Below are 72,089 nucleotides of genomic sequence, written 5' to 3'. Positions count from 1 at the left end.
GCATTGCTTTTCAATATGAAATGAGTTGAAAAGATGACTACACTGGGTTTGGTTTTCTTTGCCATTTGGTATACAGCATGTACTTTCTTCAGTGACAGCATGCATACCAGGGGTGGAATATGGAGCTAACTGTTCGGGTAACTGCAGTGCCCGGATGTGTGAGGGAGGGAATGACACTTGTCCTGAGGATTCAGGCCGCTGTCAGAATGGATGCCAACCTGGCTTTAAGGGAGAAGACTGCACTACTGGTAAGACCAATCATAAGTCTTTAGAATATTTACTGTGTGTGTATCATTCTTCAGGAAATTGGACCAAAGTTGTAGGTCAAGTTGCAGGTGCATGTTTCCTACTGTGCATTTAGATGCTGCTTTTCACAGAAGCATTCTTTGTGCAATGGGAGGTGAATTGAAGTTGTACCTTGTCTGCAATTGCTTGGCTTCACTTGATACAAACAACTTGTACTTCTTTCAATGGCAGCTTGCACACAAGGGTTGGAATATGGAGCCAACTGTATGGGCAATTGCAGTGCCCGGATGTGTGCGGGAGGAAGTGTCTCCTGCACCCGGGATTCAGGCCGCTGTGAGAATGGATGTGAGGCTGGTTTTCAAGGAGAAGACTGCACTACTGGTAAATATTTAATTTTCCTGAAATTTTATTTGTTGTACCGTTCTTTATTTGAGAAATGTGAAAAAGAATTCAAATATAAAAATTTACTTTGACTTTATGATCCTTCGAATTGTCCACTTGTCTCTCTTGGTGGATACTGAAAATTGTTCTGTAAAGTCTTTTGCATGTTTTTTCTCCCGGTTTTGAAAATGAAAATGTGAACTGAAAGTCTTTTCGTTTACTTCTCTGAAAGCAATTGATGTGCCATCTACGATTAACCCTGGTGCCGTAGCAGGATCAAGCGTTGCAGTGGTAGCTGTCGTCGCCATCACTACTGCACTTTCAGTTCTTCTCAGGTAACTCGTAAACACCTACTCGGAAATAACGAAAGTGGCCTGATATTTGTCAAGGTGTTTATGATCATTGCATCAGTATTGTCCACTTCATTCAATGATTTTTCATGAAAAAGATCACTGAAGGAGATCCAGTACTACGATGTAGCTCAAGTACAAAGTATAAATCCTGTTCGGCTTTCCAAATTCAATGTCAGTTAAAGTTTATTGTGACATCGGCAATATTTTACCCATACCTGGTCGAGAACAGTATATTGGTATACATTACAATTAATGGCAAATTGTTAAAACATTTCGACGAAGGACAGTACATTGACTAAAATATCATTGAAACAAGTTTCCAACTATTTTAACACGTTTATGCATATCGTCGCATGTTTGGAGACGGGTACTTCATAAAAGTATTTCTCTGCTATTGCTGAAGATAGAAACCTGCAGTGTAGACGTGAACGAAGCTGTGTGTATTGTTTAGTGGTTGAACCATTCACATTACTTGTAGAGTTATTTAAGCATGGCGATTTCCAGCGGCATGACAGCTGCCCTGCCAATTCGGCGAAGTGTGACACACGATGATGTTTTTATTGGTCTTTATCTTAACTATGTAAGTTCATTAGAATGTGTTTACAACTTTCATTATTCAAATAGAAAAATAAAATGAAAATTGTTTGCATTTTATTCACACTCAATTTTCCACTGAAGTACCGTCTCAAAAATGAGACAAAATGTAGATAAGTGATCTTATGAGGTACCGTATGAAATGTTTTCTATTCACGAGCTTCATAAAGCTTTTGAACATGATCAAGACACTGGTACAGGAACTGATAACATATAGTATTAACTCCCGAAACACTTACAGAATCGAGTTTAGAAACCCTTTTTAAATATTTTTGATAGTAATCGAACGTCAGTGGAATTTGCTTCTTCATGGTGTGATGCTGTGTTTTTTTTCAACAATTCCAAAACGAGACCATGCCGAGTCTTCATATTATCGACCACTTTCACTAACTGAAACCGTGGAACGCATGATCATTAATTGAGAAACCAGTAATCTACTTACTAGCATACAATGTGGTTTATGAAAGAAATGAAGTAAACGTTTATATTTGATTATTTACAAACCGCTGGCATATAGCTGAATATTGTTAGAATATGTTACCTTAGGTGGGGCGGAAAACTAAAGTCACTCACCCGCCCCGTGCAAACCACAAACGCTCCCTTCACAACAGGCACTTCCTCTGATAGTCTGGTCTATACTTGATTGTTTACTTACCGTTGTCATATGCCTGTGATACTGCTGAGTGCGGCATTAAACAACAAACCAAATCAAAAGCAAAAAATGCGTCAACCCATATGACCAGGGCATTAGATTCATAACGGGTGTCATAATCATGAAAACATCACAACTTCATGAGGTTCAAGACAAGAGATCGTCAGTGCTCTCAAAGTGGTGACAACCTGAGTAAATCCTTCACAGTGCCCTGATGTCCTTCGTTCCCAAATGGTCACAGATGTCTTGGGCGGAGTATCAGGATCAGGATGGATATCGCCACCCAATAAACTGACTTTGAAAATGTTTGTCACATTTACAGCGGTAACCATAAATCCATTGTTTCCATAAGTATGATATGTATATAAATACCTACATCAAACAAGACATGTACGGGAACATAGAAAAGATCAGGGCCTGTATGTCAGCTATTAGTGGTATTAGTGTACAACTGTTTGATAGCTATCGGAACTGACACTGAACCGAATAAAATATTTCTGTTTCAGAAAAGAGAGGAATCCTCGTCCAAACCTGTCGGATGGTGACATTTTTCTGTTTAAAATACGTGAAGGTTAGACCAACATTTATCGTCATGGCAGAAGAATGCTTTATTGTCTTAACAATTGCTGAATTCACCAGGTTCTGTTTATTGGTAGGTTTGTTTTTTGAAGCAGCACTAAGTAATATACAAGCAGGTATATGACAGCGATCTGATTTCTACTCTGTAATTATTTTCATTGTCATGTCAGCAATCAATCATTCATTAAAATGTTTAGCATACCTCTATCACAAAACCATATCCTCATTCTTCGTCAGGTATAATTACTTGTTTTGTTTCATTGTACAATTATGATGTTGCAACGTCAGAAACTTCATTGTACATTCTTTGTACACAGGTTTCAACACACATGACAGTGGAGTTGACAAGCCAGAACATAACAATTTCGTGGAAGAGACGGACAAGGACAAGGACAAGGACAAGGATAAAGACAAGGACAAGAAAAGGGAAGACCACAATATTCTTTACTACACTATAGCAAGTGTTGACACACCTGCTAATGACGTTGACAAGGACAACAAAAATGATGAGCGGGGCCACAATGACTTGTTCTATACCATAGCGACTGTTGACAAGCCCGCACGTGAGGGTGTGGTGGAGGACGACAAGGGTGAAAACAGCGTACGAACAGATCACAATGCTCTGTTCTATACCATAGCGACGGTTGACACGTCAGCCCACGAGGATGTGGTGGAGGACGACAATGGTGAAAACAGCGTAGGGGCAGATCACAATGCTCTGTTCTATACCATAGCCACGGTTGACACGTCAGCCCACGAGGATGTGGTGGAGGACGACAATGGTGAAAACAGCGTAGGGGCAGATCACAATGTTCTGTTCTATACCATAGCGACGGTTGACAAGCCCGCACACGAGGGTGTGGTGGAGGACGACAATGGTGAAAACAGCGTAGGGGCAGATCACAATGCTCTGTTCTATACCATAGCGACGGTTGACAAGTCAGCCCACGAGGGTGTGGTGGAGGACGACAAGGGTGAAAACAGCGTAGGGGCAGATCACAATGCTCTGTTCTATACCATAGCGACGGTTGACAAGTCAGCCCACGAGGGTGTGGTGGAGGACGACAAGGGTGAAAACAGCGTAGGGGCAGATCACAATGCTCTGTTCTATACCATAGCGACGGTTCACAAGTCCGCACACGAGGGCGACAAGACCCGCAATGTCCTGTGCTATAACGATTCCATTTCGAGGGTTTCTGAAGTAACGTGTGTGTCTGTAGCTCAGTTGGGGGAACGGATCAAAGAGCTGCAGGTGTCCGTCGGGGGATTTGAGGCAGAATTTCAGGTCAGTTGAATTAAATGCGTGTGCGTGCATGTGTGACGATTGAACTCGAAATTCAGTTTTGCTTCTGTTGATTGATTATGTGTTGTTATTTTCGTCATCCTTTATGTAATATAAGTATCTACTTTTAGTTAATTATCAGTTGATTAAATTTCCAATATCGGTATCAGGTCCATTTGGTGCAATATCCACATCCTCGTATTTGACAGAAATTGTCCACTCCCTACATCCTGTCGTTGGAGAACCATGATGGACTGACTGAGCCCAGTTCTTACTCACGTGAGTAGAGCAATTATATTTCCAATAAAACATCCATGTACATGAATTTCACGGACTATCATAATACATGACTTCTTAATTTGATCACAAGCACCTCATATCAGAGGCATAGATGACTATAATTTCTGCTTCTTAATGATAAAATCTGTACCTTTATATATCAATGTTGCTTTCGAAAGTTAATGTCATTCTGAAGTTCCTTAGATTTTAATGCTTGAGTTTATCTAATCAATTCATTAACGTTTCCTGCTCACAAATGGAAATAACTAATAACTGTGTCAATAAGCTCATCCTTAGACAGTTTGAAGGGAATTTGACTGTGGCCATTTTGTTACTGATGGGATGGAAAACCTGCGCTTACTTTGGAATGATTTTCGATATAACCGTGGATGTATTGCATCTAAATTATAGTATGAATCGATGCTTCGAGGGCTCAGATGGCCACTGGAATCCATTGTATTTCTTAACATTAAGGCTACTTTCATATCTGAAAAAGTCTTAATCAAAAGATTGATCAAAGATTTAGATTTCTCAAATTTGCATTTTACATTCACTTGTGTGTGTAATATAGGCAACATGGAAGCTTGGTCTTGGGTGTTTAGCACTGCAAACATCATAACATACTAGAAATCTCTCATAAGCACCATTTGAGTGCTCTGTGAAACAAAAACACCTGAACTTCTATTATTCTTTCATGTCTGAACCTTTATTTCAGATGATGCCAATATAGTCTTTCTGAAGGAGCTGCCAGAACAGCCTGGTTCCGACTACATCAACGCCAGCTACATAGATGTGAGAAGAATATCATATTTCCTGAAAAAGATAAATGGTCGTAGATATATCTCTTCCTAAAACAATTTTGTGACGTCATTACGACTCTGTTGTAAGCATATTTTTGTTTTATTGTGCCAACAGGGATACTCTCAACCAAAAGCCTACATCGCAGCCAAAGGTACGCTCAGTTACGTTCAGTCATGTCGTGTGTTTTTTTTTTCTGATATGTTTAGTTTCGGCATATCTTAGCATTTCCCCACCTGTAATGGTCTTATTCTGATGTCTATATGACATTGATGACGAGTGACAGTAAGATAAATGCTTTTCGTTTGTAGGCAGTAATTATACGTGAATTGTTCCAATTTTAAACTCTGTCATTATGAATTTGATTCAGATCTACCATCGATTATGATAATAAAATTTTCCAAATATACATCATGTGTATACCGATATGCTTATGGGTATTTATATATCAACCAGTATTCCAAATAAATGTACAGATCCTGTGGCGAAAACATTGACTAGCTACTGGAGGTTGATCTGGGAACAAAACTGTACAAGAATCGTCATGCTCACTGACGTGAAGGCATTTGGAAAGGTACGTTTTCAGGAAACAAAGGTGGTTTGATCACTTCATTCATTGCGTTGGCATGTCATTTGTAACTTCTGCAGCACAATATCGTTCATGTTGGTTTGCCCTCACGAGAATACTTTCAATACTTTTTGCCAAACTAACCACTCAACGATGTTATTATGGGTGATGTCCATGAGTTTGTACGTAACATTGCGATAATGTGAAACCATGTTTTTGTCAAGAGTGTATGAATGTAGTGTTAGCAATGTTTTAGCAAAATTCCAGGAGCAAATGGGTTTCACTCATTGTACCCGTGTGGGGAATCGAAAACGGCTCTTCGGCGTCTCGAGGTAACGCTTTAATCAGTATCCTACCACATGGCCCCTTTTGATTCCATGGTAAGATTGCGTGACAACGTTGGTTTATCACAGCTGACGAGCAAAGCGACCTGGCCCGACGCATCAGCCTTGCATACAGGGGACTTCAACGTGTCAGTGACCGACTGCAATATCCGAGCTCACTGGATCGTCAGAAAACTACAGGTTACACACAGAAAGGTATGTACACAGTTACAGAAGCATAATTCATCTATCGAATAGTTAGACTCTGCAAAGTCGGTATATGTTTCTAATATGTTTTCGAGATGCTGCTCAGCCAAAAAAGATGTTCGAGACATTTCTTTGTCCTATCGATGTTAGAGACAATGCTTACATGTATGGATTGTCGAGATGTTGTTCGCTGTAAAGACGATCATCACATAGCTTTGTCCTCAAAGTGTTTGATCGTTATCCATTAGACTATTATCTTCATAACACACATGGTTTTGATGGCACTGATTTTGTCTCCAGACAAACATAAAGAGATGTTTTCATCAATTCCACTTCGCAACATGGACGAGCGATACATCTCCAGAGGAGACGAACCTCACTGAGTTTCTGTGGCTGGTGAGGACGCTTGGTAACGCACAACATGGCCCTCTGCTGGTGCATTGCAGGTACACTATCTTGATCTATTTGGTGAATATCCGGGTAAGAATGTATCGTTAAAAACCACGTTGCATAAATGGCTGGCGATGTGCACGTCATCATCTGTCAGTGAGTAAGACCACTGAATTGTCTGACCCAAACTCTAGGACTTACAGAGCGTTGGCAAAAAAAAAATCCCGTAAAGGTTTGATAAAACAGTCTTCCTTGTAATATTGAGTGTTCAAAATATCAACATCATTATAAATGAAATCCGTCCTGTGAGCTGTTATAGCATACAGTTTTGTGGTCAAATTCAACTGCCCCCATCATGTGTAACCACAGAAACAGGTAACTGGCTTCCCATTGGTCTTCTATGTTTGTAAATACAGTTAACGTTCATATATATAGTGTTGAAAACTTTACCGACACTTTATGTTGTGCGAACAAATATATCTCATAATGACGTTATCCCTAGCGATGGGATTGGCCGGACAGGGACCTTCATCGCCCTGGACTATCTGCTGGACCAAGCTCTGGAGGAAGATTCAGTGGATGTGTTCGGTTATGTTTTGGGGATGAGAGGTCAGAGGAAAGGCATGATAAAGACGAAGGTGAAACACTATAACCATTTGTTCCATGGTGCACAAGCCATAAACGATAAGCCATTAAACATGAGAAAAGGAAAAGCAATTTCTAACAATTCAGTGCACTAACATAGCGTTTATGTACATAGCATCATTAAAAAATTACACTACATGACATCGATACCATTGACTATATTAGTCTTTTATTTGACATAAAATGTCAACACCAGACAATAACATGTGGGAACATTGAGAGTAAAGGACACGATGTTTCTCTTCAAATTAATGAGCCAATGCCTGCTTCAGAAAACCCTAAACTGCTCCTGTTTAGAATAGTGTAACATTCTCATGTGATGGAGCTATAGACGTTTATATAAATTGAATTTCACTGTTTGTGTTGGCATTGTGTTTTTTTCCATTCGTCTGTTTTGTTGGTCCAAGGACAATATTTATCTGTTTATCCCCATAACCACTTTCAGTGATTGTTTGTTCAATTACACCAGGAGCAGTACACATGTGTTTACATGGCCCTGCATGAGACACTCCAATTTGGCAACACTGTCATCAGCGCTGAGGAATTCAGAAGACGGCGAGATATAAAACGGACATTCACCACAGGGCCAATGACTATCACTAAATTCATAGAGGTATCTGCATTGTCTTAATACAGCACTAGTTTTTTTATCCAAACAGAAAACAAACTCGGAGCCCTAAATTGATATGAGTTTGTCATGTAGTGGAATCTGATGGTACGGAAGCGTCTTAGTGCCACAGCCTGAATTTTTTATCTCCTAATTAGGACTTAATATCTCTTAATTAGGACTTTAGTATCTCCTAATTAGGACTTGATTGGAGCAGCATTTTTAATTGGCATTGGTTTTCATTTGTCTGCGCCATCACTGTATTTGGATTCTTGATAGGCATTTAGAATTAAGAATTTTGTTGAATATAATAAGACGAGTATACTGATGACAACTTCTGTCTATTGTCTCACACACGACGTTTCGGTTCTATTTCTTGCCCCTCCTTCAGGTGACAGAGACATGAGCATACGACATATTATATATACCAGTATTTACAGGAAGAAGACAAGTACATGTATATCCAAACAAATCACAGAGGACAGATCAAATGCAGTTATATAAACAATAACAGGGATAAAGTGAGGCCAGTTAACAGATGTGTACACAGCAGAGTGATATACAGATAATCAGATTTACAGGAAGACGGAGATGTGCATGTGTATAAAATCAATGATGTAGATGAAATGACTGACCCTGTTGGTATTCCTTGTATTAATTATTGCAACTTATATACATATAGTCTTCATGCATGATTTGAGTTACTTTTGAGTGTAGGCATATTGTATTATATGTGTGTGTGTGTGTATGAGTGTGTGAGTATGTGTGTGATTTGATTGTTTGTTTGTTTGAAAATCAGTTCAATGCTCGTAATTGTTTGCAGACCCTGAATTCTAAAAGGAAACAGATGTCTCTAGGTGAGTAAGGACAGGGATGACGTCATCAGTTTCGATTATGTCACATTTCTGTACTCGGTTATGGAAGAGTTGCATTAAAACAAACTGGCTTATCCGAATTTGGAACAGAATGATAGGTTGACAACGGAAATACATCATTGTAAGTCCCCTCAAAAAGACCCAATCCTATCAGTGCTATTAAAACACATAAGACTTTTTGCACTTTGGCAAAATCGGGTTTACAGTACGTTACTAGTTCTAGTCACAAGCTACAATTTATACCACATCCTTATCACCTGTCAGTTGTTTCCCTTCACCCCAGATGACCGCAACTATCCCCTAATATCTGATCATGAATTCATTAATGAACTTGTGAAGCTCTTTACCTCGTTATTACAATTCCTCGCAAAAACAATAATCAGATGTTTTTAAATGATAACAGAATCTGTCGGGGAGAGACACATCCAAACTACTGTTTCAGGAACCAGTGCCAAAGGTCGGGTGCTGATAGATGGACACTCAGACATGCTGGCTGTGACGTTACAGGTACGGTGTTTTATACATTAAATGATGGCTCAAGCCCTGACAGAGACCCAGGGTTAGAATTAATCTTCATCAACACATGCTTGTCGCAAGAAGCGAGTAACGGGATCAGGTGGTCACGTTGGCTGACTTCAGTGTCACATGTCATCGTGCTCCAGTTGTGTAGATTAATGCTCATGCCGTTGATCACTAGATTATGAAATCAAGACTATTTACAGCTGAGTGTGACGTAAAACAATCTAAACAACAAAACCTGACAGAGTCTTGTTTTACCGGGTTGTGTTTGAGGGAGTTATCAGTAAATGTCAGTATATGTTTTGTACACACTACTCCAACACTTGTGTCCCTCCTTCATTATGTCAAAGGGCGGCGAGGTAGCCTAGTGGTTAAAGCGCTTGTTCGTCACGCCGAAGACCTTGGTTCCATTCCCTACAATGGGTGAAGTCCATTTCTGGAGTCGTCATATTGATAATAACTCACTCCTTATGTAAAAGGCAACCGTAACTACCCAGTTAAACTAAACAGTACGTTTGAAATCATTATTTCTCACTTCAGTCCTACCTGTCCATAAATGGCTACCTGTTAATTGAGGCCCCTTCCGTCACCACGGCGTCACTGTTCTGGAAACTCACAGAGGAACAGAAGTCTTCCACCATCATTGTCTTGCCAGACTCGCACCAGGTAGGGAATGTCAACTCATTTGCCACATCTATTTTTTGCACCTATTTCTTGCCAGAATTTCAAACTTGTCTCTTTATGTTTCAGTGCCTGTCCAGTTTTGTGCCATCCCCAGGAGACAGCCTGGATCTGGGCCCTGTGACTGTCAAATGTTCCACAGATACCCCAGTCAACACTGACATCACCCTCCGGAACCTTCACAGACAGATCGAGGTAGACTTACCTTTCATTATTGAACCTGTATTAATTTCGATTTGAAGATAATGACATCGTCGCTGTAATTTGCAAATACACTAATATGCATCACGTATTCACTTCGTTGACAATATCGTATTGATAAATGCTCTATATTGCTCTATTGTCATAAAAAAATTCTAAGATCTGTCACAATTTTGTCATCTGTGACGATTTCTGTGTGTACAAATGTGAAAATAATGTTTCTGAGCCGTTGTAATTGTTCTTAATTTTTCCCTTGACTATCTCCTTTAATGGAACGCACCAACCTTATGTGAAGTAGAGATGACTGAAATAGCTTCTTGATCATGGTATTCACTTTCTTAACAGAATTCTCCAACATCGCACGTGCGTGTGTACATCTTGAACAACTTACCAACCTCATCCCCGTCGAGTTTCGTAGATTTTCTAGAACAAATCGACAAGCACGATGTCAGTCTCCATACAATTACCGTTATGCACAGGTAAGGGTTTAACTGACTGTCAAAAAGCCTTTTAAAGCTTGCCAAGTCTGACAAGAAATTATATGTCTTTTAGCAGAAATTTTTCAAACACATGACGAGAGATATATAGAACAATGTGTTCAAAGAAGATCATTAAGTGTTAAGTTTACTTCACAATGTACGTATATTGAAGATTTTTCTTAATGACTTTGATCATTGCACTGACATACTAAGTAAACTGATGACATGAACTATATCGCTTGCTTGCATTACGAGTTCCAACGTTGCTTAACCTTCGTTACAGCGATAGCGGCAGACAGAATGCAGCAATGTTGTGCATTCTGAGGAATATTGTCCAAGGTCTGAAGTATGACAAACGAGCTGAGATCTACAACAACATGAGAGCGATGGTCCATTTAATGGATAAGGACATCACACAGGTATGTCCACATGTAGTTAATTACATCACTGCAGAAGCAAGCTGATATCAAGAGCTGAAGATATTGTATTTGATCACTGTGAAAATCATACTGATGAATACATGTGATATGAATGCCAAGCGGAAATGACTTCAAACAAATTTGGATCCGAATCCGAAAAGATTAGTAAGGACAGGAGCATCATATGTTTTCGCTATCACATTCGCTGTGCTACTTACATTTTCTAACAAATACCACAGATGTGACGTTTCAAAGGTGAATTCGTTGTCGTGTCGCTGCAACGTCCATCACTTGATTGTCTGGTTTAGTTGCTGCCATGCAGGAGACAAAGACAAACACCATCAGACCAATATATTCTCTTTCACGAAGGTATTTCGAATCACTACATGGCAGAGATTCGTGTATCTGGTGGTATTCCATATTTTTAACGATCTATTTCTTCATTCTACATTTCTTCATTTCTACATTCCACGACCATTATTTTGCCCTGTTACGTCACAGGAATCTGTGGATTCCTCTCTGGGTATCTCTGCGCCACTGGCATTCTAAATGTGCAGGCGTAAATGGCAGGAGATTTTCTTCATCGTGTCAGTCAATACTCCAAAGTATGGAGATCAATATATTTCATGATGTACAATTTTGAACGCTGTGAGTAGAGCAAGTCGATGATGTAACAGAAGCACTGAATCTTCTGTATATCTCAGACACTACAGCCATACATGTTTGCATCTCCTTCCAGGACGACGTTGCCCTGTGTTACGACGTGGTCGCTACCTGGCTGGAGTCCCACAACGTCTCAACCCACATGTGAAGACAAACCCGATACGGCCAAACATTTTGTTCTTAAATGCATTTGTGCCCTATGTTTGCATTTCTGAACCCGATGTGATTTGGATGGCTCTGACAGACTGAATATTTCATATGTAACTAGATTTGTGTCAATGAAATCATTTCATTGGCTTGTCTCGATTGTGAAGTTGTTCTCGCTTGCATCGAACATCCCAGCACAACACTAATGGTGTTAAGATGTTGTTATAATGAGTGTGCGTCATCCGGGGTGTAATGATGACGTCAGAAAAGATGACGTATAGTTTCTCTGCTCACCTGGTGAGACGTTAAAGTAGCCCTTATGTCGAATAATGCTATAGCAGTTGTCTTTACACATTCGGTTTAAGGTCTCATTCACAAACATTGACAATAGTTCCACACAGCATTGACATAAACTGTTTTCTGATACACATTCAATAATGTGTAAGAGCTAGGTTGTGGTGATGGAGGTCTGTGAACTATGACGTCGCTGGAATTGACTCAGCCGAACTGTGATGGATAGGGTGACGTGGCCATGTGGGTTATAGTGACAGATTCCTTGCATTTGCCGATACCACACCTGACTTGGGTAGCTCAGGTTGTAGGTAACCCTTGGGTACAAAGTGTACCCCAGTCACTCTGTAGGTCCAATTACTCCCATCAAGATTTACACCAAGCAGTACAAGAAGAATAAATTAAGTTTTCGGTTTTATCCTTCTCTTTAACCAAAATAACATCAACTTTGACCATACACATTTGCCAGATTTCAGAAATTCTTTCACCTCCATGGGATTTGCGAAACCACCTCGCACATTTTGGGGTAGTAATTCAGAGGAATGTTCTAACTTCAGTTTAAGCGATTGTTCCATAGCGCATATCGCTTTAATAGAAGCGACAGAACCCTGTCCGAATCAATGAGAAATCTGTGGTAAAAGCAGAGTCAATATTATTTGTATATATCCGAATCTGCTGCAGACCCTCGATCAAATATTTCACCGGTAACGTAAATAACCTGTGTTATGCTATAGTGAGATAAGCAGAGACTGGACTGCAGAAAACATACTGAACATGCATTATACTATATTCTGTTCGATATTGGTGACAAGTATTGCAGGTTGTCTTGTTTGTGATGTGATCATTTGAAAATGTGATACAACACTGAATAAAATGTATTCTATCATATGATTGGTGAAGAAGTACAGCCCCTGCGTTGAAACAATGTTATGGCATATTCTGCTGTAAGGTGCAATAGACTGCGTTCTTCGTCATTATGGGGCGGTGAGGTAGCCTTGTGCTAAAGAATCCGCCGAAGCCCCGGGTTCGATTCCCCACATAGATACAATGTGTGCAGCCCATTTCTGATGCCCTTCAAATATTGCTCTAACATCTAACATGCACATTCACTAATCCACAACAGATTTGGTAGACAATGTACAACCGCAAACATTTGCCTGTGACGCGTGTGTTGGTCAAATGCTGTCACACTGTCAACTAATACACAAAAACTCATTTTGAAATATATGATGAATTGTTTTGATTGTTCTCCTATCTCACATTTTAAAATTAAAATACTGTACATACATAAGTTAGCTCCAGAATATTGTTACACCTGTATTCCATACGACATTCGTGAATTGCAATGGTTGTCGTGCACTAAAGGTGCGATATAACGCTGACGGTATCCTGACGTATGCTTTGGATGACGCACGTGCGTCATATCGTGAAGTAAGTCAACACAGGGATACATGTCACATATATAAACAGATCTATATCGTAGTGTGCAGTCAATACTCACTGACATACATGTAGCCGCTAACCAATACCCACTGCTTTCTCAGGTTTTCTATCACGGCATGAAGGAGATCAATGAAATCATGCTTCAATTCGCAAAATGAATGACACAAGGACAGGAAACATGTAGTACACATTTAGTCATCGTGAATACCATGTGCAGCATTTCTCTCAAAATCAAACCATATGTTTCTCTGTTCGAAATACGCCACCCTGTCTTCCGATGAAACAGCGAATTCACTTCAGATACCTCTGTGTTACATTTAAATGCCATCTAAACCAAGTGTTGTGATATTTGACTGAACAAGATACACCTACAAGATAACTCCGTTTGGTACACAAGCTCATAAAACAGATTCCGGTGTTTGTTCTGCCGTCAAAGAGACTTTACCCTCAATCGTGGTCTTGGAAAAGGCAGGTATAACAATCCCTAAACACAGGCTAAATGTATCCCTTTCCAACACTAAAGACCATCACCGAGCATGCAGGTATTTCCATGGACGCATGTTCATGATGTGATCAAAACTTTACAATCGATTCTGGCATTGACAAAGAATACATACACATAAAACGATCATGCAAATAAAATATGCAATATGCAATTTCAAGAGGGTAGCCTAGCTGGTACATAAAGCACTTTTGAAACATACAATATCTGCGTCACAAAGACACCTGCCTACTGGGAATGCGTGCGTGTCGACATTCAAACATATTATGAATGGGAAATCAGTCGGCTAAAACGGTATCCCACATAGCACTGTAAACATTTTGAGTGACCTTATTCGTAAATACCTTTTCAATACATGGTGAGAAATTGCAAGAAAGTTCAGGTGACCCAGTTTCTCGAACAATGTCTCTGCCGATTGGGACATTCGCCTAATGTCACTCTCTGCACATTTACTGACCATGGAACACCCGAATCCGGTGTTTAGCGCTACTTTTAAGACAATATGAAATTACATCAGGGTGCAGTGCAAACTATTTACTGACTCCAACGAGCAAATCTGTGGCACTGACAGATATATTTTCATAACAGGGTGATATAAAATCTGCATTCTCAAATGGCTACCCAACAGTTGTATAGGCTGTAGATTGACCTTTATTAACTAAGATAACTTTGCAAGCAGAAGGACTTGAAGAAGAAAGTAACACATCACCTTTTATTGGTTTCTTTTCATACCCTCGCTCAGTGAAACGCTGTCTAAAGTTAGCTCTCTAACCAAAACTGTGTTTTAAATACTCTAACGCCAACAATTTCTCACACTAACACTCTCTGTGCCGCAGGAGAAGGCATCGTTTACGTTTCACAACAAATCTCTGTTTTAAATCTTTATGGCGTTATAAAAACACGTATTGATTAATATCCTACTACACGTAGTATACCTGCACCCTTTAGTTTTCTTACTAAACATCATATACTTGTCAGTTCTGAATATCCAGTACCCTTTCACCGTACATCGTTACGAGCTGCAGATGGAAGGCGGGCATGCTGGTGGTGATGCCGGCAACAGTCGTGGCGTACTGATATGTAGGTCATCCGGAGATATTTCTCTTTGGAGACAACCATTACAAATCAAAAGTAATGTATCTGGTATACAAGGAATGCATTGTGAGACAGCTCCTTGGCCCACTTGCACAAAGCGATTTGTGGTTACGATTGACGGTATCTCCCATACATACACTGAATCGAGGTACCCGTAGTAGTGCAAGTGAGACCTGAAATGGAAGTCAGTCGCGTTTCAGAATCATAATAGAAGAATGAGAATATGCTACAATCAAAGGGAAAGTTTAGGTAACTGTTTGTGTCGTATTGGCCACCGAGTAGTCAAGTTTAGAACGTCTCTGTTGTGTCCACGAATTTACTTCCTGGTTTGTTCACTGGCCAACATGGAAGAGTCCTTTCTCGAGGTGGTGTTCTTTATCTGCATACTGGACACAGTGTCAGGTAATGTTGATGAACTGATTTTCTAACTGTTCGTAAAAGGAGACGAGGAGAGGTGAGGTCTTAGGTCGGACGTAACAATAATTCGCACATATGGCGACGTGCTTGGGTGTGCGTGTGTGGCTGCCTGTACTATTGTTTCATAGTACTAGAGATAATCGCTGAGATACCATGCTACGGTTAAACATAAATGCCCCACTCAGACACTATACCGACACCGAGCCGATCCTTGCTTTACACAAAATGATTTTGGCTACAAAGCATTATGAATAAGGTAGTAATCTATACAATATGCATGCATGTACAGAGCAAATGAGCAAAACATTCAAGTGTTGGGATACATACCCAGTGAGTGTCAATGATTAAACTGTCCTCCACCCGTCTCGCACAACATAGATCGTCTTACATCGTGGTTCAGGCTGATGGCCTAGCCTCACTTCGAATTTAGTCTTCAACTGTTCTCTAGGAATCATACACTTAGATGTCAGGATGTCAGGATGTCAGGCAGTTTGAAATGTCATCCTTCAAGGTGGTTGTTTTTCCAGTGTCGGCGATGTGGTATTACACCCAAGAGGCTCTCAACTACCCAGATGGTTGTTACTCATACCATCAAAGACAGCCGGTCAGTTTTCAAAGTCAAATGATCTGTCTCCCCAAACATGCCACATTGTGAAACAGTGAGTGGTACTGTTGCTGTGTGTTCACAATGAAGGTTTTATAGTCAGGAATTAAATATTGTCAATATTTTCTTTATACATAAGTGGGTTGTTACACAGCAAGACGGAACTCCCAGAAGATGAAGAGTTTTAGTTCTCATCAGGATCACAACAATGTGATTTTCTGTCTCTCATATGATATTTCTGGTTCAGGTATCTGCACTGAAGGAACATACGGCTACAGATGTGCTTACCAGTGCCACTGTTCTCCTGACAAATGTAGTTTTACCCGTGGCTGTAGTCCTGATGCTTGTGATAAAGGATGGTCAGGATCGACATGTCAGAAAGGTAAGCCATGACGATCATTGACAATCAGAGCATGCTGCCTTTCACTGTATTTGCCAGTCGCCAACAGCAATGTAATTCCTATTCATATTTGTTCTTACTTTCCCTGAGATGCTTACTCTATGTATTTGTTGGTTTTAAATACCTTTATTGATAAGTAACTTCCACCATCTTCAGATCTGTTTTCATACTGATCATTTTTAAACTTTTAACATGATCAATCAGCTTTTACTTACGTCAGTGAAATTAACTGACATATATTTAGTTGAAGGCCATGGTGAAGTGATTCCACAGTCTCCCATTCCCTCCGTGTCAGTCATAAGACAGCCATGAATGTCATTGTGAATGAGAGTAATCAATGGTTGTCCTTATTCCCCAGAGACATGAATGCTTAGGAGTGGAAATGTGTCTTGCGATTGCACCAGGTGTTGGTAACTGTCGTTATAGTTCTTGGGGTAAACAGCAGAATGCATATTTTGTGAGGATGTTAATTTCTATGATGGTGAAGAATTTGCAGCATTCTACATTTCGTGGTCATATTTATATTTTGATGCTAAAACAGGCCACAGGCCTAGGGTTTTGGCGATAGTGGTCCAATTTGGAAAACATGAAGAGAACACAGTGGCATTTTGTCGTGGACACACTGGCACACATGACATGACACGTGCGTGCATACCCTCTCTGGGACATTTTGTAAAAAATTTATATGTGACAGAGATACTTGTTTTCAATATAAAATGTCCTTGCAAAACTCAGTAATGAAACCAGGGGCTCGCGAAAATGGGTAATCCACATAACTTAAGAAATATTTTTACAGCTCACACAGTTTTTCTCTTGCTGCGACGGGACAACTATACAATCACGCCATGGATTAAATAAAATACGGCCATTCATTTCCCACTGTGAACTGTTATATATTTGCTTTTTCACTGGATCAGATGAGACAAAAACTGATGCATTATTACATGTATTTTATCACAGGCAATATAGCACTCAACAAACACTCCACAGCCAGCTCAGCACATGTCTATGGTGAACCAGGAAATGCCGTAAATGGTGACAACTATAGGAGCTGTTTTCATTCCGACTGGAACGACACTACAACAGAAGCATGGTGGCGAGTGGATCTTGGCCAGGAAATAAGGATACGAACCGTCACAGTATACTTCAGGATAGACTGTGAGTATAGACAAAACTCACTAACAAAACAGTGGGCCAGAATATATATTACGCTAACAAAGGCCTCTCAGAATATTAGGCAAATCTCTCCAAAACGAGTATTTTTACAAGTGCTCATTGATACATTGGTTAGAGTGATAGACGCTTGCTGAATGTTAATTATCATGGATTGTTTCATATCTGTAATAAAGTGCATGTTTAGGAAAACGTTCCTACATACTTCATAACTATAGTCCGACTATTGTATGATTCGTTTTGGGTTAGGATGGGCACCCGCTACACGAATGTACTCCAGCCACATAAATTAACAAAATAATGTGTTATGCTTAATAATACAAAACATGTCAAAACAGTGAATTAATTATGAATTAAATAACCTCGCCCTTGACACTGTCCACCAAAAGGCAGGAAGGATCGGATACCTTTTCTACAGAAAAAGATTTGAAGTATATGTATATATATGAATAGGTATCGAAGTGAATAAGAGGGCGCTTTGTGATAGAAATTATTCTGTTTGCATATATTTTGTCTCTTTATTCATTTCTAATGGACTCATGAAGGTCCGGGGTAGGCCTTCAGCAATCCATGCTTGCCATAAAAGGTGACTATGCATGTCGTAAGGGGCCACCAACGGGATCGGTTGGTCAGGCTCGCTGACTTGTTTGGCACATGTCATCGGTTCCCAATTGCGCAGATCTATGCTCATGCTGTTGATAACTGGATTGTCTGGTCCATATTCGATTATTTACAGAGCGCCGCCATATAGCTGGAATATTGCTGAGCTCGGCGTAAACCTAAACTCACTGACTCACTCAAAACATAAACCTTGAGGTGTATGAATTCTGTCTGTAGCCTTAATGATTTCGACATACTTGATTCATTAGTTGGAAGTGTAGTGTGTTGTAAAACAATACTGTTCTTATGTTCCGTAATTTCAGTTATAATGTCTGTAATTCCAGACTCGATTATTTACAGAGAGCCGCCATAAAGTTGAAATATTGCTGAGTGCGGCGTAAAACTGAACTCCCTCACTCAGTAATATTTCTACATGTATTTTGGTGAATTGATCCTTGATGTCGTGAATAATCGAGTAAAACACAGAACGTCACGTGTATGACTTGTTGAAACCCACTGAACTTTACTGAATACAACGGAGTCAGTGTGATTTATTCCAATGAGCGTGTTTTACAATATCTTTAGATCTGTCAGATAATCATGATAATGTATCACACATTTCAAAACACGAAACGTACAGGCGTGTTCCACATCGCATTACAATATTTTGACAGCAGTCGTTGTTAAGACAATTCCTGCGTTTGAATGCCGTCAATCATGTCGTGGTCTTTGTGTACTGCCCGCAAATGCATCCCAAAATTGATTGTAAATGTTTGCCATAAGAAATGAAACGATACAACAAAAATGCACGTAGGACAAGATTTCCACGTGCAGTGTGTCGGAACCATTAGTAGAGCGACATTTTAAAGACCAAACCAAAATCGAAACCATTAGGGAATTTCCGACGTAGACGAAGATAAAGAATAGCCGAAATATCGCCATGAGGCGTTTAAAAGCGGTAGAGTTTCAATCTGCCATTGCAAGACACTTCAACGTCCACATCAGCACCATATCTCCATAATGACGTTGATATACCCGCGTCAGTTCGACCCAAAATCCTCTCAGAAATGGAAGGCTGAGAGTGACCACTTCTGTTCAGGACCGTTTCACCTACATCATCGATTTTGCTACTGCAACGGACAGGTGCTATAACTTCTAAGAATTTGCGACTAAACCATCAGAAATCGTCTGAGGGAAGTGGGAATTTGTGCTTTTTTACCAAAAGTTGGACTTGTCCTGACGCGATGTCCTTCCCGGGATTCCAAATCGCCTTATCTGGCCCCGATCGAGCATCTGTGGGACGAACTTGATCGACGCGTCCCTAAACGTCACCTTCGTTCTCAGACTCGCAACTTGCCAATGCTGCAGGAGGAATTCTCCAAGCAAAAATTCTACAACTTGTGCAATCTCTTCCAATTCGATGTAGAACAGTGGTCTAAGCGTTTCCTCTTTTGAAGAGTGTAAATGAGAACGAGCTGTGCAAATAATGCGCAAACCTATCGTGAAATAGCCAAACTAAAATAGTAGGTGATGATGATGACTGGGCAAGAGTTTAAAAGAAACCACGTTCTTCAAAACGAGTGGCATGGTCTTGCTTAATACATTTCCACAGACATAATCTCCGACTCAGATCGAAAGGTGTTCTCTGTAATATTCACACATGTATGCGTAGATAATGTTGTAAAGAACACATTGTTTCACAGACAAATATCGTCGGAATGGTATCCAGATCTACATAGCTGACACTGCCGCCTCCCCAACTGATGGAGTCAACTGCTACAATGTGACAGGGAAGAGAGACGGGACAGACATACCTGATGTTTTGAACGTCACGTGTTCTGGTGAAGGGCGCTACCTGGTCTTGTACACAACAACTGTAAACAACGAACCAACAGGCATATCTGTACCTATCATGGATTTCTGTGAAGTGGAGGTTGACAGTACGTATGTTTCATACTATATATAAACAGTCACTGATACATCGGAATGACGTCTTTGTGGTCATTTGTATTGCTGTAAACAGTGAACTGTCAGTTTGCCTGTGTCACAGTCTGACTGAAGAGCAAAACTTGTTCCCTTGCTTCGATTCTCTCAAACCGACACCAGCGTCTTCACACCGTATAAGTAAATAAGTAAGTAAATAAACGTTACTTTTTATATCAACGTGTTTAAGGATAAGATATTTGTGGCTTTCTCAACTGATCTGGATTAAAAGCTTGCTGGAAGAATCCCAGAATCCCAGAATGATGGTGGCAAGTCCTGAATGAATGTAGACGTCTACGGAAGTCTATGTTTATATTAGGAGAATACACGTTCATTTCGTGACGAAAACTGTGATGACAAAAACAGGGGAAAATATACTCAGGACGACTAAGTCATATCTTCATCAACTTTTCCAAGGGTCAGAAATAACCGATCCGTCTCTAACTTGATCATGAGAGCGAAGTAGGGACATATATCTTGATATTGAAGTTCGGGGCCGAACTCCATCATTCAGCCCCTCGAAAGTGTGATGCTGTTCCAGGAGATTCCATATCAAATCTGACGCCACCATATCCAGTGTGATATCACTGCTTACATCAGATATTAACACAACTGCCATCAAAACACTGTTGCGGATATCTACTGCATTATAACTGAAATTACGGAACATAAGCACAGTATCGTTTTACAACAAACCACACTTCCAACTAGTGAATCAAGTATGTCGAAATCATTATGGCTTCAGACAGAATTCATACACCTCAAGGTTTATGTTTTGAGTGAGTCAGTGAGTTTAGGTTTACGCCGAACTCCACAATATTCCACCTGAAGGCCTATTCTACCCCGGTACCTTCACGGGTTTATGTTTTGAAAATGTTGTATAGTAGCATTGTACCCTGCACCGAAGCATTTACTTTACCAAATTAAAACATCGATATTTCGACTTGTTCTGTCACTTGTCAGGCAATTAGAGGGTATATCATTATGACAAGAATATGACATTTTACCGTGCTTCTGTTCATTTACTTCATTCATTGACAGTTTGCAGCAATGGTACTTTTGGGGATGACTGTGACAACTACTGCCACTGTGACGGCGAGATGTGTGACTACATCAGCGGCATCTGCCCCAGTGGAGTGTGTCTACCTGGATGGACAACAGAAAAGTGTGACAAAGGTCCGCGCTGGTTGACGACACGTTTAGTTAATATGCACTCTTCGCTGTCACTGTGTTTATCTATGAACTGCATATTCATTCAAAATATAGTCGAATCGGTATATGGTATTCGCTCGAATGAGCTTACATGTTGCATTGTCTGCTCTCTCAGAATGTGAATCTGGCAACTATGGAGCCAACTGCAGCAAGATTTGCGCAACTAGGAACTGCAAGGGCGACAACTCTAGCTGTGACCACATGACAGGGCAGTGTGTTGAAGGCTGTAAAGCGGGTTGGACTGGAACAGACTGTAGACAGAGTAAGATATTTGTTGACTAACACTTAGCACAGAAATAACCTCCCTTATATATCTCAGACTATCAAAAATCATTTATTTGCTTTAACGACGACTTCATACAATGTGTTTCACACATATGACTAGTAGCTTAAAGACAAATTGTCGTCTTTTCACAGAATGCCAACATTCGTATGGCTACGGCTGTTCCAAGATGTGTTCTGACAGGAAGTGCAATGAAACCACACCTAGCAACTGTGATCATGTGACCGGAAGGTGTGAAAGCGGTTGCAGACCCGGATGGATAGAGGCTGACTGTACAGAAGGTTGGTGAGGGGAGGTGAAACGTCGTACTTGAGACTTTTTCATCATATGACGACGTGCATGCGTTTGTGTGTGTGGCTGCGTATACTAGTCCAGACTTGAGCTGGTTTTACAGTGCCAGCTCTCTTAGATACCATGCGGCAGTTAGGTATAAATACCCCACTCAGACACATTATACTGACTCTGTGTCAACCAGTCCTTCTGGTACCCCCAAATCCCGAGCGCCATGCCGGGACCAAAAAGTACCGTATTTTAACGTCTTTTGGTATGAAGCGGCCGGGGATACAAACCGTGACCTTCCAGACCCGAGAAAAGTTTTCAACAATCTGCGGAAGGAGTTAAAAGTTGGATTTGAAATGTGATGATGTGCCAGGTCACAGCAGACACATTATGAAACTAGATGCAAACTGTGATGAGATAACGGTAGTAATAGACAAATAGCAAGTACATCAAATATCCAGGACGGTATAAAAAATCTGGATGAATAGAAGATAATTATGTCTTGTCTATTCCCACAACCTAAACAAATACATATCAGTATGCTTTGCAATGTCGTCCACGCAACGACAGCGTGACACCCAAAAGAACTCTGGTATCAACTTTGTAAATACCCCTTTATTGAATTTGCTTAATATTTTTCACCTATTTGTGTGTTACAGACGGCGCACTGTGTGTGTACGTATTTGGTCAATAGTAGCTGTAGCAAAGCATGTTATGGAAAACATGTTCAAAAGATAGATGACTGGAGTAGCGTTCATATCAAAACAGAGTGCATACACTCACGTGTTTTTACATCCGTCTCCTATTGTTTTATCTTTCGTAAATTATTCATTGTGTACAGGCAGAAGTGAAGCAAGATCTCTTAACAAGGGAAAGATACCTGTTTGTATGTCACTATTGTTCAACTTGACACTTTTCCTGGCAGAGCTCGTGGATGCACCATCGATGGATGCAGGTGTGATAGCAGGCTGTGTAGTTGCTGTCCTCTTTGCTGCTGCTGTTATCGTATTTGCGATTGTGGTCTTCGCCAGGTGATAAATAAACATATATAAGCACACACACGATTAATATTACCGAGCAGCATCACCATGGGTATCGTTCCCGCACAATGTTTCACGATTAATAAACTTACTTTATACAAATTAAACATAGATCAACGTGCTGGTATACATTCTAATACAGACGTATTTTTGTCATTTTTTTTTCATGTTTTTTAATTTAGTAGGGTGGGGAATGTCGTACATAACATGAACTGTCTCTACAGATGGCGAAGGAATAGCCATGGGAAATCTGAAATCCCCAGAAGTTTGGTCCAGCAACGGAAAGGTTTGTTTTAGCAGTCTTGTTTGAACTGAGTTGAATTGAACACTGGTGACGAACATCCGTAACTGGGTGAAGGTCTTAAACAGGGGCGATCACTTCGGTGAGTTATTGGGATCCGGTCGACCTCGCCATGGCTCAAGTAACTAACACAGTTTAGCATATGCTTAATTCACCCAAAAGCAACTGGAAAGGGGATAATGAAACCAAGTGCACGAAGTGCAAGTGACAGTTATCTATTGCATGTCAAGAAAGTTATTAAGTTTTGGTATAACAAGACACGCATTCACAATTTGCTTTGTACCCAGTACCACACGTAAATGTGAGAACAAGAGGAAATTCACACATTCTCTGCTCTGTGTGCGGATGTAAATAGAAGCGACAGAACCCTACTGGCGGACTATTTATGAATCACATCTTAAAACGTGATCATTCACGACGATATTAAAGGGTGAGCCTGAACCGTCACTCGTCACAGACCTATGCAAAGGCAAGCCAATCGTTCATGTCGAAAAAGAAGGGATCATGTGGTAAATAGCACTGGCATTTTTACTTTGTCACTTATTCCTCAGTAGACGTTCATAAGGCCTTCAACATTATCATCTCCATCAACTTTTGTTCAAGAGTCGTATATCACGCTGTTAAATAGCTTCATGTAAAGAGCATTCCCGACTGTAGCTCAACAGTTGCTAGTGCAAAGAATGCTCACTTAATTACTTAAATGTATGGAATAGAAGAGGCGGGAGTGGAGAACCCTGTGCCAGACCAAGGGGAGGACCACAATGCCACGTACTACAACGTAGCAAGAGCTCCTGCTGTGACGGTGGTGTCTGTAGATCAGTTAGGGGAACGGATCAAGGAGCTGGAGGTGCCCGCCGGGGGATTCCAGACAGAGTATCAGGTCAGTTGAATCAGTACTAATGTTGGTAATATACATTTTCGGACAAGATGTCAAAGCCGTAGGAGCCCTACACTAGTCATACATCTGCTTGATTACATTATTAACCAGTCATCATAGATTTCTCTGCAGTCTGATGTGTGTCCTCCATTTATTTCAGAAGTTGTCCAAAACCTTCACCGGACCTTACAGTGTCTCTCAACTACAGGAAAACAAACACAAAAACAAATACATAAGTTATTATCCATGTGAGTGTTTATTGTTACATTAATTACTTTCCTTCGAATATGATTGCATTTGCAGTTGCTATCTATGTTGCTATATATATGCTATCTGTTTTATGTACGTGACAACTGTTTTAGTTTGATGGTATACATTGGATCAACAAGGATGTAGTATATATTTACGCATAAAATACATGATATTAGTTTCCGCTCTATTTATTTATTTATTTATTTATTTATTTATTTATTTATTTATTTATTTATTTATTTATTTACTTATTTATTTATTTATTTATTTATTTATTTATTTATTTACTTATTTATGTATTTATTTATTTATTTATTTATTTATTTATGCAAAATCCCAATGTAAAGCGTTAATCTGTGTAGCTATCTTCTTCATCCTTTCAAGGTTTTGATTTCGTTTCGATCATTTCAAGTAGAAACTCGAAAAAAGGATCACTTCTGTTGCCCTTGAGTAGTTCATCTCATCAAGCTAGGTGTTAGTAGATATATGCTGGCAGTATGATCACATGCAGCCCTTATATTACGCACATCGTACAGTTTCCAGCATCACAGCGTTCTGTGTTACAGATGATGCCAATCGGGTCGTATTGCAGGAGCTGCCAGACCAGCCTGGTTCCGACTATATCAATGCCAGCTACATAGATGTGAGTGAGTTTACTTGAAAACATGTAGTTGACCCACTAGATTATTGAATTACTCATAATATTTGCTATTTATGGTACTGTAGTACAACAGCAATACGGTCTTTCCATAGGGACACGCTCAACCCAAAGCCTACATTGCAGCACAAGGTAAGCTTAGGGAGAGAGAGAGAGAGAGAGAGAGAGAGAGAGAGAGAGAGGAGAGAGAGAGAGAGAGAGAGAGAGAGAGAGAGAGAGAGAGAGAGAGAGAGAGAGAGAGAGAGAGAGAGAGAGAGAGAGAGAGAGAGAGAGAGAGTGGGGTGAATTAGTTAACATTTAAACTCGTTTTGGTAAATGGTAAATACATTCATTTTTATTTACAATTCTATTCAATAATACCTGTTCGCCGAAGGACATGGAAACAACGAAACAACTACTATTTCACAGTTAGAGATCTGAGAGAGAGAGGGGGAGGGGGGGGGGGGGGGGGGGGGGGAGAGAGAGAGAGGTGGGGGATGGAAAGTGGGTGCAATGTGGACACCCCACTGAAGGACCTGTTTATGTACTTTGGTGACAAGGGTTCATTTGTAACTTACTTGTTGATGAAACATTCCTTTAAACCCTTCTTAACGAAGTGTTTATTTTATATAGCTCCAAAGGCAAACACTTTGACTGACTTCTGGAGGATGATCTGGGAACAGAAGTGTACACGAGTCGTCATGGTGACAAATCTTATGGAAATGGGAAGGGTACGTTTCAGACGGCTATGCGATCACGTGGAAACTATAAGATTGTCATGATACTACAGATCTCTGTAACCTGTGCATACATAATCCTGTATTTTGTACGACGAACGGTTGACCTAAAGAATCTCAAAATCATCTGATACAGTTTAACGGTGTAGTACGTTAACAGTTCCAGATAGATCAAGATGATGTTGATGAAGAAAGCACTCCCTGGTATTTTCATTTTGTTTGCAAGCTGCTTTTGATAAAGTGAAAACGTACAAGATTGTACGTTGAAAGGTTTTCAGAAGTGAATGTCAGTTAGTGGTTCTAATTAATAGAACGGCCATGTTTCTTATTTAATATAGAGACAGTGAAAAGCAACTCACATGTGAAATCACCGATAACACGATTATTAAGGGTATTAATTATAGGAGAAGTGCGAAGCGTACTGGTCAGATACGTCCGACTTGCATGTAGGCAACTTCATCATCTCTGTGACCGACTCGAGTATCCGAGCTAACTGGGTCGTCAGGGAACTACAGGTTACTGACAGACAGGTACGTCATCCATTCATTTGACAAAGGTTAATGAAATAGCATAAAAGATTAAGGGCAAACATGAATTTATCAAATAATAGTATGATTCATAAGCTAACCTTAATGCGTGTATGTAACCTCAGAACCTTATGGAAAGCACAATTTGCTCTAAAGATGTTTTATATGACTCCAGACAAACTCAACAATGCGTATTTGTCACTTCCACTTTACAACATGGTTCGATCACGGGACCCCCGACGTCATGGCTTTGACAGAATTTCTGTGGCTGGTAAGGGCGTCAGCTAGTGCCCATGATGACATACTACTGGTGCACTGCAGGTAACTGACAGCTTCAACATTACATCATACGTTTCATGGTATACATATTCCAAAGATGAATACTGTGTAAGGTCTCTGATGGCAGATACCGACCACGACCACAGACCAGCCAAACAGACCAGTCAAAACAGACCAGTCAAACAGGGTCATAACGGCCGTGACAGTTTTATGTGTTAATTGGACTACGATCATACTGAATCATATTTTTGTATCATTGTCATATACGTTTTGGATACACAGGTTGTTATATACAGTATGGTTCAAAATTATTGAGAATAGCTAAAGCATTTCATATTATTAAACGAGAACAAATCAGATAAAATTGAATGTATTGTGAAAGTGAACTGACCTTTTCATGTTGTGTAGGTAACAATTTAATATTTTATCATGTCTCCTTGAGCTTCACGGCACAGTCTAAGACGGGTAGGCATACTTCCTATCAGAGAGGTTAGTGTCTCGTGAGTTATGCTGTCCCAGTATCGGACCACTTCTCTCTTCATGTCTTCAATTTTTGTCAACCCCTTTTGATTCACACATTCCTTCATCATCCCCCAAATGTTCTCAGTGGGATTTAAGTCAGGACTATATGCAGGAAATGGTAATGCAGTCACATTTTTCTCCTGAAACCACTGCTTGGCATGTTTTGCGGTGTGTTTAGGATCATTATCTTGCTGCAAAATCCAGTGTTTCCCATAAAACACATGTGCACTTGGAAGGAGAAAACTATCTAATATGTTAGTGTAGCGTTGACTTGTCAGATTTCCCTCAAACACACACAGCGGGGTCGTTCCTAATAAGGATACCCCTCCCCATACATGAAACTTTGGGCTGTATTTAGGTCGTCGATACAACGGTGCTGACGCAGACTTTGCCCATATTTTCACATTATTGGGATATACCCATATTGAGCTTTCATCAGTAAAAATCACATTTTCCAAGTCAAAGTTTTCATGTGCCAAACACCACTCAACATGCCTGTCTTTATGTTCTTGTTTCATGAGAGGAGAAGGAATTCCAGTCTTTTTCTCCCATCCAAGATCAATCAAATTTCTTCTAACTGTAGATTTTGATACAACTGTTGATCCTCTTTCTATCATTTCATACCTGATGTTGGAGATGCTTGCCCTTTGCTTTTTAGACGCTAAAATTCCCAGCCGGACGCGATCTGAGAAGTCCAATTTTCTGGGTCTCCCTGCTCCTTTCTGGTGCCCAAAATCCTTTCCCTCTTTAAAATTCCTCCTAATCCTATACACAGTAGAAAGAGGAGTTCCTGTTCTCTCTGCCAATGTATTTACATAATCTATTCCTTGATTACACAACTCAAAAGTCAACCTTCTTTTATCTTCAGCAGATATTGTTGACAGTGCTGAGGAAAAAGACGTCTGCTACAAATTCAGGGGAGGTAACTCTAATTTACTATACTCAGTAGGCCTAGATGAGTTACCTCCCTTATACCACTACTTAGTGTTAAGTATCAGTGAATCAGTTGAGGTGTTAGGATAGCTCAAAGTAAGAAGAAAAATTCTCAATAATTATGAACCAGACTATAAATGTTCTGACCGAATAGAGCGAGGTTCATTCGGGTGTTCATACAGCCACAGGGCACGATGAAGTTGTGTGTATGAATGTTTCTTTCAGTTAGTACGTTTGCAGTTTTGAATGAGCTGATGTGATAGAAAATGTTACTGCGATCTGTGCCTTTATTCCCAGTGCTGGGATCGGCCGGACAGGAACCTACATCGCTCTAGACTACCTGCTGGACCAGGCTCTGACTGAAGATGCTGTGGATGTTTTTGGTTGTGTCTCGAGGATGAGAGAACAGAGGAAGGGCATGCTACAGAGCAAAGTAATACACTGTAATCACAATAACTTACGATGCATTAACAGTAGAATGGATTGAAATGGCACATTTTCTTCTCATTAAAATCATGTATTATTTGAGGGATCTTTCAATATTTGCTGACCCTTGATGGATAAATCAACGAAACCAATATACATTACCGATATACAACGTACTATTATCGGAGAAAGCATGCACATGATAAATATTACTAATAATATCATTATCATACAACTGGACTTCAGAGCAGTAACGCATGGACATCAGCATGGAATATCATTCATAACAGATAATACATGATGTTCAGTTAGAGTGAGTGAGTCAGTTTAGTTTTACGCCGCCCTCAGCAATATCCCAGCTATATGGCGGGTCTGTTCAGTTAGATGTTGAACAGTTGATTTGTTTTTACATCAGGAGCAATATAGGTGTGTTTACATGGCGCTGTATGAGGCACTCAAGTTTGGCAACACTGCCATCAGTGTTGAAGAATTTAGAAGAAGACGAGGTATACAAGGGACGTTTTCCACGGGACGGATGACAATTGCTGAGTTCATAGAGGTAGCTGCTTTGACATAATTCAAATTTAAGTGCAGGTGGAAAAAGTTATGTGCTTCCCCATGGTCTTAATGTGGTTATCGACCTTCAGTCGCTTGTGATCTATGGCTCGTTTCTATATCATATTGTTCTCTATAATAACATCTTTAATGGTAACATGCTTGTTGTACCTTATCTGTGATACTGTAGTACCTTTTACTGTTCAACGGATTTTTTATAAATATCTATATTCAGTAACGATGAAAATTGCTTGTTCTCGTCACTATATGGCTGAAATATTGCCGATGTGACGATAAATATTAACTCCTTATTTAAGATTTTTTTTTTCAAAATGGAAGTAATGAAAACTGGGCCTAAATAACACCTAGAGTCCATGAGCAAATTCTGAGTAGTTTCTTTTTGTTGCTGTAGACTGTGAACAATCAAAGGAAGGAGGAGTCCCAGAGTAAGTACAGACTGACTGGTGGAAACGATCATATCTTGAGCTTCGGCTTTGATCTGACAGAACAGTTTTCACTACACCGGTCGATGATTCACTCGATTCACGCAGATCGATACAAATAATGCACTTCCAAATATTTACAACAAACCGTTTTCCCAGACTGTTTTATCCGGAGTCAATTTTCACCTGACACAAAAACACGGGAACATATGACATGGAGGTATACCTAAGTAGGGAATACCTTTCAAAGCTTGCTATCTTTGAAGTAAGAGCATGTTTGAATGTTGTAAACAGTTGTGACAACTAGTGACATGGATAGAAACAGTTAAACGTTAGAAAGTGGAAGCTATTACTGGTGGCGTGTGTTTCAGTACTTTTCATCTTGAATGTGAATGAAGGCATCTTATGAAAACGGGTTGGGTGTGTTTCTGCTATGTTTTGGATGTACACTTTGTGGTAGAAAAGGCATTGTTTCTGCTATGAATAGAGATTTTATACACCTACATCACTAAGTAGATAATATGTAAATCAACTTTCAAAGAAGTATTGGTAACAGTATCAAATAATGTTGTTGCATGTACATTTAACGCTCTGAACTTTTAGACAAGCGAAATACTAAGTATGGATCTGATGTTTCAGGTTCCAGTGTCAAAGGTCAACTGTGTATTGATGGATGCTCCGATATCGTGGCTGTCAGATCTCGGGTATAATATTGTGTTTTGTTTGATGAAAGCTCCGGGTACAAACCTGTGAACAACACAAATGTTGTCGTTGCCACTGGTTCATTTTCGATAAACGTCAGACCTAGTAAATACCTGTACATGTAAGTGCTGTTCATATTAATTGACATATTTCTTTAGCATTGTGCAAGTGTTTATCATTCTTACATCCTTCAGTAACGACAACCCAGTAGGGAAATGATACATTTAGTCTGGTTATTCTGAATTCAGTCCCACCTGTCCACGAAAGGTTACCTGTTAATTGAGGCCCCCTCCGTCACCAGTGCGTCTGTGTTCTGGAAACTCACAGAGGAACAGGAGTCTTCCACTGTCATTGTCCTGCCAGACTCGCACCAGGTGGGGAATTTCATTCCAGCCGTGACATCAATTTGTGCAACCTAATTTCATCGCTGTTATGTTTCCAAACTTGACTATTAATGTTTTAGAGTCTGTCCAGTTTTGTGCCATCGCCAGGAGATACCCTGGATGTGGAGCCTGTGACTGTCAGATGTTCCACGGAGATCCCCGTCAACACAGACATCACCCTTCGGAACCTTCACATACAGATGGAGGTAGGCGTACAATGTACTTTGGAACACCAACCATATGAAGATATTGATGATGTATGTGTCTAGTTGCGACATTGTGATGAAATGTGATGAAATAATTATATCCGCTTTAATTGCACCTATGGTATTAGACGCCGGGAGGAAACTCAAAGGATTGCAACGATTCTTTCTCATTTCATACTGTTAATTCACCTTTGAATTACTATTATTGAAGGAAAATACATAACCAGCATTTCACATAAATATTAACAACGTGTTCATTTTGACAAAGTGGTTCAACAACATATATTGGTAGCACGACTAAAGACGAAAGTATATGTGTGTGGATATATTTAACTTAGCGTTCTGTCAGGTCACCAGATTATCACTGTTGGCTGAGACTCCTGTAGGTGTTTGACATGATGAGTAACTGTTGTGTATCCTTTTCGCAACTCTGAAGTAATTTACCGAAATATTACTATTGATAATTTTCCTGTTCTTAACAGAATACTGAACCAACATCTGTGCGTGTGTACATCATAAACATCTTACCTGAGGAATCCCTTCCGAATTTCTTAGAGCTTCTGGAAGAACTGGGCCGCTACCCAGGAGATGTCCGTCCCCATACAGTTACGGTGGTACACAGGTGCGGGAGTATGCTCGAGCATGACACCGTAACAACAATACCCCTTTTGCAGCTTGTGAAACCAAACGGACATAATTCTGAAGGGCCAAATATATTTATTTGGTCAACACGTGTTGCAGATAAATGAACGAATGAGTCAACAGAGAACAATTAAGCGGATATTCCATTTAATTAAATAATAAATCAAGCTAACATGAAACACAAAGTTGTCAATGAACTAGAGAACTGAACGATGACATGTTCAAATGTGACAATTTACGGCTTTGTACATCTTCAGGTGATGACTCTGAACAAATATGACAAGCTTTCAAATGCTTGTGATTCGTGAATTCGTGCGTGTAATAGTTGGCAGCCTTCGTCTATTCATACACGCCATCGCACTGTTGATTTGTTGTAAGAACAGGCCGCTCTAAACGTTAAAACGTCTAGCAAGAATCCAGTGGTTTCTGTGGTTGACCTAGTATAATGAAGCAATCACAGCCTACCTCGCCTCAGTCACTCTGATATCGGTGGACTATTCTCACTATGGAGGTAAAGACGATTAATGGATTCTAGGATGTTGCTGTGAACGGCATGCACCTCTCTCACCAGCATCTCTACTCTGCAATCACATTGTTTGTTACAGCGATGGAGGAAGACAGAATGCAGCCATGTTGTGCATCCTGAGGAATATCGTCCAAGGCCTGAAGTATGACAAACGAACTGACATCTACAATAGCATAAGAGCGATGGTCCACTGTCTGGATCAGGACATCACACAGGTATGTCGATGTTGTTACAATACAAAGCTGTTGGAGCTATCATATACTGGGTATCACAAGTTTAGACTCATTTAAAGCAATCATTCACGTAACAAGTAGTCCTGAAATGATAACACGACACGTATCTTCTGTTGACTTCTCCCTTAAGATACAATATTGAAACATGTAGCTATAGGAGATCCGTGTCGTGTTACCATTTTAGAAACTACTTACTATATATGTACTACTGTACGCTTGGTATTCTCATCACTTTACAATGCACCAGTTCTTGGTAAACAGTACCTTTAGACCGTATGACATATTTTGCAAAATCTAGTTTAAAACTGAAGAAAGTTGCTACATTTACACTAGTGAGTCTAACCTTTCAATGGGTAGTATATACACATGAGCCTATGTATGCACATCGTGCACCTGTTAGGATGAACGTATGGTGTTATAATGGCGTCTTGGCAGTATTCCGAGAATTTAGTCGATTTTAGACCGAGTTTTAAATTAAATTTATTGACATAAAACTTTTTAAACGTAGATGTCAATACATATCTTTCTGTATAAACGTATATGCTACAAGTTCAAAGAACAGGGGTCATTTTCTAACCTACAGTTTTGAAACCGGTGTGTATAGCGAGCCAGTAAGGTTGGAATAAACACGCTTCTAGTAGTTGTTTCACACACTCGTGTCGTTGCCTAAGAACCATGATACAACTCGACTATTATTAATTCCGTACATACTCAGTAATGCACTTCACGCAGATTAGAAACGTTATTGGTCTTACATTAGATTGTGAGAGAATTAGGTTAGCTGGGCAGCAGTCGTTATGAAAAACTGATATTTTTAAGCGTTTGATCATTCTGTTCTGAGAAAACCGTATTGTATAACATAATTACATGATACTTGCAGACATGTATCTCATATAGCACACATGCATGTATCTCACACAGCACACATGTAGCTCACTCAGTACACATGTAGCTCACACAGTACACATGTAGCTCACTCAGTACACATGTATCTCACAGAGTACACATGTATCTCACACAGCACATGTATCTCATACAGCACACATGTATCTCACACAGCACATTTATCTTACACAGTACACATGTATCTCACACTGTACACATATCTCACTCAGTACACATGTATCGCACACAGTACACATGTATCTCACACAACACACATGTATCTCACAGCACACATGTATCTCATACAGCGCACTTGTATCTCACACAGTACACGTGTATCTCACTCAGCACACATTTCTCCTTCCAGGATGACGTTGCCCTGTGTTACGACGTAGCCACAACCTACCTGGAGTCCCAGAACATCTACAGCAACATGTGATGACCAAGTCCGTGTACTGCATCAATGCTGCACTTGCGAATTCGAAACATTATCAATATAATGGTACTTTAGGTTATAACATGGTACAGAAATCAGAAGAATGATGTTGCCTTCATATATTCACACTGTTTAAGATGCTTAATGTCGAAAGTGATGGTGTCTTGGGTAACATTTTTTATTTAGCCACTAAATTAATAGTCATATCCATATCACGAGAAATGTACAATGTGTGAAAGGGTGTGCACGTTCTACGGCTGACGAAAACACCTGTAACCCGCCCAAGCTGTACACATTAAGACACAAGACTATTAGTATCTTACACGAACGGCTACATAGTGCAGAAAAGATGCCCATATGCTTTACTGATGGTCCGACAACCTTCAGTTTGCACTAGTAAGTGGTTCTGAAAAAAATGCTTTCATCTGTCGTTGCTTTTTCACACTTGCTGAACTGTATTATATGCAATTATGCCCTTCAGAAACAAATTATCTTGCTCTACTGTCTGTTGTATATGGCTTACTCATTAGAACGGCTATAAATCCACGCAAAGGAAAGTCAGTTGGTAACGTGAGAGTAGGCATCATTTTAGTAACAGACGCATCACTTTTAGAAATGCCCTGTCTTTTTCTATCGTTAGTGTTTAAATTTGTGACAAAACACCAGTTAACTATTTTTTTCTTACTGTGTCAGTTTTCCCCGTACTATTGATGTGGTTCATTCAAAACAAAACACTTTGAACTTTAAGTGTTGACACAATAAGAATGGAAACTGACGTGCTGAAAGATGCGATGGTTGGCTCACGTCGTCAATACAAGAGATCAAGTGTTTCGATCTGCCAATTCGGTGACGTTTTGCCTATCCATACTATCAGCTATCTGTGTGGGCACTGGGATGCATGTCATTCATGCGACATAAATAGTAGCTGCCTGCAGATACTGTAGGGTGCAGCGATTGCATATTTCCGTGTGTTTAGCGGCCAACGAATAAACATGTCATATTCTGGACACAAGTGTTTCTCTTTAGTACGTGTGAGAGATGTGCACCTGGTGTTACAGAGGTCGTCTATCATCTACTGGTTCACATGAGCCAGCTTGTGTAGCTGCATGATTGTCCGACATTTGCTTCATGTATGACATTGTCCCAAACCTCAGATGTCTACGTATAGCTAAAGGTATCCGAAAAGCTCTGTGGATCAAGGAATATCCTTTTACACTAGTGTACCATTTTGAACATCAAATGTTTAAGACAGAATTCGGTATTTCAGTTGCAGAAATCTGGCAACAGAAAACCATTGAGCGATTTGATTTTCATAAGATTGTAAACATTTCAAGTCGAATCATTTACAAAATATATTTTTACACGTCGTTATTTAGTTAGTACTCTGTCTGATTGTATCCTTACACCGTGCACATACACAGACATGTACTCACTTGTCAGAGTGTGTTACACGTGCAGATCAGGGTAAGGACTGGTCTTCAGCAACCCATGCCTGTCGTAAGAAGTGACTAAGGGGTTCAGATGGTCAGGCTCGCTGACTTGGTTCACACATATCATCGTGTCCAAATTGCGTAGATCGATGTTCATGTTGTTGATCACTGGATTGTCTGGTCCAGACTCGATTATTTACAGACCATATAGCTGAAATATTGCTGAGGGCGACGTAACACAACAAGCAATAATCAATCAACACACAGAGGGAATGTCAGGTAATGGGGCGGCATACCGGAAGTAACACAGTACTTTGACGAGTACAACGTCAGTGAAATTAACGAGCAAGGGTTTGTTTCAGACGAAAACAATACCTTTTATCATCAAAAACCGAGTTCCACAGGTGACATTGCTTGTGTGAGATCCTGCGATATCTCCCTGGAGAAATCGTTTTGACAGTAGATTTTGTGCAATGCATTGGCAGTGCCATGACGCCACGGCCTTGATGACGTCATAATGCTATGACATCGCTGCACTGCAAATCTAATGGTAGTAGTGTTGAGAGATGTACATTTTTATTGAAAACTAATGAAGAATAGTTGTTTTGTGATGGATAGAATCTCACCTACTTGTCTAGTGGTAACCAGTATATCAACACTTGTTGATAAAAGCAAACATATCCTTGGCAAGCCTCGGATATATGTAACTTTATCAACTGGTGATGATATAATTGATATCAGTAGACATTTAGGGGAGTCAAATCCCTAACGCATTATCAGATGCGAGAGAAAAGGAAGTAAACCTTTAGCTTATTTTATAGCAATGCATGACAATTCAACCTGGCTTTCTACACACCAAGACTTGCAAACACACCCAGTCACACTGACAGGGACATGTATTACATGTATGGCACAGCCTTAGTATGTATTGTGCAAACTGAAATAAACTATATCGTCGACGCATTTAGATCGTAGCTGATAACAGTCTACATGGCGTATCGGTAATGCAGGAAAACAGTCAAACAAAAACGCAACTCTATTCCATAGAATGACGATTGATCTATTTATAACCAAGCGTGTTTTACCTGTCGTACTTGGCTTAACGCTACACAACTACTTCTAACCTAATTGGGATATAGTTCATTAACGTGTATATCAAAGTATGGGAATATATTGGGGCGGGACAGTGCGAGATTTAAACTTATTGGTTTACGGATAAAACAGTGCAAGCAAATGATGTTCTGTTTTTTCGTTGTATTGAACACAAACCAGCGAGAACATCCAAAATATTTGGTTGTATGCAGTAGGTTAATCATCAATGAAATATCTTACAGTACGTGAAGGGAAGGATTATTTAACAAACAAATCCGTTACATAAGAATATATGAATCCGGGTTCTGATTATGTCTTGATCACCTATTCAATGCTGGTAATATGAGAAATTATATTATTTATTACCTACCAATAAATGACTGGCTGTTCCGTTGTCGGGACACTACAGTGAGTGAATGAGTGTGGTTTTATGCCGTTTTAGCAATATTCCAGCAATGCAGAGGCGGGGAACACTAGAAATGGGGTTCACATGTTGTTGATATGGGGATTCGAACCCGGTCCTCTGGAAGACGAGAGAGCGTTATAACCACTAGGCTACCCCACAGCCCTTCTGATTCCACAGGTTCACGTAAGTGAAAATATATGGGCACACAGAGTGACTGGTCAGTTCGGCGTCACATTGTTAGTGTAGTTGTTCAGCTGAGCCACTGTCCTGGGCAAACACAAGACACATAATGTGACAGGGACCTGTGTACAGCAATCTGTCTTAGTACCTGCCGTGTATACTTAAGATAAAAATCTATTCATAAGCATGCAGGAAGCTGTCTAAGCACGCGGAAGAAAATAATGTCATTCACAAATAATTCAAAGCTAAATAAGTGTGCACAATAACTTACACAGTATTTAGCCATATTATGACAGAGATATCCCGGAGAACATCACACTGTTTCCTCCTTGAAAACACAACCCATAAGAGTTCAGTATATACATTCCTTTGACGTGGCTACAGTAATGGGTGAAAGCTAAAATCACTGGGCGATTGTACTCTGTTGGATCTTCAATCCACCTCACTTCCTAATCCTATCCAGTCTAATCCTTCTCGCCAGTGACTGGAGTGACAACAGGCACCTCATAGGACGAATCATCACTTTTTGAGGCGGCGTCATCCGCATCGTCTGTGTTGCCCATGTTGAGGTAGATGTCGTCAGCAGACGGCAGAGGTGGAGGCGGTACATCGTACACAGTATCCTGCGTTGGGTCCTCATCTTTCTCCTCTTTGAGGCAGTCGGGGCTGACCAGAACTTCATACATATCGTCTGCAGCGTCTGGGGCAGGTTTTGCCTGTGTTGACTTCTTTACAGCGCTCTTTTCCTCCACGTTGTTGGTTCCAACTTCATCTGCGAAGGCAACTGTCTTGGGCTGTGTTGACGTCATTGCTGATCCTTGCTTCTTGTCAGTTCTGAAAGCATGCAACAGATCAAGAAAAACATGACTATTTAAAATGGTAAAACATCAGACCATAACAATTTTGTTACTTTCGCATGTAATTATAATCGCTACAGAGCAAATGACCCCATACCAAGGAGCAGCATGTTCAGAGTGGCTGACATTTCTATCAAAGGCTTCTCGTGCTTTGTAGTGTACATATACCCCTGGAACCCATGGAAGCGTTCCTGACGCGTTGTTTTCGAAAATTTCCAGGGAAATATATTTTTTCACAGACTCAGTTATCATCCCCATTCCCCTTCCCGATCCCCCGTCCACCTCTTCGTGCTAGATGTCCTGTTTATGGGTGCTGTTTGAAATGAATTACATTTTTTGTGCCTCTGCTCCTCTTGACACCTCGTCCACGTACGTGTTCCTGTTGTCGCTTCCCTTCCTGTACATGGACAAGATGCGCGTCGACACCTGAGCCTTAGACGGGGGTGATCCTACCTCAAGATTCCCGTTTTCCCTGCTTCTGCACCAAAATGGGAATCGAAAATATCAAAAGCTATAACATGGTATGCCGAGGACATCGCAAGATTACACTGGAAAAGTTGTTTACAATCAACATCGTAATACTACTGAAAAAGACATACACGAGTAATCATGATACAATTGACTCTGCTTTCAGCCAAGATTTCTTATGGATGTGGAAAGGCTTGGTCGCATATAAATATGTGCGTTATGCGCGCGCAGAGGCACAGGTTTTGAGGGACCAGAGTCATTCCCCGAGGGCTGCCGATAGACGGCACCGCCACACCTACTTTTGTTTCCATGTCTCCCGTTTGCATGTGAGTTTGCTCAAACTGGCACGCATTCTTTTGTCCTGGACTGGTTATTGCCGGCCTTCCTGATTTGTGTATTTACTGTCATAGCCTCATTGTGACAACGTGTTTAAGATGGACTCCGTTTTAAAGTATAAATGCAGGTTACCTTTGTCTTTTCTTCCACAGATAGTGAGCCCCTATGACAACCGCAGCAATGACCAGGACGACAACCACCATGACAACTCCACCAGCCAGCCCGGACTGGAAGGGACTGGTCGAGTCCAGGGTCTCCTTACAGCTGTGTCCAGTGAAACCATCCTGGCAGCCTCCCAGACAGACGCCTGTGTCCTGGTGGCAGGGATCTTCATCCACACAATGACCGCAGGTCAAGGAGCAATTCGGACCGAACCTACCAGGACAGTCTGCCCGCTTCTGTCTGGAAACTGTACAGATAGATCACAGTAAAGTATATACTCTTCACCATGGAAATCACATTAAGTCTTTCATGAAAATCGGTCTCAAATCATCGAAAAAGAGAAAGCTAGTTGGAGTCTATGCTCTCTTTCTCCATGGACACGATGTCGGTGAGCCTAATTTAAGAGTCTCTAGAACCGAATAGGTTAAACTACAACAACTGCCTACAACGACAGAGGAATGTTGAACTTCTTCACTTGGTATAAACACTCTCTGATACACAGTGACAATGTGAAACTACACTGTGATGCTACACTGACATGTGTATTCGCGTGTTACTTCAGATCACTGGGTGGTGTTGTTGAAGTCATGGAGTGCAGGATCTGAGCATAATCTCCATTGATCCAGACATCGACCAGTCAAATCAGTGTTGCCCATCAACACATCTAGCTTCCAAGCAGTGAGCGTGACTGTGTACTGCATGGAAAACTGTAGTAATGACATCTGTCAGCAGGCTATTTGTTTTCATGACACGACCGAACAGATCGAATGACCGGTCGTCTTCGGAGGTCTTGACGGAGTATCTCATGGTATCACTCACTGGTCTTTGATACGGATCCTGGTCCAGAACACGTCATGTACCACACCACTTTAGTAGTGTACTGAAAAATGATCGGTCAAATCGGCTCAGCAATACACTATATCATTCGCTCAGCATATTCAGTCAGTATGTTGAGTATGTTGATCCTACTTTATCACTGTTATGACAAGCACTTGGTAAAACAATACGTTTACCATTGTTCACGATTCGCAGTTGTGTCAGTCGTTTACAACAGGTCATCATTCAAAACTGCAGTAAGCAGTGAACAGTTCTGACAAACAAAACACATGCCCACAGTTTCCAATCCGAATTAACTTCAAGATTGAGTTAAAATATCAACGTGGTCACTGTACTAAAACCGTAAAAGTCAAAGCATAATCATTCTGTCGACAAATTACACAGGCATAAGGAGCAATGACGTACATGACTGGATCACGGACATCTCATGAAGATATCATTATGTGATAACACAAATGTGACAATGATGACATCTTACCCGTGGTAACCGAAAGTCCCTGTGTTGTACAGAAGACAAGGATTACGACACTATGAAGTACAGCCGACATGGTGGAGTAGAAGAGCTGCTGGTATCAGTTGTATGTAATAGGAAGTAAATCAGGAGGAAAAAACGTGAACATGTGTTTCAAAGCCCCAGCGCACGATGTAAAGAAAGCGGAACCTTTTTGTATATGTGTTAATACTTCTGAATACCTTATGCTGCATATGTACCTACTTTTGAACAGTGTTGGTGAGTGACGAACGTATGGATAGCCAAATCACCACTGTGTAAACGCCATTTTTGTGAAAATGAACAAAGCATTGAATACAGGCAATGAATTTATTATATAGTACGTTGAGTATTCGACGTTGGACAAAACGAACCAGTGATTAACATTCTCAGGAAAGATCTGCACGAACAGCATAAGAGTTGTGCACTTTCAGTTACCCATACACCCAAATACCTCGCAAATGCGGTGACGTCTAAAATGTTATGAACAACATTTTGACAATGTTCGTTTGGTTAGAATCAGTAGATTCGTGTACTTGTGTAAAAACTTGGGCTTAGTTTGACTGGTCATGATCAGTTTGTAAATATAAAACATTTACGAATCGTATCTATATCTTACTTGTGCTTGTGTTTACATGAGCATTGCTATTCAGTATCTGAAAATACTATATCATATGGCTACTGTGATGTGTTGAAGAGAATCCTGCTAGTTTAGTGACAGTGAATGGATGCTGCTTATCTTGCCTAAACATGCATTCAGAATTTTTCTCACGTGGAGGGGCAGTCGGGTAGTCTAATTGTTAAAACGTCCGTTTGTTACGCCGAAGACCAGGTTCGATTCCCCACATGGGTACACTGTGTGACACCAATTTGTGGTGTGTCCCGCCGTGATATTGCTGGAATGTTGCTAAAAGAGGCGTAAAACCGTACTCACTTATTTTTCACCTAAATCATTCTGAAAGGCTCGTGAATCTTCAGCATTCGATACAAAATACACAAACACGTATATTTCGTCAATAGTTGTATTAAAACGAATGCAACATTTGTGTATAAAATAAAAGTAAACATACATCACTAAGCATAACATTCAATACAATAGACCTGTGTACACAGAACACAGCCTTTCCGATACAATAGGCTCATGTACACAAAACATAGCATTCACGATACAATTAGGTATGTAAACAGAACACGACCTTCAAGATACAATGACGTATGTACAGAGAACACAGCATTCGTGATAAAAGACACTTATGCACACAGAACACGACCTTCCCGATACAATGACGTATGTACAGAGAACACAGCATTCGTGAAAAAATACACGTATGCACACAGAACACGACCTTCCCGATACAATAACGTATGTACAGAGAACACAACATTCGTGATAAAATACACGTATGCACACAGAACACGACCTTCCCGATACAATGACGTATGTACAGAGAACACGGCATTCGTGATAAAAGACACGTATGCACACAGAACACGACCTTCCCGATACAATGGCGTATGTACAGAGAACACGGCATTCGTGATAAAATACACGTATGCACACAGAACACGACCTTCAAGATACAATGACGTATGTACAGAGAACACAACATTCGTGATAAAATACACGTATGCACACAGAACACGACCTTCAAGATACAATGACGTATGTACAGAGAACACAGCATTCGTGATAAAATGCACGTATGCACACAGAACACGACCTTCCCGATACAATGACGTATGTACAGAGAACACAACATTCGTGATAAAATACACGTATGCACACAGAACACGACCTTCTCGATACAATGACGTATGTACAGAGAACACGACATTCGTGATAAAATACACGTATGGACACGGAACACGACCTTCCCGATACAATGACGTATGTACAGAGAACACAACATTCGTGATAAAATACACGTATGCACACAGAACACGACCTTCCCGATACAATGGCGTATGTACAGAGAACACAGCATTCGTGATAAAATGCACGTATGCACACAGAACACGACCTTCCCGATACAATGACGTATGTACAGAGAACACAACATTCGTGATAAAATACACGTATGCACACAGAACACGACCTTCCCGATACAATGACGTATGTACAGAGAACACAACATTCGTGATAAAATACACGTATGCACACAGAACACAGTCTTTCCGATTCAATGATGTATGTACACAAAACACAGCCTTCCCGATACAATAGACGCATATACAAGCAACACAGCCTTCCCGAGACAATGACGTGTGTACACAAAACACAACCTTTCAGATACAATGACGTATGTACACAAAACACAGCCTTCCCGGTACAATAGAAGTATGTACAGAGAACACAGCCTTCCCGATACAATGACGTGTGTACACAAAACTCAACCTTTCCGATACAATGACGTATGTACACAAAACACAGCCTTCCCGATATAACAGAAGTATGTACAGAGAACACAGCCTTCCCGATACAATGACGTGTGTACACAAAACACAGTCTTCCCGATACAATAGAGGTATGTACAGAGAACACAACCTTCCCGATAAATAGACGTATGTACAGAGAACACAATAACGACACAATAACGTATGTACCGAGAACACAGCATTCACGATACAATACACTTATGCACACAGAACACAGTCTTCCCGACACAATAACATATCTACACAGAACAAATACATGTATCACATTATGGTGTACACGTAAATGTTCTTCAATATCTTCTTATACAGTCAAATATCGTCGCATTTACCAATCATGTCTTCAAACAAATTTGTCCTTGGGGCATTGTTTCAAATCGAGACGCGTTTCGCTATACCTTACGAATATCCATTTGTAAGAGTGTGGATGGTTGTGGAGGTGATGGTTGTGGAGGTGATGGTTGTGGAGGTGATGGTTGTGGTTGTGGTTGTGGTTATAGTGTGAAGGTAGAATCTATTACTTCAAAATATAAACAAAACAGGGTAGTAATAAAGTGCAACAGGAAAATGTGTTTGTTATCATACACCAGATCAGTAGCGTGATAAGAACATCAAGTACTCCACGCGACAAGCGTGATATGTGTTTCCGAGAGTCCATGCTATTTGTCCTGTTCTCTGTTTCCTCGTCCACCGTCAAACATCGCTGACGTTGACATACAGCGAGCCCATGTTACCATCCTCTAAACCTGGGACAGACCTGTACAGGGCGGCAAGGTCACTCTGGAAACACCAAACAAAACACATGCGTGGAGAAACTGACAGTCAGACTCCAGAAACACATTATGAAACAACAATACAACATATATTCGTCAAGATAGTGTGATAGAAAACTTGGGACAACATCACAGGCGAAAGTCGTCGGTACACGGCATGCATGGTTATTTCCCTTGGATGGAGATATTAAAGTGATGATTTTGCAGCAGCAAGGTGCCCCGTGAATTTGCATTGAACCTTGCTGCAAGACAAGTTCATGGACAACTGCTTCATACTGGTCAAAGAAACCGCCACGTAATAAAACAATGTTCTATATCTCAAACTTGTGCCGCCTTTAAATAACTGAAGTCCCATTTGACAGAGTGGTGTTAATGGCGCTGATACCTGGTAACCCCAACACAGTGACGTCACACAAGACTGACGTGATCCCTATCAGCTTACCGAACTACTGAAGCCATTCAGACAAGGAACTAAAAGTGCATATTGATGATTTCCCATTTCAACATGGCCTTCTCTCATTTGTGATAGGTCAACAACCTCGCATTAGTAGCCGCTACGCATGACCACCGTAAACACCACAAAGTTTTCCAATCAGAATTAATTTAGATACACTGAATGCTACACTTAAAACCAGCTGAGAGAAGTTTGTATACAGGGACGTTTACACTACCTTAGTCACATCGTGTGTGAACAAATATGACAGTCTTCTGATATTGTTGAAAATCTCAACTTCATCGTCATGGAAACAGCGTTGTAGGATGTTGTTGATGACGCAAAACATCACAGCCACTTGTTTCTCCTTTGGTCTGATACAAGTTATATGAAGTTAATAATGTACAACAGGTACCTTTCCTAGGACACGGTGGTATTTTCTTGCTGTTTAGTTGTATATTTTTTACGTGTGTAAAATGTGGTTAAATAGGTTAAATGTGGCAGATACGCTCTCCAATCTTTCAAGATAGTAGAATAGGGCACTGATAAGCTCGACCCAGTTCATGAAGTGAATTGCCGAGAGATCAAAAGGAAATTACAAACGGCAAGTTATTGAAAAAGAAAAGAATCGCTCGAAATCTGAAAGCTTTTTTTATATCTTGACACAGAATGGCACTGGACCTAGATTTTAGTGTTCTGTATATATATATATATATATATGTGTGTGTGTGTGTGTGTGTGTGTGTGTGTGTGTGTGTGTGTGTGTGTGTGTGTGTGTGTGTGTGTGTGTGTGTGTGTGTGTGTGTGTGTGTGTGTGTGTGTGTGTGTGTGTGTGTGTGTGTGTGTGTGTGTGTAATATATGTACCGTACCCAAACATGACGGTCATCGGGCGTGGATCTCCTTTGGAGTTTCTTGGACGATCCAGGTGTTGGATGACCTCTGGAATGTCGGTTAAAGTCAGTTTCGACGACGAAGGTGTTGAGTAGACGTTAACATTCAGGCTGACGTTTGGGTTGCTCTGTGAGGAGATATGAAGTAAGGGGTGGAATGTGGTCCAAATATACTCAGCATTATCCAGGCTTGACAGCTGTAGGGGACGGACGCTCAACGTTATGCATGTCAGACCCGAAATGGGACACAAGGGGACAAGACCGTGTCAAACGTTAAACAACGAGTTTCCCCAAAATTGTATTTCTAAATTTGAAATGTAAGTGTACAAAACAGGACTCCCTCTCAGCACCGATTTCCAGCCGGGATGCTGAAGACGTCATGCCTTGTCGCATATTTTGTGTAATCGTGTGTATTTGCACCAATAAGTAGAATGCAAACTATATATTTTACCTTAGTCCTACGTAACTGTGAGCCAGATGCACCTGTCAATGATATTAGATTGCCATAGCTACAATACAGTGAACGCGTTTGACCATCCAATCCATTTGGTTTCAGTGAGCATTGGTTGAATGGGACGGGAAGGATCAGGGTGGTAATCCAATGTGTGTTGCATGGATGTACCTTCGCTCGGAGCTGTATGTTCCGACACGTCAGCTGGTTGTCGATAAGAATCACCTTTCTGCTCTTGACTGATATGGAGCTCCACTCTGTAGAGTCCTCTGGGCACACCTCGTTCAGATACTGGTGGAAACATGAATTCATTTTAGATTATTCAAGGCATGGTTTGTAATGCTAAATACCATTGACCCATCACAACCATACTCACCCACTCACTCGAGAGAGACTACGCCCTTTTGCAAAATATGATGTCGTTATAAAGTTTTCTGCTTTCGCCAGTTCTTGGGAACACAGCTGGTACTAAACTAATTGTCAAGCTTGGTCCATGTCCTGCCCTCGCAAATGTTGGCAGGAGAGTTTGGTCATGACATTATCCACATGTTGTTAGGGGCTGCACAATGGTGGTGAACAAACACGGTCTGTTTTGACTTTCTTTGATGTCGTTGACATTTAGCTGTATTTGGTATCACTAAAATACTGAACTATTACCGACAAAACGTAAATACCTTGCTTGCTTCTGGCAAGAAAACGACGACGTCCGACTCTTTGTCTTCCACCATCTTCCAGAATCCTTCTGTGTTGTCCAATGAGGGCACCTCGCTCAGCACGTAGCCGAACTTACTCAGGTGGGACTGACACAGATATACAACACTACTATAATAATTATATTTGTTTGTTGCCAGTAAGGTAGTATCATTCTGATAAAACATTGGTTGTTGTTCTGGCCCGGACAGAGGACATAGTATGGCTTTTTTGGCAGCACGGGATAGGGTAAATGTGTCCTAAAGAGGAAGATGTTGGTATAATGTTATTGACATTTTATTGAATGTAATACTTGCTATCGGAGGTGAACTACTTATTTCTTCTTCGGCTATAATTCCCAGCCAGCTCAAATCGGTTCTGTAACCATGGCTGTTTGATATCAAGTCGGGCAAAAGGTATACTTATGAAATTACAAACGACAGATGCAGAAGATTAATAGTGATGTGCCATCGTCTGAGACATTTCCCTCTTATCATATGATGAAATAGTATTCTTGGACATTGTGTATGATTTATGAATTGTAAATGGGAGAATGTTCGAACTGTAAACTGCAATACCGTTTTCAGCTATCAAATACATCAATACAACATTTAAAAAAACGATATGATTAAAGGTAGATCAGACTCACCTGTACGTATACAGCATAGTGATTCTGTTTGGCATTTACCCACAACCGACCAGCTATACCTGATGAAGGAAGTGTAGCTATCATAGCTGGTGGCTCGACTTGGTGGATTCAATACTGTGTGTGAGTACATTTTCGTACAACAATCAAAGAAAAACTAATATTAATAGCTTTTTAATCAGTTACTAAACTATGGCAGTTTGCATGTCTTGGCATAACCTCATACGACATTTCTATGACAGTCAAAAGCAGTCACGTAAATATGACACATTATAGCTGAAATGGATAGAATTATCATTAAAACGATCGCATGATATCAGAAATGAGCGTGCCAATGTAACTTGATAATTCCCCCAAATTGCTTGACGACGGATCATTATCACACCTATTGTTAAGTGACGTCATACTGAGCATGACCATATTTCTGACTCACATTCGCCACATATACCTGTTTCCACTTCCGGTGCCATTATGCACTCTCTTGCCAATGCAAACTTTAGCATTTGAACCGTAAATTACAACATGCTGAAGTGAATATATGCACTGGAAGAGTAACTGAAAAACACTGAAAAAACTGCGGTTGGTAATATGGACAGAGCTCAGTTTCGAATGTCGTCACGCTCAATAGTTATGTCATTTTTTCTATGACATTCCCTAATTAGTAAAACGTGGGTCAGTGACCTACATCATTTGTCGTTAGCAATAAATGCATCAAAACCGATACTGTGGTTTGTTTTCATTTCATTAAAAAGTCTATCCATTTTAGCTATAATAACGGCAACGCTATTTTTCAGAAGCCCTCGGTGTTTTCTCCTTTGAGCAGTCAACGAAATACCTCGATCTACTTCAAATGATAATACCCTGAAAAATAGCGTTACCGTTATAGCACACACTCTTTATATTATTGGAGAAGTAAGCAGTAATGATAATGAAAATGATAATGATAAATCAAATGATACGAAAGAAAGCATGTTCCATTGTGCAGTTCCTCGTACACAATAAGTGTGAATGAAGTCCCAATAACAAAAGATGACGAACGAAATATGTTACCTGTGTCCACGGATCCTTTCCGTTCATTGTTCAGAACCTGAAACAAGAGGAATCACAATCAACAGCTCAACAACCAGTCATTTTGTAATGCTACAGTTAGACAACATTTGGTCGCCCGATATTATATCTGGATAAATGGTTCGGAATGTTAAATATCCGTATAACTAACGACGGAACGGATGCTGTCCTTTGCACACATATATTCACCCAGGTAGTAATCGTCTGTAAAGGAATTCAGGTACGGATTCAGGATTAGTAATCTTGTCAGTAAAAAATTACAATCTAATGAGGAATCACTGTAAGATGACACTCTGCATTAACAGACTAGGATACTGATAAAGTGTAGCACAGTTAACATCTGCATAATTGCAGGTCTATAGCGCAGGCCAGAGTGGAGGGTAAATCAGGTGAATGTTCAGCAATACTGTAGCAGTATACAAGTCACAGATGCAGAAACGTGAGGGGAGGACGGGTTATAGCCAGGTAATGGACAATGGTACGTATACTCTGAAGGACACGTGATGCTTAAAGTCGAAGTCGAGATTGAGACACTTATGCATTATACGCTACAGAGCAGGACAACAAGAAGGAAGCATGAACTGACTGCTGCCTAGAATTCCCGTCAGACTCTACCTTTAATAGTTTCGCTCCCGAGCAGTTTCCTATCTGGAACATCCCATCCTGGCTTCTCCTCTCCCGGAACTTCTGACAGGACAGTGTTGTGTCGCCCATGACGAAGGCTTCAGCCAGGGCAAGATGGACACATTTATACTGCTCCTGTGTGCGGCGTAAAACAGAATTAGGGTTGCAGGCAGTGCAATGAACGACAATTGTATGATTTTACAAATAGACATTGATAGATGTTCTGTAGAGCTGATTTGGCTGCGTGAGTCGTGATGTCTGACCACGTGATTCTCATTCCAAGTTTAATTCAGCTGTTATAGTACCTGAACTAAGACGTGCATTTCGTCAGTTATTACTGCCAGGGAGCCTGTGCCTGAACCTCACGGAAGACCACTGTGTGATATTGTAACCGACTGATAGCCACCATACATCAATGATTCTTTATGTTTGAAAGCTATTTTCAATATACACTATTGTGTCCTTTAGTTAGACCAGCCGACATAGAAGGAGGAATACTATTTAACACTGATGAGAGGTTTGTCCCATGAACTATCCATCAGAGGCGATTGATTATCCTGGCTGTATTCGACCTTCATGTCAAAGGACTGGTTTCGACTCCTTGGATAGCCCGCCAAGGTTTTTACTAGATTATTACTGAACGCGGTGTAAAACTGTACTGACATAACTTAGTTCAGAAGACTCACGTGGGTCTGGATCATGTCTTTTCTCTCGCTTCGCAGCTCGGACACATAACCAAACACGTCCAGTCTCTGTTCTGACTGCCCTCTGTCCAAACAGTAGTCGATGGAGATGTATGTCCCAGTCCGGCCAATACCCGCACTATACAGACACGGTGATGTCAAATTAAGTATTTTCTCATGAGACGGTTAAGAGTATTTCCCGTGACACATCAGAACGATTGCTACAGTTTCAGACTTTCCACCTCGATATTACCCGTTGTCAGTCATGACTAATGTGTCTGTTGGGTCAGACTTTCCACCTCGATATTACCCGTTGTCAGTCATGACTAATGTGTCTGTTGGGTCAGACTTTCCACCTCGATATTACCCGTTGTCAGTCATGACTAATGCGTCTGTTGGGTCAGACTTTCCACCTCGATATTACCTGTTGTCAGTCATGACTAATGTGTCTGTTGGGTCAGACTTTCCACCTCGATATTAGCTGTCGCTAGTCATGACTAATGTGTCTGTTGGGTCAGACTTTCCACCTCGATATTAGCTGTCGCTAGTCATGACTAATGTGTCTGTTGGCCATTGAAGATTACAGACGTTGAAGCAGTTATTGATGGTACATCTGGGGGTGGGTTTAATGTCAAACTTTCCACCTCGATATTACCTGTTGTCAGTCATGACTAATGTGTCTATTGGGTCAGACATTCCACCTCGATATTACCTGTTGTCAGTCATGACTAATGTGTCTGTTGGGTCAGACTTTCCACCTCGATATTAGCTGTCGCTAGTCATGACTAATGTGTCTGTTGGCCATTGAAGATTACAGACGTTGAAGCAGTTATTGATGGTACATCTGGGGGTGGGTTTAATGTAAATGTGAAATAAATGGAAATGTTTGGAATGAACAGGAAATAATATTTTGTCCTGACTTTTGCTACGACTTAAACTCAGTTACGTGCAAGCAATGTAAGTTTTCCAATTTCTGTCGGGAGGGAGGTGGGGAAAGTACAGTTATATCTACAAGGTCACAAAGAGATTTATTTATGTGCCATAAACCCATGTATCCTCAATAAGATTTTAAGTTATAACGCTCATGTACTTGCTAGATAAATATGTTATCTCAGTGACACACATGGATCAATACATGTATACTGATTATTGAACTAAGCAGTTCCTGGGTATAACACATCACCTGCAATGAACAAGCAGAGGGCCTTTTAGCGCTGACTTTGTTTTCCGAACCCTCCAAACAAACTCCATAAGTGACGTCACTTTCGGAACACCATGATCAGGCCAGGCCGTGAAGTGGAAGTGTAGAACGGTCTTCTTGAGTCGGGTCTAGTAACCATTTAAGAGTTTAATCGTATGAATGTTATGATTTGCGGTGGTGCAGTTGAGTCAAATCCCGAATCCATGTGTATGTTTACTGTTTATAGTCAAATCAAACTTTATACGCTACATTCATGATACACGATACAGGAAATAGCACGATTGTGAGTTCAGGAGGTCAGCTGGCATAGAAACTATTATACCATCCCGATTCGTTTTGTGGCGATACAAGACATTCAAATTCTTTAGTCGTTCCCTTAAGAACACGTATTACATTCAAATGCATTAGAAACTTTTTCAGGATGTACACACTCTCATCATGTTTGGTTTATTTACCCCATGTTTCTGGACCATTAATTCTCTTATGACCCAGTGTGACCTCTTGTCCTCTCTCTCGACAGTGACAGTAAACACACCAGCTTGGAGTGGCTTCGTGGGATTCCAGTACCTTTGACACTTCACCTGTACAAATCATACTTATAGATCCAACACACATGACATGGAAATACTTCACAGGTACACACCATACATATAGACCCAGCATACACACATGACATGGAAATACTTCACACTTAATCTGTACAAAACATACATAGAGATACAACACATGTAACTCTGACAGACTTCACACTTCACCTGTACACAACATACATGGAGATATACGTGACAAAAACACTTCATGTTTGCATAAAACATCATGTTTTACTCGTGCAAATAATAGGGTTGATACAGCCCAGGTACCATAATGTGTATAAACATATATAATTAAAGCTGAGGAAATGCTATTTATCTTCTCATGAAATTCCTACCAATAGCAGAGTCCATTACTATCTATGACAAAATGCAAACTTGTGTTCACGAATCACTATCGAATGATGATAATACCAGAGAGCTAGTGACAGTAGCTAGTAAAGTTCAAATGCATGAGACACGTGAAAGCAATAGGAAATATACGTGTCTTCAAAAACAAACCTGACAATACCTTTGTTTTTTCCACCAGGTTGGTGAGCATGACAATTTTCCCACAATTTTGTTCCCATATCATTCTCCAGAAGTCGTTAAGGGTCTGTTCTTTCGGAGCTGCAATCAAATTAAGCAACATAGTATCCTCAATTATTCAGAATAAATATTACCTCTCCTCAACTCACCTCACCTCACCTCACCTCACCTCATGTATATCGCCCCGCCATGATGTTGCTGGAATATTGCTAAAATCGGCGTAAAATTAAACTCACTCACTCACTCACTCACTCATGTATATCGGGTGGATTAACTTACCCTGAGCAGCAATGTAGCTTTTGTCATTGTTGTATCCCTACAAGGATGTGAAAATACAAGCAAATCAACTTTTGTCTGTATTTAAGTAGTCACTTTCTGATATAACACACGTTTAATACTTGTTGGTAATATAAATGCAGACTAATAACAACACGTGAACCTAAGCACCCTGATTTATTACCGGTTTCATGGAGGAAATTGTGGACGGAATTTTAATGACACCATATACCGATCACAAGTGTGTTAGATATGTAGAAAATGTCACCGGATGAGTTGCACATGAAGTTGCCAGATGAACTCAAACATTAATATTAGGGAAATGATACGTATATATTCCACACATTCAACTTACACTTACAATGTCAGATGAGGGGTTTACCTCCACATAACTCCGACACGTACACAGGAATATCCCAACACATTATTTTCTGCGCTTAACCTCTCCTCAGATATCAACATATCATTAATTCGCCAATATTACATGAAGCACCATCAACATAACCACGGCTCAGCCAAGACACAAACAAGCACATTGGTTTGGTTATTAGGTGTTGCCAATGTCCCCTTGGAAATAATAAGGTTATTGAACACATTGCAGTTGATAAAGACAGTAGCGCTGACGTAACGCTTACGTTGATGTGACTGGCGTTGATGTAGGTGGAGCCAGGATCTCCTGGAATGGCCTTCAGAACAACTCGGTTGTAATCATCTGAAAGATTAATATAGGCTTGTTAATGCTTTTGATATATTAACTTGTATGAATTAATAGTGCAACAGAACGGTATATTGATAGTAATTGATGAACAGTACAATGAGTTGTCGGTGATGAATATGACTAGAAACTATTTCTTAAAACAAATATTTTTCATAAACAAGTATAGTGAATTTAATCGCAAAATCATTTCCTTTAATTCCTACAGTTATTACATCATTCCTACCACGGATTCATCAGATTGACCAAACGTTTATAAACTATAATGTAACATATACTGCTACAAATATTGATTTGCGTCCACTCCAAACAGGAATGTGTGTGCATGCCATGTTTTATGAGGTTTTATGTAATTACAGGGGTATAATCCGGTAAACTTGTTCTTCCCTTTGTGTTCCGGCTTCTGCGACACTTCATATGATCCCGTGAACCCGGAAGGTAGCGTCTGAATGGAAACCAATCAAGTGTGGTTATGCACATCATAAACACCAACTTAACGTCAACTACCTTGATCATAAGCACCAACTTAACGTCAAGTACCCTGATCATAAGCACCAACTTAACGTCAACTACCCTGATCATAAACTAAAAAAATATAAGCGGAATGCCCTCTTGATGCTAACCAAAGTTTAACGATTGTCATACATTCAGAAATCAAGATGAATTTTGTGAGATGTTTGTGTGGTATTTTTTTATGATTGATATTTCATCAGTGTGCCTATGAATAAATAGATCATTATTCATAATTTCAAAATTTACATATACCCCTAACTACTTTTACCCAGCATATGATGCCACTTGTTAACCCCCTTTTGTGGCTTAATTCATGTTCATATACAAGGTTAGTTGTTTTTTAGGACTGTTAATTGATACCAAACATTGCAACATTTGTTTTTTTCATGCAGTAACATTACAAAGGTTTCACACGGATTCTGTGTGTGTAATATGTGGGACAATAAGTTTTGCCTTTGAGTGTACAATATCCTTTGTCTATTCTGCCTGTCCAACTCATTGTTGACATCAAATTCGGATGTTGATGGGGAGTTGAAGCTATCATAGATGAGATTCTGTATTGACATTCCTGGTTAGGAGTTGTAAAGATGTATTATATGGCATACTCACTTGATACTCCGTTTCAAAAGTCCCAGCCTTCTTCATTTTTGCGACGTAGGTTTCCAGTGTGGTGATAGGGATCTCCGTGCTGGACGCGACGGTGGGCGACACATTCTCGACCTCCATGGACTTCTGTCTCTTTCTCTTCTCATCCGGCATGTGTTCATTTCCATGCTTCTTCCCGTCTGTCTTCTGTGTTTCACCTATGTATTATTATCATATCATTTTGAAATGAATCATTCCAGCTAGGGTCCATGTAGGTATCAAATGTAATGCAAGTCCCCATGGTCCCTAATGTGGTGGTCTAACTGCAGTTGTTGGCGATAAATAGCCCACTTTTAAATTGCCTTGTCCAAAAGTAGTTTCTACAATTAAAGATACATGTTAGCCAGGTTGAACTCCTTTTGTGATACTTTTTGTGATAATTTTACCGTCAATCGTTGATAGGGTATATCTGTAATATGTACAACATATCTATGCTGTGTACCATCACTCGTTGATAGGGTATATCTGGAATATGTACAACATATCTATGCTGTGTACCATCACTGCTCATGAAATAACCTAGATGAAGGACTAAGTCGACATGATATGTAGTTATGTAGATGTGTGTGTGTGTGTGTGTGTTTGTGTGTATGTATGTGTGCATGTGTGTGTATGTGTGTGTTATATGAACTAGTGTACGTCACGATATGACTGATATAATGCCAGTGTGACTTTAAATCGTTATTCACACTCAAATGGCAACCATAAAACCATGGAAAGTGGCGTTTTTTTCTAATTGCATATATATGTATGTAAGGTATGGCGTCACTAAGACATGATGTCACAATGCAAAGGGCTCGGAGCACTGCATAGAGTGTGCGTCTGAAGTACAATTCGAGAACAATTCACTAATACACAAGCAGTGATATACAGTTAATTCCAGTGCATGCAGATGTAAAGTTTAGTATCGTGTTCCTAGCACATCTTTCTTCATGTCCACTAAGTTAAGTACAGCGACAGGAGGGGTCTCGAATTCGCTGTTTGAGAACTCTTACCCTGAACGCATGGTGTCACCGGTCAGTCCGATATGCCTCAGGCCACGTCTACTGCTTTTTATGAATATATATATGGGATTCTGAGATGCGCATGTGATATTTTCTTGTGCTTCGAAGATTTGATCAGTCTTGAACTGTTACCCATCTCCCTCCATTAGACATCGGCATGTACCACAATTTGGTCCCTCGTATTTAGTTACAGATGTTGTATTTTAACAAGATTTGAGAGTTTGCTGTCGTTAAACTTTCCTCGATACTCTTACCTGTTTTTTTACTTTTAATTAACTTGACCTGTGTCTGTGTACCTTTTAAAATGTGGCAGTTTGAAAAGCTAGGAGAGATTCACAAACTTTAGTAAATAGTTCAGGATTTCGAGGGTTGAATGTGGATACAAATTTTAGGACATTTTCATGATTTTTTTCTTTAAAGTTTAGCAGTTCACTTCTGTTCGGCTGTTTCGCCGAACATTATGGAATCTGTAAGTAGTTGTCTCTGGCAGTTTCTTGGAAAAGTAATTCTTTCATTTCATTTAGCTTAAAGTCTATACGGTCTGGATTTGAAACAGTGGTGCAAGTTCTTCTAGCTAAAGACTAAAGGAGACTGCTTTTTGTGGCGTGGGTGACATGGCGTGGGTGACATGGCGTGGGTGACATCAATTGTAACTCCTGCGACTATTATAATTAAAAAACTCCGTTCATAAAGAAAAAAGAGAGCGAAAATACATATGTCGATGCAGTGAAGAGAGACCCCACACACTGACCAGCAACACAGCACGAAACGAAGACCTAAATGGTATGCATGTATATGTTTATAGTTGAGCTATGTGGCGTCGATCTATGATCACGCCAGTGATCAACAGCATGGACATCGATGCACTCACTTGGGATGCGGTGTCACGACTGTCAACCAAGATCACGAGTCTGACCACCAGATGGCGTTTGTGACCTCTTACGATAAGCATGGGTTACTGAAGATGACATACGGTGAAATACATGACTGAAAGCTGCCATAATTTTAGCCACGACCTCGATACAACCTCGATACAACCTCAATACAACACTTCTCTTATCGACTCAGTACCGCTCTCAGAAACTGTTCCAAAGTTCTCAGTCTATCTTACAAATATACCTAAAGTCCGCTTGGTCCCTGATATATCTACCTTTGGCGATATGTAGCCCGTGTTTTATATTGCATTGCTTTGCAGTATACATGTAGTAAGGTGGTATGCTAGTTTTATTTCTCTGCCGGTGATCCACTACTAGTTTTACTGTTCATCGTAAATACACTGACCCAAAAAAGAAACGCATAGCTGAAATCTCATTTTTAAAGTAGATTTTTTCGGAAAATATGGAATGGAATGACAATTAATGTAAATATTAAGTGTTGTTATAGTCAATACAACCAAAACAGACAAACAAACACAACCTCTGGTGATTATTCGCCACACCACAGCACCTTGAAAACGCTTTGTATAATCTACACGTGGGAAAATCTGAAAGCATTATGCACGTGCAAATGCAGGATCTCAATCTTGATTATGATGGCTATAAAAGGGGACAGGTCCTGTTGCGATTCATTCTTCGAATTTCTTTCTATGCGACGCGAAAAATGCCAAGGTTAAATGAAGAAAACAGAAATAGAGCCATTGGACGTCTGGAAGCTGGGGAAAGTCAGTCATCAGTTGCCAGACGTCTGAATGTGAGGCAGAGCACGATTTCCCGTCTCTGGCAACGATACACGCAACACAACTCGACCAGAGACCGTCCAAGGAGTGGGAGACCAAGGGTGACAACTCCAGCACAAGACCGCTACATCCGGGTGCTTCATCTGCGTAATCGGGCCGTCACTGCTACGTATACCGCTGATCACGTTCCTGGGCTGCGTAGAGTCTCTCCACTAACCATCAGGAATCGCCTAAGAGAGCATGGAATTCGACCTATGCGACCTCATGCAGGACCTGTTCTGCATCCCCATCACCGTCGTGGACGTCTTCAGTGGTGCAGGAACGTTCGGGCATGGAACCTCTTGAATTGGAGGAGGATCTGGTTCAGCAATGAGTCACGTTTTCTGCTGTACAGACATGATGGAAGGATGCGTGTTTACAGACGTCGAAATGAGAGATTTGCTCGACAGTGCGTTCGTGAGGTCAACAGACACGGTGGTGGAGGTGTAATGATGTGGGGAAGCATATCTATGAACGGCAGGACACAGTTGGTGCATGTGCAAGGGAATCTCAATGCTGTACGCTACCGGGATGAAATTCTGAACCGTCATGTTGTTCCTACAATTGACGCTAGAAAAGAAATTTTCCAGCACGACAATGCAAGACCGCACACAGCACGCATTACCACGGATTTCCTTGCCAACAACAACATTACAGTTCTTCCATGGCCCTCAAAATCGCCAGATTTGAACCCAATTGAACATTTATGGGACCAATTGGGTAAACGGTTACGACGTCGACAGCCGCAGCCACAGACACGTCTACAGTTGGTGAATGCGTTGCGAGATGAGTGGAGAAGAATCCCACAAAGGCGGATACGACGTCTTATACAGTCAATGCCCAGGCGATGCAGAGCAGTGATTGATGCCCTTGGTGGTCACACCAGATACTGACTTTCTCACTATGCCATGGAAAATAGAGACGCTTAATACCACTGTGAATGATTGTATATGTCTTGACACACATTTGTTAATACCCGTGTGAATTATCATTGCTCAAGTTCCATTACTTTTTGTGCAATTTAAGTTAATAAATCATCTCTCATAACATTGTATTTTCACCTATGCGTTTCTTTTTTGGGCCAGTGTAGTTTCATCGCTTCGAATATTATTGATCTTTAATTAATCTCGTCACGACATGTCTGAAATATTATCTGTCGATAAATATTGAGTCACTCACTCACTTTATCTTCCAGTCTGTTTGTGTTTGTGTCTGTATGTGTGTCTCTCTGTCTTTGTAGTACCTTTGTCACCAAGTGGTAGAACTGTCCTCGTTGGAGACACATTCTCATAGATCGCTCCAGTGTCGGAGAAAACATGTCTTCGTTGACGTTTCCTAGGGAAAAAACGAAACGCGGAAGCTATGATAACACAGCAAGAAACAGTATTTGTGTGCATGACAAGTATAGGTCAGTTATAATGCTCAGAGTTTATCTTTTTCTATCCAAGCAGTTACAGTAAGATTCTAAACATATCACAGGTGGCCAACTGGGACAGTAAAACAGAATAACAGAATCTAGTTTTGATGGCTAAGTTAGTTTACGATTGAGTTTAGCTAAAAATACATACTGGGTTTTTAACACATAACTCATTCTAGAAACACAAAACGTTCAATAAAGATCCAGGGCGTGAAATAAATGTGTCGTCTGTTATGTGTTTGGAAAATAGTATGTGATTTTCTGTAGGTCTCAGTAAAATACTCATATCTTTATCGCAGTCAACCTTCTCAAAAAGTAATGCATGGTTATGATTTTGATTAGAACTACGAGGTTTACTATCAGTACATTGTTCAGAAATTATACAACTTTTTCCTCAATGTAACGACCTCCGGTCTGATGGGAAGTTGATATCAGATACACATTCCTATATATGGTAGACACAAGCTGGTATTGCTCGGTGAGAATGTCTACTTCACTAAACCATGTAACAATAATGTATCCATGCAGTCGTTAGACACATACACTGGCATCACTATACACACAAGGTATGCCCACAATTACAGAGGAAACAATTCTAGAGGAATATATATATTCATACTTGGTGCACTCTTTGTGATATATGTTTGTCTATAACCTATTTTCAAGAATGTGGATAACATTCTTCTGCGTCTAAAACATTTCCCAAGTATTATTATTCAGTGCGTGTATCCATTTTTCCCTGCAAAAACACCTTGGTTCAGTTATGCTGTTTACTTAAGAACTGACATAATTCATGCGAATTCCTATATTGACGGTACTGTACGATAACTATGACGTCATGGAGACACCGGGTATGGGTGTACTAGTAGATTAGAACCCGGGGGCCATGACGAGCAATCGCTTTACCACTTGGCTACCCCACCATGATGTATTTCTGGACATAGCTGCAACGAACTTTATTGTAAGATGGGCGAATACTCACAAACAGGGAAATATTTTGCACCCATGAAAACCCCATAATCAGATTACGTGGCGGAAAGTTTATTTGACGCGTTGGACTTTCATTTTACTACAGTAAAATTACGCCTGCTTTCGGTGCTACTTAAATTCTCAGTTGAGAGGAGTGCGGGAATATGTTCATACCATGGGAACGGGAATGATAATAAAACATCTGACGAAACAATATTTTATTAACATGTAAGAAATTTATTGAGAAATGTGAAATTTATGTGAAAAATATTGGTGTACCTTTTCTATTTCATTGACATGTAATTGCTGTACAAAATACCTGTAAAATTCGGGTTTTTTTTCAAAGTTTCAGTATTTCCAGACTTCTAATATTTTTACGTGTGAGTGGTTACATTTTACTCGGACAAAACATTCAGCTGTAACTTTATCTACCACGGCGACTGTAACAACGGAGCACATAGGCCGTGTTTAAAAGGTATTAAAAACGTACATGTATTTCAACTGTAACTTTAGGTGAAACTGTTTGCCATTTGTGAAGAACAGACAGGTAGATTGTCGAGAGGATGCTTCGAGGGGCACAGAAACCCTGCATCGGAATGGAAACGGTCCCATGTACATCAGAAAGATCGCGATACTCTCCTACTTACCTACGCAGCAACAACAGAATGACCACGATGATGATGATGGTAACGACAACAGCAACGCCTCCAACACAGCCAGCAACAATAACATCAGCCATGCCTGCGATCCAATGAATGGTGAATTAATTGTACAATCATATACATGGATTGCGAGGAGAGAGAGGAGGGGCGTGAGGGCATGGGGTAGAGAGAAAGTGGGGGTATAAATTTGTTTTGTTATCCCGTCTGGGTATTGACAATAATTAGGAGTGACTGTCACTGATTGAGCTAGCCTCAGACAAACCGTTGTTCTGAATTCGTGATCATTTTCAGTCAATCAAGAAGCCACATTGTTCACGGGTGTTTGTATTCTTATATTTTTCAGTAGTGTTCGTACTTTTGTCTCTTTCTTTCCGGTTGTGCCAAATTAACTTCCTTCACATGAGAACAATGATTACGAACACAACACATGCCAGTCAATACTTATTTGACCACAATAAGCGGACCCTGATATTAATGTCAAGACCTTCTCACTCTCTCACCATCTCACCACCTCGCCCTTGCATTGCTAACTCACTTCATTTTTATGCAGCGTACGTACATGCCAAACAATCACACAAACTAAGCTTAATGAAACGAGGCGTTCCTGTTACACTTGTAAGTAAAGAATGCAAAATTGCACTCCAGTGACTCTGAGTGTCAATGAACTACAGATCTCAATCCTCCCCGAGGCCTCTCGATTGTACATGAACGCATCACTGGATTATATCAACACCACTTTACACTGACACAGAGACAGGTTCAGACAACTGTAGATCATCACGACTATACAATGACATGCACTCAAGCAGGACATCGTGAAGTCAAGTCAGCCACACTTCTAAAGTCCTACATTATTATATTTGCTAGAGTTTATCCTGAAAGTTTACCTTTGTATCACAACCAGAAACACTGTACTCACCCATGGCTGTACACAACTGCCACGCTTCTACAGGTGTTAATAACCAGAGAGTCTTAGGTAGCTCCGTGATACTCACGTTGTATGGACAACGAGGAACTAAATAATACCTGCGTGTAGACGAACCAGGTGAGACGACAGGTTGTTCAGGCTAAGTGTTTGTTGACGGGGTGATTAAACCTGTCTCGGCATGATAATAATGCTCTAAAAATTAGAGTTGATAACACTGTGCACTGAAAAAGTCTGCTCTTTGTAGCGACACTAGGTCGTATTAATTCCGATAATGTAAAGCTGTAGAAAGATTTCACTGAAGAGAACTGGGTTGTAATATCATGTGACCAAGAACGCGGTTTTGCATTGTGTCAAGATATTTTATATCCAGTAATGTGGTGCCTGGTTCAGACTGGGTTGTGTCATGACTATCAGGACAATGCGCACCGAGACGTTGGCTCAATACTGCAAGCCTGGTTCAGACTGGGTTGTGTCGTGGTTGTCAAGACAGTGTGGCCAGTGATGTTGGCTCAATACTGCAAGCCTGGTTCAGACTGGGTTATGTCATGGCTGTCAGGACAATGCGGCCAGTGATGTTGGCTCAATACTGAAGCCTGGTTCAAACTGGGTTGTGTCATGAATGTCAAGACAGTGCGGCCAGTGATGTCGGCTCAATACTGCAAGCCTGGTTCAGACTGGGTTATGTCCTATGGGTTCGGACAGTCTTGTCCAACCCCGCTCACCGCAACAGCGAACAGCATTCGTAAACTTATTGCAAAGTACACTCGATAGGTAAGACATTTTATGGCTACGTGCGTTTTGTGAAACGAGATCTTTCCCGTGTGCTCAAACATGAACGCTCCAGTACGACCAGTGCGAGGGAGCGTCAGACAGATGTGCGCATACCGCCACACACCCTCTACCCATGTTAATGTAAACCTGTGTTAAAACCACTGACTTCTGTTACGTGACCTGTACACAGTTAAACCAGGAAGTTGAAATGCATTTGATTGATTTCATGCCACAAATAGCACAGGTAGCTGTTTGTGTTTTCTTTGCCGTGGGTATGTGAAACACATTGACGTATGTATGTATGTATGTATGTATGTATGTATGTATGTATGTATGTATGTATGTATGTATGTATGTATGTATGTATGTATGTATGTATGTGTGTGTGTGTGTGTGTGTGTGTGTGTGTGTGTGTGTGTGTGTGTGTGATGTGTGTGTGTGTGTGTGTGTGTGTGTGTGTGTGTGTGTGTGTGTATGGATGCATGCATGCCTGCCTGCCTGTCTGTCTGTCGGTCGGTCCGTCTGTCTGTATGCATTCATCTTGCGTTGTATTATCAGTGTTATGGAGTAGAAGAGCTACTATACATGTCATTAATATCCTGCATAACGCACCGCCTAGCTTAAGGAATTGAACACACTCAGCTCACACTGTTGTCTCCTGGTAATACAAGCATTCCTGTTGTCCACGTCACTTGGAAAACAATACTTGGCATTATGTTGGTTTTACCCGTCTGAAAGTCATGATCATTCAACAGATCATAGTATTGATACACTTTACGAGGAGATATATAAAAAATTCTAATTATCGCCATGATTTCATTGAGAAATTATGCTGAAAATTATAAGGCAACATCGATGCTCCTTATCTAGTTAATGGACCAGAAACTACTCACTTCACTTTATCGAATCTCCTGGTAGTTGATCCTACACATGAGTAACCCCAGGCTACAGAAGATTGGCTATCAACCATTCGTGCAGTGTCATCACGTTTTCGCAACTCTAGGATTTCACTGCCCAATAGAGTGAAGAGGACATGAAATCGCTCTCACACTCACTCTCATTCTCACTCTCATTCTCACTCATACTCATACTCACAAACCTACTCGCACCCCTACTCACACTAATACTCAAACTCATACACTCACACTCTTATGCTCATATTCACGCACACTCACGCACACACACTCATACTAACACTTACACACACATACATACACACACACGCACACACGCTCATACTAACACTTCCAATCACGGTCATACTCGTTCACACTGGCACTTATCACTAACACTCATACTTATATTTACACAATCACTGTCATACGCATATTTACATTCACTCATGTACTCGCACTCACACTCATACTCGCATTCTCACACACAATACTCACACTCTCAGTGATACGTACTCACAATCGTAATCGCACAAACACGCTCACACTAACACTCACACTTTCACTTTCTCTCTCACTCACACACACTCACACTAACACTTTCTCACTCACTCACACACTCACACTCACACTCTCACATTTTCTCTCACTCACACACACTAACACTTTCACTTTCTCTTTCAGATGCTCACGCTTTCTCACTAACACCCACACTCACACTCACACGTACTCATACGCACACACACACTGACACACAGACACATCAGGAAAATGCTTAAGAGGGAATAGCAACAACCAATCGCAAACACAAAAAGGACAAACAGAAACACACGTAACACAAATGTTTCCACAACTAAAAGCATTCTGCACAGTGTTTCATACGGAGAAAGCAGGTATGAATAACCTTTGTCTTCATAAAAGATTAATTGTAAGGTGAAAGTGACGAATACTATGCCTGGTGCTATCGATGAACTGGCTCAGGAGCATGCTCTGCCTTGGTGTAAAAATAACACGCATTTGCCCTGATTGGTTGCATGACTAAGGAACAAGTTCAGCTGAGTTCAATACTTGGGATCCTGTTTGCCTGTTGCCAACAATACCTCGCAGCAACCTTCACTACCATTGTACCTGACACCATGCCGTGCCTCTAGAATCTTTAGAGAAGTCACTGAACAGCCGACTACAGCAAAAGCAGGTAGGGAAAGCGCCCTGACACATGTTATACTAACACAGCAACATTTACATCAATGTTGTCTTGATAATAATGCACCTTTCCTTTTCTGCTTGTTACAACTGAAATCATATCAGATCCCCTGGAGGGTGATTTAGTTCTGGCAGTCAGTCTATAGACGGTATTTTAGTGGCATTAAGTGCAATACGTTATTTTAGGATATTGTATCATTTGAACTTATTAAATTTTTTATTTTTTGGCTTTTGATACTATGATTTCACGCCACTCTTTGACATGTAAATTATGTATTTAATATCACTCTTCCCGTCACTATGATATGGCTGAAATACTAGTGTGATGTTACATTTTAACGCACAAAATCACACTGAAATATTTCTGAATATATATTGAATTTGAAGATACATCATCCAAACCTACTACCACAAACCACGCCCAACATCACAAACTCCCTCCACAAACAGCACTACCTCCACAACTAGCACAACTACAACACCACATATCTTCACAACTAGCACCACAGTCACCTTGACAACAAACACAATAAACCACCTCTACAACCAACACCATAAATTATCTCAACAACTAACACCAAACCCCGCCCCACAATCACCTCCCCAACCAGCACAAGTGTCACCTCGACAACCTCTACAACCACCAAAATAATCAGCAACACAGGCCACCTCCGCAGCTTACAGCATAAACCACCTCCACAACCAACACAACAAACCCCGTCCACATCTAATACCACAAACCAGATCTATGACCAACACCACAAACAACTTTCAGAACCAACACCACTGCCACAGTCAACTCTAATGACCACCACCTACACAACCATTACTGCAAGCCATATCCACAAACACCACCACAAACCACCTCAACATTCACCTCACAAACCACCACAAACCACATAAACAACCAATACTACAAACCACTTTCGCAACCAATACCACAACCACCGCCACAGTCAACACCTACAATCCACCTCCACAACCAACCCCACTAACCACCTTAACCGATACTACAAACCACATTCACAAACAAAACCACAAAACACCTCCACAACCAACACAACAAACCTCTTAAACAACCTACACTACAAACCACGTCTTCAACCAACACCTCAAACCACCTCCAAAACCTAAACCACGTACGTATCCACAAACAACACCACAAACCACATCCATATCCACAAACAAACCTCTCAAACAACCAGCACTACAAACGACTTTCACAACCAACACGACACATCACATTTAAAACCAACACCAGAAACCTCTTAAACAACCAACACCACAACCACCGCCATAGACAACACTACAAACCATCACTACAACCAACACCACAAACAACCTCCACAACCAACACAACAAACCTCCGAAACAACCGATACTACACACCACTTTCACAATCAACTCCACAAACCAACCCCAAAACCAACACCGCAACCAACACAACAAACCACATCTACAACAAACACCACAAACCACATCCATAGCCATACAACGACTCCTGTTCACAGCCAATTCTATAAACCACTACCACAAACCACCGCCACAAGCACGACCACAAATCACCCCCAGAACCAACACCACAAACCACCGCACAAAACCAACACCACAACCAACTCATCGAATCCCGTCGACAGTCAACTAAAGCAACCTCTACCACAACCAACACCGCAGACTCCGTCCACAACCAAATCCACAACCAACATGATAAACCATCCCCACAGCCAATACCACTACCACCCATGGGTGAACCCTGCAAACCACCACCACAAACTACCACCACAACCGATGCCACAAATAAAAGCCAGAAACAACACCACAAACCACCTCTATTGCCAGCATCACAAAGCACCATCACCATCACCACTAAAAACCACCTCCACAACCAGCACAACAAGCCCCATCCATAACTAGCACCACAAACCATCTCCACAAACAAACACAAATACCACCACCACCAACCGCCAGAACAAACACCACAAACCACCACCAGAAACAGCAACACAAACCATCTACACTGTGAGCAACACAAAAACCACCTCCACCAACCGCCACAACAAACACAGAAACACCACCACCACCCCCACAAGAAACACAGAAACCACCACCTACAACCACCACAAGAAACACAGAAACCACCACCACCAACCACCACAACAAACACAGAGACCACCATCGGAACCAGCGACGCAAACCATCTACACTGCCAGCAAAACAAGAAACCACCACAGCCAACACCACAAACCATTTCCACAACAAACACCACACATCACCGCCACTGCCAACTAAAGCAACCCTAACCAACACTGCAAACCTAAAAAAACCCATGCACACCACCACTTCCACAACACGACTTTCACAACATCCTAAACACCCAATACCATCACCACCTCCGCAAACAACCTTCACAACCGCCTCCACACACCACCTCTACAATAACCACCACAACCCACCTAAACGTCATAAACACAGAGCATTCTCCACAATCACATCTACAACTAAACTCAAAGCTATCATCACAATCAGTACAAAAAATTACCTCCACAACCAACGCCCCAATCACACCCGAAACATAGTTGGCTCTTGTTTTTTTTTCTTTGTTTTTGTTTGGGTTTTTTTGTGGTTAATTTTTGTTTTGTTTCAATTGATTGCATATGTATTTTACCATTAAACATACAGTCTTCATAATTCATTATGTTATTTCAGTGTACAACATTCCATTCCACGCATAACATCTTAGTGGAATTCCATTCTTTTCTAAACAAAAAACTGATAAGAACAGCCAAGCGTTTGAGTCTTTGGCATAAACTTGAGTATATTATGAAACAAATCACATATAAATGCATGCAACTCATTTCGTCTATATTGGCCCCACATTTTTTTTATCTCGACAGATTGTTCCACTTGGACTTCAGTCCAGAAACACATTTAGTTCAAATATATAAAGGTTCAGGGGAAGACAAGTGATGTCCATATTTGCAAGATGGTGCAATTCCAACCTTGCCTTGAGCATGTGATCACTGACCACTATCAAACAGTATAGACATCGGGTGTCAAAAATACACACAAGGGCAAGTCATTTATGCACGAGGAATTACCACGGGAAAAATACTAGGAACAGTTTCTAGCGCCATTTTTGTCAAGGTCAACTTTAAAAATATGATCAGCTGACTTGTGCCCACAGAAAAAGCATTAATGATCATTGAATGTTCCCAGCCTCTTTTCGTTTAAGTGAGTTAGTTACCATTTATCGTCACATCTCCTGTATTTCAGCAATGATGTGACGAGAGAACTTTATACAGCAATAAAAATGTATGAAAATGTATTTAGTGGTTCAAAGTTCATGTAGCCAAATGACAGTACAACAACTATATATATAGTACAAAACATTTTATTTAAAACTAGTCATAGGGGGTATATAAAGTAGAAAACTGCAGTCCATGTAAACTTAGCCTCAGTACTTTTCGTTACACTCCACTGCAAAGTGAAACAAAACCTTACAGGAGGTCGCGTCATTTAGCCTTTGAGATTGACCAATCAGAGCACAGCTTACTAAATCGCGAAACATTCGTAACTACTCGTCTCTTTCCATGACCTACAAAAGGACTCGTACCCCTCTCGCACGCCATTATTGCCAAGAATCGTGGCAAACCAGTCAAGTCGCGCGTAGTAAAACGCATTTCAAAACATGTAAATGGAAGAACCGTTGAATTTTGAAACTTTGCAAAACTACATCAAGCAAAATTTAAACATAAACTTTGAGCTAAAGGATGAACAACTTTCATCATTGAAACATATTTCCATGGGGAATGACCATATTGCTGTTTCGCCCACGGGATGTAGGATATTCTAAGTGCCATGTTTGGAAATTCAGTGTTATCTTTCCTTGATAATAATATTAGACGGTTTTCATCTCCATGTCCGTTTGCGCTTAGACAGGACCCAGTCGTAAACATGGCCACGAGAGGGGTACGAGACGCCATCCGGCTTGCCGGAATGACACGAGTAGTTACGAATGATCGCGGAAGTGGACATTCGCACATATCTTTGGAACTTTTTATCTCGAAAAGGTTCGTACCCGAACGATCCCGAATGCTATTTAGCTTGGGATCGCTTCCGGGTGCTGCACACGGCCCACGTTACAACCATGACAACGGCGAGTAGACAGTCGCCGAAAATAGTGTTTTGGGCAATATTCAAGGATGTCATCTTGCGGAAATATTAGCTAATGGTAACCATGTCAACAGAAACCCCAAGGCGTATATACTGCAGGTCAAATAACTGTAAGATATTTATTTTGTAATATATTCATATTTTGTAAGTCACGCCGATCCCTAAGTAGTAGCCGTTGTCTGATTGGTTATATCTATTTAACCGTCTCACTATTGATTGGACGGTCATAGGCCGCTCAAAGGTTACCTGACGCGACCTCCGATAAGGTTTTGTTAGACTCAGTGGTGGAATGTAACGAATAGCACTGAGACTAAGTTTACGTAGACTGTAGAAAACTGTTAAGTGACAATAACTGGGCTACAGATCGCCATCAGCTAGTGGTAGGGACCTTTGGGGCGTACATTGCCTTTGCTACCTGTATGGACCCCAGCTGGATTTACACCATCTCTTCAGCAGCTGCGTTTTTAAATTAGTTGGTAGCCGCTAGGAATTTTAGTTGATTCATCCGTAAATAAGGATGAGTAATAAATTCAGAATTTGACTCACAGGAATACAGTTTTGTTATAAACTTCAGGGATAATTATATACATCGTTGCTAAGTAATGGCTTTTAGCGTCAAAGTAGAATAGGCTTTTCTCTCATTTTTATTCATTTAGTTTTTTTGTTGAAGACTGTTGGGATTAAAATCATACATACCATGACGCCCACTTCATCGCAGATGAACTTTCATTTCCGAGTTGGTTGGCATAATGACTGCCATCAGCTCTGATAATACTTGTTGTATCAGCTCCGGCTTTGTCAGAATTGTTTCGCAATAGTCGTGCGGCTCACAAACACTGAGATACCTGCTAACAGTTGTAAAGTAATAAGCATGTCATATACCAGCTCAAATGAAAACGAAAAAGATTATGAACGGACGCAATAGTGCAGCTATATGGCGGCGGTTTGTAAATTGTCGATTCTGTACCAGACAATCCAGTGATCAACAGCATGAACTTCGGCCAAAGCATTTAGGATACGATGAAGTGTGCCAACCACGTCAGTGAGTCTGACTACTCGATCCCGTTAGTCGCCTCTAAAGTAAAGCGTTGGCCAATTCTAAAACTTATCTTCAAAGTCTCAGAAATGGAAATGGACTCATGACGAAAACATTGAAAAAAAGAAAGGAATGAGCGCAACCACCAATGTCATAAACAAAATGTTGTCAAATGGGTGGGGCAGTTAGTTTGAGAGTTGTGTAAAGGATAGAACTGTTAGTATGAGGGTTGTGTACATGATGGGGCTGTTAGTTTGAATGTGGTGTAGAGGATGGATCTGTTAGTTTGAAGGTGGCTATTAGTTTGAAGATGGTGTAGAGGATGGAACTGTTTGTTTCAAGGTGCTGTAGAGGATACGGCTGTAAATTTGAGGGTGGTATAGTAATAGGACTGTTATGAAAATGGTGTGGATGATGGGACTGTCAGTGTAAGGATGGTGTCCAGGATGTAAATGTTAGCTTAAAGGTGGTGTACATGATGGGAATGTTAGTTTGAAGATGGTGTAGAGGATTGACTGCTACTTTGAGGGCGGCGTAGAGTATCGAAATGCGAGTTTGAAGGTGGTGTGGAGAATGGGGCTGTTAAGTTGAAGGTGGTGTAGAGGATGGGACTGTTAGTTTGAAGGTGGTGTAGTGATGTGGCTGTTAGTTTGAAGGTGGTGTAGAGGATGGGACTGTTAGTTTGAAGGTGGTGTAGAGGATGGAACTGTTAGTTTAAAGGTGGTGTAGAGGATAGGACTGTTAGTTTGAAGATGGTGTAGAGGATTGACTGTTACTTTGAGGGCGGCGTAGAGTATCGAAATGTTGGCTTGAAGGTGGTGTAGAGGATGGGACTGTTAGTTTAAAGGTGGTGTAGTGATGTGGCTGTTAGTTTGAAGGTGGTGTAGAGGATGGGACTGTTAGTTTGAAGGTGGTGTAGAGGATGGAACTGTTAGTTTGAAGGTGGTGTAGAGGATGGGACTGTTAGTTTGAAGATGGTGTAGAGGATGGAACTGTTACTTTGAGGGCGGCGTAGAGTATCGAAATGTTAGCTTGAAGGTGGTGTGGAGGATGGGACTGTTAAGTTCAAGGTGGTGTAGAGGATGGGACTGTTAGTTTAAAGGTGGTGTAGAGGATGGAACTGTTAGTTTAAAGGTGGTGTAGAGATGTGGCTGTTAGTTTGAAGGTGGATTGGAGGATGGGACTGTTAGTTTAAAGGTGGTGTAGAGGATGGAACTGTTAGTTTAAAGGTGATGTAGAGGATGAAACTGTTAGTTTAAAGGTGGTGTAGAGGATGGAACTGTTAGTTTGAAGGTGGTGTAGAGGATGGAACTGTTAGTTTGAAGGTTGTGTAGAGGATGGAACTGTTAGTTTGAAAATGGTGTAGAGGATGGGACTGTTAGTTTGAAGATGGTGTAGAGGATGGGACTGTTAGTTTAAAGATGGTGTGGAGGATGGAACTGTTAGTTTAAAGGTGGTGTAGAGGATGGAACTGTTACTTTGAGGGCGGCGTAGAGTATCGAAATGTTAATTTAAAGGTGGTGTAGAGGATGGGACTGTTAGTTTAAAGGTGGTGTAGTGATGTGGCTGTTAGTTTGAAGGTGGTGTGGAGGATGGGACTGTTAGTTTGAAGGAGGTGTAGAGGATGGGACTGTTAGTTTGAAGGTGGTGTAGAGGATGGGACTGTTTGCTTGAAGGTGGTGTAGAGGATGGGACTGTTAGTTTAAAGGTGGTGTAGAGATGTGGCTGTTAGATTGAAGGTGGTGTGGAGGATGGGACTGTTAGTTTAAAAGTGGTGTAGAGGATGGAACTGTTAGTTTAAAGGTGGTGTAGAGGATGGAACTGTTAGATTGAAGGTGGTGTAGAGGATGGAACTGTTAGTTTAAAGGTGGTGTAGAGGATGGAACTGTTAGTTTAAAGGTGGTGTAGAGGATGGGACTGTTAGTTTAAAGGTGGTGTAGAGGATGGAACTGTTAGTTTGAAGATGGTGTAGAGGATGGAACTGTTAGTTTAAAGGTGGTGTTGAGGAAGGAACTGTTAGTTTGAAGATGGTGTAGAGGATGGAACTGTTAGTTTGAAAATGGTCTAGAGGATGGAACTGTTAGTTTGAAGGTGGTTTAGTGATGGGGTCGTTAGTTTGATGGTGATGTAGAGGATGGGACGGTTAGTTTAAAGGTGGTATAGAGGATTGGGCTGTTAGTTTGAAAGTGGTGTGGAGGACTGGGACTGTTAGTTTGAAGGTGGTGTAGAGGATGGAACTGTTAGTTTAAAGGTGGTGTAGAGGATAGGACTGTTAGTTTGAAGATGGTGTAGAGGATTGACTGTTACTTTGAGGGCGGCGTAGAGTATCGAAATGTTGGCTTGAAGGTGGTGTAGAGGATGGGACTGTTAGTTTAAAGGTGGTGTAGTGATGTGGCTGTTAGTTTGAAGGTGGTGTAGAGGATGGGACTGTTAGTTTGAAGGTGGTGTAGAGGATGGAACTGTTAGTTTGAAGGTGGTGTAGAGGATGGGACTGTTAGTTTGAAGATGGTGTAGAGGATGGAACTGTTACTTTGAGGGCGGCGTAGAGTATCGAAATGTTAGCTTGAAGGTGGTGTGGAGGATGGGACTGTTAAGTTCAAGGTGGTGTAGAGGATGGGACTGTTAGTTTAAAGGTGGTGTAGAGGATGGAACTGTTAGTTTAAAGGTGGTGTAGAGATGTGGCTGTTAGTTTGAAGGTGGATTGGAGGATGGGACTGTTAGTTTAAAGGTGGTGTAGAGGATGGAACTGTTAGTTTAAAGGTGATGTAGAGGATGAAACTGTTAGTTTAAAGGTGGTGTAGAGGATGGAACTGTTAGTTTGAAGGTGGTGTAGAGGATGGAACTGTTAGTTTGAAGGTGGTGTAGAGGATGGAACTGTTAGTTTGAAAATGGTGTAGAGGATGGGACTGTTAGTTTGAAGATGGTGTAGAGGATGGGACTGTTAGTTTAAAGATGGTGTGGAGGATGGAACTGTTAGTTTAAAGGTGGTGTAGAGGATGGAACTGTTACTTTGAGGGCGGCGTAGAGTATCGAAATGTTAATTTAAAGGTGGTGTAGAGGATGGGACTGTTAGTTTAAAGGTGGTGTAGTGATGTGGCTGTTAGTTTGAAGGTGGTGTGGAGGATGGGACTGTTAGTTTGAAGGAGGTGTAGAGGATGGGACTGTTAGTTTGAAGGTGGTGTAGAGGATGGGACTGTTTGCTTGAAGGTGGTGTAGAGGATGGGACTGTTAGTTTAAAGGTGGTGTAGAGATGTGGCTGTTAGATTGAAGGTGGTGTGGAGGATGGGACTGTTAGTTTAAAAGTGGTGTAGAGGATGGAACTGTTAGTTTAAAGGTGGTGTAGAGGATGGAACTGTTAGATTGAAGGTGGTGTAGAGGATGGAACTGTTAGTTTAAAGGTGGTGTAGAGGATGGAACTGTTAGTTTAAAGGTGGTGTAGAGGATGGGACTGTTAGTTTAAAGGTGGTGTAGAGGATGGAACTGTTAGTTTGAAGATGGTGTAGAGGATGGAACTGTTAGTTTAAAGGTGGTGTTGAGGAAGGAACTGTTAGTTTGAAGATGGTGTAGAGGATGGAACTGTTAGTTTGAAAATGGTCTAGAGGATGGAACTGTTAGTTTGAAGGTGGTTTAGTGATGGGGTCGTTAGTTTGACGGTGATGTAGAGGATGGGACGGTTAGTTTAAAGGTGGTATAGAGGATTGGGCTGTTAGTTTGAAAGTGGTGTGGAGGACTGGGACTGTTAGTTTGAAGGTGGTGTAGAGGATGGAACTGTTAGTTTGAAGGTGGTGTAGAGGATGGGACTGTTAGTTTGAAGGTGGTGTGGAGGATGGGACTGTTAGTTTAAAGGTGGTGTAGAGGATGGGACTGTTAGTTTAAAGGTGGTGTAGAGGATGGAACTGTTAGTTTGAAGATGGTGTAGAGGATGGAACTGTTAGTTTGAAGATGGTCTAGAGGATGGAACTGTTAGTTTGAAAATGGTCTAGAGGATGGAACTGTTAGTTTGAAGGTGGTGTAGAGGATGGAACTGGTACTTTGAGGGCAGCGTAGAGTATCGAAATGTTAATTTGAAGGTGGTGTAGAGGATGGGACTGTTAGTTTAAAGGTGGTGTAGTGATGTGGCTGTTAGTTTGAAGGTGGTGTGGAGGATGGGACTGTTAGTTTGAAGGTGGTGTAGAGGATGGGACTGTTA

General features: G+C 40.8%; 3 protein-coding genes across 3 annotated transcripts; 1 reads left to right on the top strand and 2 right to left on the bottom strand.

Annotated features, from left to right (window-relative positions):
- Nucleotides 1-15,563: 15,563 nt before the first annotated feature.
- Nucleotides 15,564-33,715, top strand: LOC137291184 (receptor-type tyrosine-protein phosphatase epsilon-like). Its single transcript, XM_067822474.1, has 25 exons — nucleotides 15,564-15,621; nucleotides 16,488-16,622; nucleotides 17,601-17,798; nucleotides 20,117-20,353; nucleotides 21,438-21,572; nucleotides 21,724-21,870; nucleotides 22,026-22,172; nucleotides 23,096-23,201; nucleotides 23,435-23,496; nucleotides 24,225-24,391; nucleotides 24,549-24,636; nucleotides 25,207-25,283; nucleotides 25,394-25,430; nucleotides 25,911-26,008; nucleotides 26,419-26,544; nucleotides 26,717-26,862; nucleotides 28,573-28,708; nucleotides 29,117-29,260; nucleotides 29,669-29,702; nucleotides 30,339-30,403; nucleotides 30,650-30,775; nucleotides 30,865-30,990; nucleotides 31,473-31,612; nucleotides 32,238-32,373; nucleotides 33,644-33,715. Exons 1-25 carry the CDS (start codon nucleotides 15,564-15,566, stop codon nucleotides 33,713-33,715), a joined length of 2,943 nt encoding a protein of 980 aa, XP_067678575.1.
- Nucleotides 33,716-36,186: 2,471 nt separating this feature from the next.
- On the bottom strand, nucleotides 36,187-40,062 carry LOC137292185 (uncharacterized). Its single transcript, XM_067823750.1, has 4 exons — nucleotides 39,959-40,062; nucleotides 38,614-38,890; nucleotides 38,009-38,155; nucleotides 36,187-37,654 (listed from the first exon to the last, which is right to left on the bottom strand). The coding sequence occupies exons 1-4, from the start codon at nucleotides 40,026-40,028 to the stop codon at nucleotides 37,285-37,287; spliced, it is 864 nt and encodes a 287-aa protein (XP_067679851.1). The 5' UTR covers nucleotides 40,029-40,062; the 3' UTR covers nucleotides 36,187-37,284.
- Nucleotides 40,063-40,978: 916 nt separating this feature from the next.
- On the bottom strand, nucleotides 40,979-59,892 carry LOC137292181 (receptor-type tyrosine-protein phosphatase T-like). The gene is made up of 19 exons (XM_067823743.1): nucleotides 59,816-59,892; nucleotides 58,882-58,975; nucleotides 57,092-57,183; nucleotides 53,095-53,288; nucleotides 52,330-52,417; nucleotides 51,893-51,969; nucleotides 51,261-51,297; nucleotides 50,965-51,062; nucleotides 50,319-50,444; nucleotides 49,846-49,991; nucleotides 48,666-48,801; nucleotides 47,971-48,114; nucleotides 47,338-47,374; nucleotides 46,291-46,349; nucleotides 45,626-45,751; nucleotides 45,123-45,242; nucleotides 44,480-44,628; nucleotides 43,848-43,983; nucleotides 40,979-43,183 (listed from the first exon to the last, which is right to left on the bottom strand). The coding sequence occupies exons 1-19, from the start codon at nucleotides 59,817-59,819 to the stop codon at nucleotides 43,097-43,099; spliced, it is 1,950 nt and encodes a 649-aa protein (XP_067679844.1). The 5' UTR covers nucleotides 59,820-59,892; the 3' UTR covers nucleotides 40,979-43,096.
- Nucleotides 59,893-72,089: the final 12,197 nt, after the last annotated feature.

The sequence above is a fragment of the Haliotis asinina genome, chromosome 7 (genome assembly GCF_037392515.1).
Source record: "Haliotis asinina isolate JCU_RB_2024 chromosome 7, JCU_Hal_asi_v2, whole genome shotgun sequence".
NCBI classification, from domain to species: domain Eukaryota; kingdom Metazoa; phylum Mollusca; class Gastropoda; order Lepetellida; family Haliotidae; genus Haliotis; species Haliotis asinina.
Note: the sequence above shows the minus strand (reverse complement) of the source record. Positions and strands in the feature narration are given on the sequence as shown.

What these genes read in the sequence shown, in the direction of transcription:
- LOC137292185 (XM_067823750.1), bottom strand. Translation starts at nt 40,028, where the DNA reads ATGTCGGCTGTACTTCATAGTGTCGTAATCCTTGTCTTCTGTACAACA. An exon ending in GGGACTTTCGGTTACCACGG is followed by an intron (nt 38,891 to 39,958) that starts GTAAGATGTCAT and finishes CTATCTGTACAG; the next exon opens with TTTCCAGACAGAAGCGGGCA. An exon ending in GGAGCAGAGGCACAAAAAAT is followed by an intron (nt 37,655 to 38,008) that starts GTAATTCATTTC and finishes GCATGCTTTCAG; the next exon opens with AACTGACAAGAAGCAAGGAT.
- LOC137291184 (XM_067822474.1), top strand. Translation starts at nt 15,564, where the DNA reads ATGGAAGAGTCCTTTCTCGAGGTGGTGTTCTTTATCTGCATACTGGAC. An exon ending in GCGATTGTGGTCTTCGCCAG is followed by an intron (nt 23,202 to 23,434) that starts GTGATAAATAAA and finishes CTGTCTCTACAG; the next exon opens with ATGGCGAAGGAATAGCCATG. An exon ending in GATTCCAGACAGAGTATCAG is followed by an intron (nt 24,392 to 24,548) that starts GTCAGTTGAATC and finishes CATTTATTTCAG; the next exon opens with AAGTTGTCCAAAACCTTCAC.
- LOC137292181 (XM_067823743.1), bottom strand. An exon ending in TCAACGCCAGTCACATCAAC is followed by an intron (nt 51,298 to 51,892) that starts GTAAGCGTTACG and finishes ACATCCTTGTAG; the next exon opens with GGATACAACAATGACAAAAG. An exon ending in GAAAGGATCCGTGGACACAG is followed by an intron (nt 46,350 to 47,337) that starts GTAACATATTTC and finishes TTCCTTCATCAG; the next exon opens with GTATAGCTGGTCGGTTGTGG.